Source organism: Cucumis melo, chromosome 3 (genome assembly GCF_025177605.1).
Source record: "Cucumis melo cultivar AY chromosome 3, USDA_Cmelo_AY_1.0, whole genome shotgun sequence".
Lineage (NCBI taxonomy): Eukaryota > Viridiplantae > Streptophyta > Magnoliopsida > Cucurbitales > Cucurbitaceae > Cucumis > Cucumis melo.
This window is the reverse complement of record NC_066859.1, coordinates 18,829,278-18,901,366: the sequence shown is the minus strand read 5'-3', so window position 1 is coordinate 18,901,366 and position 72,089 is coordinate 18,829,278. Positions and strand designations below refer to the sequence as shown.

The 72,089-nt window shown below is 34.7% G+C and overlaps 2 protein-coding genes across 2 annotated transcripts; one reads left to right on the top strand and one right to left on the bottom strand.

Annotated features, from left to right (window-relative positions):
* Positions 1 to 13,707: 13,707 nt before the first annotated feature.
* LOC103501338 (uncharacterized) lies at positions 13,708 to 16,353 on the top strand. Its single transcript, XM_008464889.2, has 5 exons — positions 13,708 to 13,856; positions 14,403 to 14,602; positions 15,378 to 15,700; positions 15,788 to 16,048; positions 16,156 to 16,353. The coding sequence occupies exons 1-5, from the start codon at positions 13,708 to 13,710 to the stop codon at positions 16,351 to 16,353; spliced, it is 1,131 nt and encodes a 376-aa protein (XP_008463111.2).
* Positions 16,354 to 32,864: 16,511 nt separating this feature from the next.
* LOC103501322 (cellulose synthase A catalytic subunit 2 [UDP-forming]-like) lies at positions 32,865 to 39,559 on the bottom strand. Its single transcript, XM_008464866.3, has 14 exons — positions 38,858 to 39,559; positions 38,101 to 38,296; positions 37,748 to 37,971; positions 37,558 to 37,660; positions 37,217 to 37,394; positions 36,549 to 36,815; positions 36,115 to 36,460; positions 35,851 to 35,988; positions 35,605 to 35,730; positions 35,311 to 35,523; positions 34,935 to 35,202; positions 34,613 to 34,809; positions 34,179 to 34,529; positions 32,865 to 34,091 (listed from the first exon to the last, which is right to left on the bottom strand). Exons 1-14 carry the CDS (start codon positions 38,936 to 38,938, stop codon positions 33,507 to 33,509), a joined length of 3,273 nt encoding a protein of 1,090 aa, XP_008463088.1. The 5' UTR covers positions 38,939 to 39,559; the 3' UTR covers positions 32,865 to 33,506.
* Positions 39,560 to 72,089: the final 32,530 nt, after the last annotated feature.

The window sequence follows — 72,089 nt, the reverse complement described above, 5'->3', positions numbered from 1 at the left end:
TGAAATATTTCCTTGGGATGAAGGTAGCTAGATCTAAAGAAAGTATCTCCGTATCTTAAAGGAAGTATACCCTTTGATTTGTTGATTGAGATAGATATGTTAGGATGTCGTCCTACTGATACTCCCATTGAATTCAACTGTAAACTATGAAATTCAGGTGATAAAGTTTTAGTTGATAAAGAACAATATCATCACCTTGTGGGTAAGTTGATTTACTTGTCACATACTAGACCAAATATTTCTTATATTGCGAGTGTATTTAGCCATTTCATGCAGAATCCTTATAAGGAACACATGAAGGTAGTTAACAGAATCCTAAGGTGCTTAAAACCAACTCATGGTAAAAGATTGATGTTTAGCTACAGATAGGAAAGCTGTTGAGGCTTATATTGACTCTGACTGGGCAGACTCTTCTGTTGACAGGAAATTCATTTCCAATTACTGTACCTTTGTATGAGGTAATTTTGTAACTTGGAAGAGTAAGAAGCATGGGGTTGTAGCCAGAAGCAATGTTAACGCTGAGAGCGCTATGAGTTTGGGGATATGTAAGAAAATTTGGCTCTAGGAAGTTTTATTTGATCTTCATCAAGAATGTGAGGTGCTAATGAAATTATTTTGTGATAAAAAGGCAGTTATTAGCATCACAAATAATCTAGTTCAACATGATAAACTAAACATGTGGAGATTGATTGACACTGAAGGAATGAGAGCCCTTGAACGAAAGAATTAATCAAAATTAATTGAATCATAAACTCAATTGTAATTGGGATTTAAAAATATGAATACATTGGCAAAAAGTATATATAGAAACTAATTTCTAAATTCTAAGGTTAAGCATACTTTCGAAATAAAATACAGAAAGGAGGAAGAACACTTATGCACATTGATGACTCTGAATCTACAAATCACCAAATTTGGTGCACCACCACTTGGGGACCTTTCTATTCTCTGAGTTAGAGATTGGTTTATGTGAACCAATTGGAAGGAAATTTTTAGAGAGAAAAATACTTTTTGAGAGAGTTGCAATATCAAATTTTCTTACAGAACTATTTTGAGATGGTACCCGATATCTCCCTCTTCTTTAAACGAAAGAAAAGGGAAGTTGAGAGAAAAAACGAGAACGTGAAAATGATGGAATACGAAACATGCGCAGTGGAAACAAAGATCGAATTTTACTCTATATGCAACTAAACACTAGTGATTAACATGCTAAAAAAGACCTAATTCAAACTAATTAGGGTTAAGAGAAAATACATACCTTTGTAGCTTCCTAATCCTCGAAATCTCCTCACGATCATGAACCGGGACCACCACTAGTGTTGATCCGTTATTCTTCGGACTTAGAACCGAATTGTGGGACCCATTAAGTGAAGGAATAATTAGAGAGGGATGGAATTTGGAGGTAGAAATTAGGTTGAGATTGAGAGAGGAAAAATAGATTTATTTTGTAATTCAAAATTAAAAAATTGGCAAAATTCTTTGACAATTTGAAAAACAACCTTTAAATAGAAAAATTACATGCAAAATTGCATGTAATTACTTTGTTAAATCTCAACACCTAATAATCCACTAACAATTAGTGGAACTTAGTGGGCTAGGTGTTTACATCTCATGTAGCCACCTATCCCATTAAATGTTAGTGAGATTATCCAACAAAATGTTAGATTTTTCCACTAACTTAGTCTAAGGGTATTTTCGTCATTTTGACGAATTAAGTCAAAGTAAAACTTTGACTTTTCAAGTAGAAAGTCAACTTTTTGACTTTTTACCATTTTGTCAATCTTGACTAATTCCAATCTCCCGAGCATGAATCCGCATTCATTTTTTTGAAATTCAAATCACATTTGAATATAAGACCGGTCAAAATTTGACTTCTCAAAATCAAAAGTCAACATTTTGACTTTTCACAACTTTAACCATTTCCATCAATTCCGAGCTTTCGAATATGAATTCGTATTCATATTTTTAATATTTAAATCACATTTAAACATAAAGATTTATATCAAACTGATAACCGACACCTATATCCTATATATTCGTCGGTTTCTCTCTCTTTACCTAATTCGAACAATTCGAATTATTCCAACATATTGTTCTAAGTTAATTCCATATGAGCTACCAAGGGAACCTAATGGACCTATAGATCATGGGCTCTAACAATCCAAGATTAACTAGCTAAACCCTTTTAGATCGAGCTAATCAACATTCGTTACCTAACATGTCATTCCACTAAAGTTTCGTAGTTGCATTTCCCTCACTATAGATATATTTGTGTCCATTTGATATAACCATGATCAGTAAGTTAGTACTTCACAGGTTGTTCGTCACCTCGGCTGGGTCAAAATACCATTTTACCTCCGAGACTACATCTTATTCATTAAGTCCCACTAATCCACTATTAAACATTTGATTTAAGGTCCAACCTATAAACCGAACTCCTCTCGGGCCAATGAGAAGGTCGGATCCCTTGTTCAAGACTTGGATTCAGTCTTTAAAGGAACAATCTATTTACTAACTCTAGAACGGGTAGGAGTGAATCCATCTTGTGCCCTATGTTCCTAACCATCTATTCGTTCTTACCCCTGAAATAGGAGACATATTGGGCCAACACAGTTGAGCTGCCCTCACCTATGAAAATCTAAGGATAATATTGTTTGAAAAGAAGTTCATAGTTAGCTCAGGATAATTAAGATTAAGTTACCTAGGTCATCACAATTGAAATAGTCAGTTTATATAATTAACAGTATTACAACTTAAAATTAACTATTTCATGGTTCCAGTCTTATGCAAACTCATTACATAGGATCCCCCACTCCCATGTCTCTACATGAACGATTTAGGATCACATCATTTATGCTAACTAGAGAACGGGTTGCATCTATAGCATTCCCGAAATAAGGCGTCCAACCTTATTCATATACTATAGACCGTTTGAGCTATAAACTCGAACTTAATCCACATTTATGTCTCTAAATAAAGTTTAATTCAACACTAGATATCCCCAGGACCTTAATTGATTAGATTCAGGATTATAATATTCTATTTTCACTAATAAGTCCTCAATAATCACTTTATTGGATAGAATATAGTTTTAACTACAAATTATGAGTTTTATGGCATAAATTCCAACAAGAAAAACCACTCACGTTCTTTATAACTTCTTATTAAATTAATATTAATATTAAACAATTAATTAATTAATTAAATCATATTTAATTAATATTTCATTTAAATGAATATCTCTCACATAACCTATAGTTTTAATTTAATTAATTTAACTAACTTAATTAATTTAATTAAATCATATTAAACTAAACTATTAATTAATTTTATAATTAATTAATTGCTAAATTAAATAACTTATATTTAATTTAATCTAAATTTGAATCATATTCAAATATAAATTTTTCTCATAACCTATAGTTTTAATGTGTATCACATGCACATTAAATTTTAACCTATAGTTTTAATATGAATCTAATTCACATTAAATTAATATTTGATCTCATTTAAATATTTTATTCTCTCATAAGTTAATTTTGAATCACATCAAAAATTAAATTTATATAATAAAGTTTAATTAAAATATAAACTTTATATTATAATGTATCACTATACATTATATTAATTCCCAAAGTAAATTTGAATATTTCAAATTACAACTAATACAATTAAATCTCATTACCTTTTAAGAGCTAGGAAGGGGACTTAATGGACCTACAGATTAAAAGCTACAACGATATGATATTAATTAGCTAAACTCATTAACCACATTAATAAATTATTCGTTAACTATGTGTACACTCCATTAAAGACTCACAACTGAACTTTTCTCACTATAGAAATATTTCTATGTCCACAAATATAGACCAATACCAGTAAGTTTGTCCTTCACAAGTGTTCGTAACACCAGTTGGATTAAATTACCTTTTTACCCTTGGATTACTTCTAGTCCTTAAATACCCGTGCACCTCTAATGAACAACCTGTTTATGGTTCAACTACTAAATACTAGGCAAAGAGGGTAGAGACCTTTGTTCAAGTCTCAAAGACATCATTTAAGGGAACACTCGTCTACTTACCCTAAAGTCGGGAATGAGTAAATTCCATCTTGTGTGATTATGTTTCCAGCTTCTCACTCGATCTTGTACCCAAAATAATAAACATATTAAATCGACAATCTGGCCACTCTCACCCGTAAAAATCAAAGGACAACCCATTGTGAACAAGAGTTCATTATACACTCAAGATTAAGACTAAGTTACCTAGGTCATCCTAATGAAATAGAAATTCAACTAGTTAACAGAGTTACATATAATGGTTACTATTTCGTGGCTCAGTCACATGCAAACTCATTGCATAGGATACCCTCACCCACATGTCATCTACACGAACGCATTGGATCATTTCATTTGTATCAAATACAAAGTAAGTCGTATCCATAGTATTACCAGGATAAGATACCCAGTCTTATCCCTGTAGCTAGACCCTTTAAGTTGTATCTCAAACATTGATCTCTGTATGTCTCTACATATTGTTCAAGACTCATCAAACAACTGAGGATGTTAGTTTATTGGATTTAGGTTATTAAACCCTAAACCCTAATTTAGGTTATTAAGACAAAACTAATAATATAATCAATAACACTTATTGAAATTACAATAACAACACTTTATTAATAACGATAAAAGGATTTTATTTACTATCTATGAGTTTTAGGACATAAAACCCAACAATCATTAAAGAAATACTAGACAATAGTAACATATGCATTCCATACATTTCCACGAGCCAATAGATCACTGATGTTCTCACCAAGGGGCTTCTTAGATAGAAATTTGACTTTTTTTGCTAGCAAGTTAGGTCTCATTGATATCTATGTCCCCATTTGAGATAGAGTGTTAGAATTTGTATTAAAGAAGGATTTACCCTAATATCCTTTCCTATTTTATCATAAGATGTAACCTACTTATCTTCGCTCTTGTATCTTTTATTAATATGAGAAATAAGAAAGTCAATTGTGGTTTTTTCTCGGTACTCATGTTTGTAACTCGGTGTCTATTTTACTTTACCGCTTTTAACAAGAATACCAAAGTTTTTTTTAGGGTCATGTGTGTGTTCCCATTAACAAATAGTTATCCAGTTTATAGAAGACCCAAACCCATCTTAATAAGGAAAACATAAATCAAATTAAATTTAAAAGGAATAATTGGTAAAATTGAGAAAGATTAATGTGACAAGTTGGAGAAAATCTTATTAGGTTAGAAAAACTATAGTTTTTAAAAGAACCACTCATGATTATATTAAAGAAGCTTGTTTGCTAGTTGAGGACCTTGATCCTCTTTGCCTAGTATGTTTGTGCATCTTTTGTAGGAATTCAAGGATATTTTTCTCGAGTTACCTAAGGAGTTATTGCCTTTAAATGGTACCGACCATAAGATTGACTTTATTATAGGTACTTAGATTCTAAATCGACTAGCATATTAGAGTAATCCACAAGAGGCCAAAGAGATTCAAAGGCAAGATCACGAGTTGCTTTCTCACAGGTATGTATGCGAAAGTTTAAAGTCCTTTTAGTGTTTCTATCTTACTTGTACCAAAGAAAGATGAATCTTGAAGAGTGTGTGTAGATTGTTAGGGCTATTAATAAAATTACAATTAAGTATAGACATTCTATTCCTTAGTTGGATGATATGCTAGACGAATTGTATAGTTATAGCTTGTTTACAAAAATTGACTTAAAATTTGGATACCATCAAATCAAGATGAATGTTGGAGATGAATGGAAACCTGCTTTAAAAACTAAGCATGGTGTTCACACAAGACTTTTGAAGAAATTTGATTCGTGGAGTTGAACTTGTGTTGATGTGTATTTACGTTGATTTGATGCGGTGTGATTCGATCTCTAGAATTTGATCCTCTGATTTTCTCTCTCGACTAGATGCTTATGCTTGATTTAGGAAGCGGAGCACGTGATGTTCTTGAAGTTGGAGTCTTGGAACAAAGCTTGTATCTTTAAAGAAGCTTCAATCTTCGAAGGTGGTCGACTTCAGGAGTTGAGGAGTCTTCTAGCTCTAGGGAGAATTCTTTCTAAGCCTTTTGGAGTAAAAAAATTTCAACCTTTACAAATGAAGAGAACTCCTCTATTTATAGAGTTCTCTGGTAGACTTTTATGGACTTGGGCCTAGTTGATCCATGGACTAGACCCATGGTCACATGGGTTTGGGTCATATTTAACCTTTAGGCTAAATTAAGTTTTTTTTTTTTGCTTAATTGAATTTTAGCCCAAGTAGATAATATTTAATTGGACTAAAATAATTAATTTGAATTGACCAATTTGTCTTTAATTTTAATTTGCGACACATGCTAATTTTTTAGTTAATCCGAAATTCAATTATTTTAGTAAATGACGTGGCAATTTGTGATTGGTTCCAAAATTTCTTATTCAACGCATGATTTGTATGAATTGTTGGTTGAATGGAAACCCACTTTCAAAACTAAGCATGGTTTATATGAATGGTTGACTATACATTTTGGTTTAACTAATGCACCTAGCACTTTTATGGAACTTATGAATCATGTACTGCATAAATGTTTCATACTCTACGATAGTCATATCGCCTTATACTAAGCTCATGAATTCATTTCTCTTCTTATCATAGAAAGAACGAGGATAAAACTTATTTTTAAACACTTTTCTCAACTCTCATGAGACAGAGTCCATTCCTCTTACTCTTGCCGTATGAAAAGTCCACCAATCTTCAACGCTTCCTTGCAACAAAATTGTTGCTAACTTAACTCCTCTTTCTACTGAGCACTTCATCACCCCAAAATATTTTTCTATCAAACTCAGCCACTTTTCCACGTTGGCTGGGTTGGTTGTTCCTTCGAAGGTTGTTGCTTTTAATGCCTTCAATCTTTCAATGCCAAACCTTTTGTTTACTGCATAAGGTGTAAAGTGAGCAACCAACCTTTGAGAAAAGTGATAAAACATACTTTCCTCTGCATTTTGTCCAATAGGGTCATGAGGATTGCTAGACATTTCATCAAACTCTTACGCTTTATTAGCGCTCCTAGTAGGGGGAACACTAGTTGTTACTTACGTGCCTTGCCTCGACCTTCCAGGCGATGCCATAATTACTTCCTATAACACATCAATACATTTGACATTTATAACTCTATCATGTGACTCCTATATGCATGATTCTAACTTTCTAAGAGCTTATGCTCTGATACCAACTTTTCACGCCTCCGCGCCACAATCACTCCATGTGACCATATGGAGTTGTGATTGCCTAGACACTCAAAGCATTTCTCTCCCCGAGACAAAATACAGAACACCTAGTAAGTAGAACAAACATAACCATTATTCTAAATGTGGAATGAAAACCTATTTTGGGATAACAAACACTTCATTGAAATTTAACAAGATTACAATATTTTGGATGAGCACAAGAAGGGTTTCCTTAAAATAAAATATACAAGTTTCAAAAACAACATTTCCCTCTTCTCGCCTAACTTAATACACTTTGTAATAAAACTGTTAATTACTAACAAGATGATGCGACAAAATTATGGCACAGCAGGCGATTAAGATGGCAAGTCAAACGCTAGATGTCTTTTGCTACATGAGGGGATAAAACATTTGAAAACTAGACAAAAGAGTCTAATGAGTGGGGTTTTTTACCAATACATTTAATACCACAAATTCTTGTCATAATGTTAGGGTTGATGCCCTAAATCTCATGGTTTTGTTATAAACCCCAAACCCTACATAAACTTTGGTCTTCTAAAGAGTTTGGAAGTTTAGATTTTGAGTATGTTATGGTTGTTGGAAAGAAGAAAAATTAAGTTAAGGTTGCTAAGGTAAGTTTGATGTTTAGTTTGGAAAAGAGGAATTTTTTGCCAAGTGTCAAGGAATTGAAAGCTAAGCGATTGTTGAAGGTTGATCTTAGGGCTGAAGTGTTCAAACTTGGCCTTGTTCGATCGAGTGAAAATCCTAGTGCTGTCGAAACTGTAGCAGACCGATATGAAAAACAGAAGGGTTTATAAGTGAAATCTTAAGGCCATCTCGGTTATGTTCGACAAATATGAAGAATAGAAGCTTAAGAGGTTGGAAAACTCGTACAATCTCGGGCCATGTCTGGTTGAGATTGAAAGCTCAAAGTGAAAGGGAAGAGAACTTGGGCCATTTTGAGGCTAGGACTAGAAGCAAAAAAGGGAATTTTTAAGATTTTTGGACAATCTCAGTGCTTGTTCGACCAGAAAAGAGTAAATATTGGTGGATCTCAATCTGATCTCGACTGAGATCACTTAATGGACGGATGACAGATATTTTTACGGAAATTTCTAACGTGCAAGGTTAGCATTTTTCAGGCACAAGAGGTATTTGTAAAAGCAACAGACCCTCCATTTCTCTCATTTCTCATCATTTTCACTTCAAAGGCAATGTAGAGAGAAGAGAAGAGAGAAGAGAAGAGAGAAGAGAAGAGAGAAGTTGAGTGCCATGGAAGAGTGGAAGTCAAAGCAAGAGGGTGCCAAGCTTTAATTGGGTGTTTTGAGCTGTTTTGATGATTTTTTTGGAAAGTTGTAAGTAAAGTTTTGGTTTTTCTTGATCAAAGGGGATTGAATGGATTTACTTCCCTTTTTCTTACCAAGAGGAGATTGGGCGAGTTTACAAGCTGAGGATCTAAGCTACCTTTTGTGAGTGACAAAATGATTTTTAAATGAAGTTTCTAAATATGTTTTATAAGCTATTATTTAAGTATGCTTTGAAATAATTATTGAACTGTACTAATCATTATATTTCGATTTACAACCATGTTTATGAAACGTATTCGAGTATACTTATTTAGAAAGCGTTTCCAAAGAATGAGTTTAGAAATTTTTTGACAAAGCATGTATTTATCTATAAAGTTACTGATGATATGTGCAAGCAATGATTTATGAGTATGCTTAAAGTTTCTGAACTAGAATTGTTTACTGTTTTGGAAAGATGCTTACAAAAGTATGAGTTTGATGAGATAGGTTTTAAGTAAGAAAACCATGTTTGTTCTATATGCCAAGTTCTCGAAGGTCAATGTGCACAGAGTTACATAGGGTATAGGGCTAAGTTGACCACATAGCCGCTACCACCGAGTTCATGAATGATAGTATGAAAAGATCTTTGCTATCTTGATCGAGATCAGGTATGATATAGTAATGATCGAGTTGTCAGGCACGATAGGTTGAGCTAGTTACTTTCGTGACCAAGTTTCCAGGGTATAAATCTAACAAAAATAAGTAAGCAAAGATTTATTCTAGAAAGCAAAAGAGCTATTAAAAGATAGAAAGAGTTATTTGAAGGTGTTGAAGTGTAGTTTGTCTAAAAGAATATCTTTTAAATTAAAAGAGAAGATATATTTGAGAGAAGATAATTAATGAATATTTGATTCTCCTATATTTATGGAATCTCTCTAATTATCTCCAAGAATATAATAAGTTCCTATTCTTTAGGGATCTCATTAAAGATACAAGGCATATACATAGCTGGAGATATATGTATATATTAGGATCTTGAAGATCGGCTGAAAAAACGTAGAAAATAGAGAGAAAAGTTTTTGTTGCTGATAGAAGAAGTAACTTCCGATTTATCATTGAAGCGCCCTCTACAAAAGGTAGCTTGACCTTATGACTTCAGAAGCAACATGATTATCTAAGTTGAGGTTTGCGGATGAGTTACAGAATGAGACTATGGTTAGTCTGATTAATGATTGAGTCACGCATACATTCAGGGGGAGCCTGACCATCAGACGCTGTAGACGGGAGTCTTCTTTATTCTAGGGGGAGTCTGGAGTCTGATGTTAATTCAAAAGTCATATAGTTTTAGTATTGAGATGTATACATAAGCTATATTGATGTTTTGATGGTTATGGTGACTATTAATAAAATTACTCATCTGAGCTGTGCGCAGCTTCCTAGATGTAGGCAATATTGGTCGAACTGGGTTACCAAAGTCTCATGTGTTATTCTCTTCTGCTGTCTCACTAGTTATTACCTATATTATTAGCTGCAGTCGTAACTGAAGGGTCCTTAATTATCTTTTACATTTTTTCATTTGGTATCAGAGCGGGTAGGAAGATCATGGAGATAATCAGAGAAAGACCATCTTCATCTCGTCCTCCTGTTTTAGATGGTAAAAGCTATTCATATTGGAAACCTCGGATGATCTTCTTCATTAAGACGTTAGATGGAAAATCTTGGAGAGCTCTTGTGGCTGGTTATGATCCTCCTATGATTACCGTGAATGGTGTCTCAGTTCCAAAACCTAAAGTTGATTAGACCGATGCAGAAGAGCAAGCTTCTGTTGGGAATGCCTGAGCTCTTAACGCGATATTTAATGGTGTTGACCTGAACGTTTTCAAGTTAATAAATTCCTGCAGCACAGTCAAAGAAGCTTGGAGAACCTTGGAGGTAGCGTATGAAGGTACCTCTAAAGTAAAGATCTCAAGACTACCGTTGATAACATCTAAGTTTGAGGCATTGAGAATGACCGAGGATGAATCAGTGTTTGATTATAATAAGAGAGTTCTTGAAATCGCAAATGAATCCTTGTTGCTCGGTGAAAAGATACCTGATTCTAAGATATTTTGAAAAGTACTTCGATCCTTGCCTAGAAAATTTGATATGAAAGTTACTGCGATTGAGGAAGCTCGTGATATTACAACGCTGAAACTTGATGAATTGTTTGGCTCGTTGCTTACGTTTGAGATGGCCACTGCTGATAGAGAAAGTAAGAAAGGCAAGGGAATTGCTTTTAAATCCACACATGTAAGTGAGGAGGTTGATTGTGATATTGAAGCAAACATGGATGAGTCAATAGCTGTATTAACCAAACAATTCACAAACGCCCTTCGAAATTTAAAATATCCGAATGTCACAGGTATGAATGTTCAAACTTCTAATCAGTATCGAAGAAGAAATGATAATGGTCCTACCAGGAGAAATAATGAAAATTCTGATAGAAGAAGTGATGGTTATCTTAAGAAAAAGGAAAGTGACAGAAAGATTTTCAGGTGTAGAGAATGTGGAGGAGTTGGTCATTATTAGGCAGAATGTCCCGCATTCCTGAGAAAACAGAAGAAAAACTTTCGTGTCACACTGTCAAATGAAGAATATGTTGATAATAGAGACGATGATGGCAACATAAATGCTTTCGCAGTACGAATTACTGATGATAACACTGATGATGATAGTGAATGTTTGGTAGAAAGTAAAAATGATGAATTGTCAATTGAGAAGCTTGAAACTCTATGAAAAGAAGATTATGTAGCTAGGGAAATATAAAACGAAAGGATCCAAGATCTTTTAGAAGAAAATGAACGGTTGATGTCTGTAATATCTTTTCTGAAGTTAAAATTGAGAGAGGTTCAAAATGAGAATGATCAGATTTTAAAATCCGTTAAAATGCTAAATTTAGGAACAGAGAATCTAGATTCAATACTAAAAGTTAGACATAATGGCTCTCATAGATATGGATTGGGATTTGTGGCCTCTACAAGTAGTTCTAAAGCTACATCAGAAATCAAGTTTGTCCCTACCTCAGTGAGAGTTGAATATGACACGATTCATACAGAGACTGACATCAGGACTCCAGTTAAATCTCTTGGGAGAACTTGTTACTATTGTGGTCGAAAAGGTCATATCAGGTCAATTTGTTATAAATTAAGGTGAGATCAGTTATGTCAACAGAAACACTAGAATAAAAGTCGTGGTCAACCTCGCTTGGTTTAGAGAATTAAATTTGTTGAAAGATGTAAGATTGCCTTTACATCCGTTCAGACCGCAGATGATGCGTGGTATTTTGATAGTGGGTGCTTCATACATATGACTGGAAACAGATCCTACTTTACGAACTTAAATGACTTTGTCACCGGACATGTTACCTTTGGTGATGGTGCAAAAGGAAAAATTATAGCTAAAGGTAACATAGACAAGGATGATCTACCACGACTGAACGATGTTAGGTATGTGGATGGACTAAAAGCAAACTTGATCGGTATAAGTTAACTGTGTGATCAAGGTTACAAAGTTAGTTTTGATGATATTGGTTGTGTTGTCATGAATAAAGAAAATCAAATCTGCATGAGTGGTAAACGACAAGCTGATAATTGCTACCATTGGAATTCAAATATGTCTGACACCTGTCAGTTGACAAGATCCAATCAAACATGGTTGTGGCATAGAAAGGCGCTGGGGCATGTCAGCATGAGAGGATTGGAAAAAGTTATTAAAAATAAAGCTGTTGTGGGAATTCCTGATTTAGAAATAAATGGAAACTTCTTCTGTGGAGACTGTCAAATTGACAACTAGGCAAGGTCTACTCATAAAAGTTTGAAAGAATGTTATACCAATAGAGTCTTGAAACTGTTACATATGGATCTCATGGGTCCAATGCAAACAGAAAGTCTTGGAGGTAAGAGGTAGTGCTGGTTGTTGTTGATGATTACTCAAGATACACTTGGGTTTATTTTCTCAAAGAAAAAATAGATACGGTTGAAATATGCAAAATTTGTGTTTGAAGCTACAACGTGAAAAAGGGAAGAAGATAACAAGAATCCGAAGTGATCATGGTAAAGAATTCGATAATGAAGGCTTTAACAGTTTTTGTGTGTTAGACGGAATACACCATGAGTTTTCTGCACCGATAACTCCTCAACAAAATGGTGTAGTAGAAAGAAAGAATATGACATTACAAGAAATGGCTCGTGTTATGATACATCCCAAAATTTACCTTTATGTTTTTGGGCAGAAGCTGTAAATACTGCATGTCACATTCATAACAGAGTAACTATTAGAACTGGAACGACTGTTACTCTTTATGAACTTTGGAAAGAAAGAAAACCAAATGTCAAATACTTTCATGTGTTTGGAAGTACATGTTATATCTTAGCCGACCGATAAAACCGTGAGAAATGGGATGCAAGGTCGGAACAAGGAATCTTTCTCGGGTACTCTCAAAACAGTCGGGCCTTTAGAGTCTACAATAACAGATCCAGCAATGTTATAGAAACAATCAATGTAGTTATAAATGATCTCGATTATGATATCAAATAGATGAATGATAAAGAAGATGAGACTCCAAACATGTCTGAAGGCAGAACTACGAGTACTGTGGAAGAGTCTAAAGCTGATAATTCATCCGACGGTCCAGGCAAAAGTTTGAAAAAATCATCAGAAGAAATTATCAATAAAAAATCTAAACTAATTCCGTCAGCTCACGTAAAGAAAAATCATCCAACAAGCTCTATCATAGGTGATCCATCAGCTGGGATGCAGACCAGAAGGAAAGATAAGATTGACTATTTGAAGATGGTTGCTGACTTGTGCTATATTTCCACCATTGAACCTTCGACTGTTGACTCTGCTCTCAAGGATGTGTATTGGTTAAATTCTATGTAAGAGGAGTTACTACAATTTAGACGAAACAATGTCTGGACGTTAGTCTCAAAGCCAAAAGGTGTAAACGTTATTGGCACCAAATGGATATTTAAAAATAAGATTGATGAAACTGGATGTGTGACGAAAAATAAAGCCAGATTAGTAGCTCAAGGGTATACTCAAGTTGAAGGTGTTGACTTTGATGAAACGTTTGCTCCTATTGCTCGACTTGAAGCCATTCGACTTTTACTGGGCATATCGTGCATAACAGAAATTTAAATTGTATCAGATGGATGTAAAGAGTGCCTTCTTAAATGGGTACTTGAATGAAGAGGTTTATGTTGCTCAACCAAAAGGTTTTGTAGATTCTGAGCACCTGAAGCATGTGTATAAGCTCAACAAAGCCTTATATGGACTAAAGCAAGCTCCGAGAGCTTGGTATGACTGGCTAACTGTGTACTTGAGAGGTAGAGAATATTCCTGAGGAGAAATTGACGAGACCTTGTTCATACACAGGAAATCTGACCAACTGTTGGTGGCTCAAATTTATGTTGATGACATCATTTTTTGAGGATTTCCTCAGGATCTAGTAAATAATTTCATTAATATTATGCAGTCAGAATTCGAAATGAGCATGGTTGAAGAGTTTTCATGTTTTCTGGGACTTCAAATTAAGCAAAAGAATGATGGCATTTTCATATCACAAGAAAAGTATGTCAGGAATATGGTCAAAAAGTTTGGTTTGGAATAAGCTCGAAATAAGCGGACTCCAGTTGCGACACATGTTAAACTTACAAAAAACACTAAAGGTGCTGAAGTTGATCACATACTTTACAGGAGTATAGTAGGCAGCCTATTATACTTAACAGCAAGTCGACCTGACATAGCTTATGCTGTGGGAATATGTGCTCGTTGTCAGGCAAATCCCCGCATCACTCACTTAGAAGCTGTTAAATGAATTCTTAAATACGTTCATGGGACCAGTGACTTTGGAATGATGTATTCCTATGATACCACTCCCACTCTAGTTGGATATTGTGATGCTGACTGGGTAGGTTCAGCTGATGATCGTAAAAGTACGTCTAGAGGTTGCTTCTTTTTGGGAAACAATTTAATCTCTTGGTTAAGTCAGAAGCAAAACTGTGTTTCTTTATCTACAGCTGAAGCTGAATATATAGCTGCAGGTAGTGGTTGTATACAATTGATTTGGATGAAAAACATGCTGCTTGAATATGGGTTTGATCAGGATACTATAACGTTGTATTGTGACAATATGAGTGCAATTTATATATTCTAAGAATCCTGTTCAACATAGTCGAACTAAGCATATTGATATAAGACACCACTTTATTCGAGAACTACTTGAAGACAAAGTAATCAAGCTTGATCATATTCGTTCAAATTTACAATTAGTCGATATCTTCACTAAACCCCTGGATGCTAGCTCATTCGAATACTTACGTGCTGGTTTAGGTGTGTGTTGCACTTAATTTCGTGATTAGCTATAAAGACAACGCATGTCTCCATGTTTCAAATATTTCGAGTTGTCAGCATCGTTTTCGAAGTAAATAGATGTCTTTTCGGCTGATGGGGTTCTTCTTTTCATTCATGGATGTTTAATTTCTGACTATTTGAATTCTATTTTGGCTATTTAAACTGAGATCATCTTAAGTCATTACACATTCTGAAGTTGATACATCAGTTGAAATTTCTCATCGGTTACTCAAAATTTTTTCGTCATGGTGAATACTCGCAAGGGGTCTTATGTGCCTAAGTAGTCTGAAGATGCACCTAATGTCATCACCTCTTCGCCTCCTCCAGTACAACATGCAAGGGTTAAAGGTCACCGGTTCAAGAGCACTCCTCCCCGGAGACCCTATCGGCTTCCGCCTGAGAAAGTGCAGGGTGAGGCCTCTAGTAGGTTGTAGGAGTTTTTACGTTCTGAGGCACTACCTGAAGTCGGGGAGTCTGCTGCTCCTGTCTCTCCTGCTGTGCATGCACATCGAGCTTCTGAGGCCACTGTATCGGATATGGATTCAGATGATTATGATAATGTTCCATTAATCCGTTTGTTAAAGAAACCCTCAGGGCCAGTTACAGCCGAGAGGCTCCCTTCTGATCCCCCAGGTTTCATTCACTCTCAAGAGAGCTCATCAACCGAAGGGATATTCATTCCAACTTCAGGAGACCCTCGACGCTCACCAACTATACCTTCAGGTCATTCTCCCTTTGTTCACCCTCCTCGATCAAAACTACCTACTTCGGAACCGGATGTGGTGCCTGTACACATTCCTAAAATCGCTACTGTTGCACATGAGGAACAGACTAATGGTTCTCAAAATGATGATCAGTGTGCTTCTTTTAACTAGACTGAGATACCTCCTGAAGACATTCCTCCTCCTACTGATGATCCCATTGCACCATCTTCTGAAGGAAGGCCAGAGTCTCCTAAAGGTCCTAAACCCCCAAAAAGAAAAACTCAACAGGCTAAAAGAAATGTTACCACAAAAACTAGCAGCAAGAAAATTCCTGCAAATGTTCCATCTGTTCCCATTGATGGAATTTCTTTTCATCACAAGGAAAGCGTTCAACTCTGGAAGTTTATGATGCAGAGGAGAATTACCGATGAGGTAAATATATCTGACAAACACCAATCCTGCATGAGTATCATGAACCTTATCCATAAGGCTGGTTTGGAAAAAACTATCTCGAATGTTGGCTCTTTTTTTATCCCTAGTTAATTAGAGAATTTATTGTCAATCTGCCTGATGACTTTAATGATCCGAGTAGTGCTGACTATCAAACCGTGTACATTAGAGGGTTCAAATTTGTGATTTCACCTGCTGTGATAAATGGGTTTCTTGGAAATACTATTGATATTGACTGCTCTCCATCATGTCCTACTACTGAGGTTTTAGCTAATGTCTTATCTTGAGGGACCTTGTCCACATGGCCTATGAATGGAATCCCTGCAGCTTCTCTCAGCGTCAAGTATGCCATTTTGCACAAGATTGGCATTGCCAATTGGTTCCCTTCCTCACATGCCTCAAGCATATCTGTTGCCTTAGGTACATTCTTGTATCAAATTTGCAATAGTGATAAAGTAGATATAGGCGCCTTCATTTACAATCAACTGTTGAGGCATGTTGGGTTGTTTGGGGTCAAGGTTCCCATTGCTTTTCCGAGGTTGTTCTCCAGTCTGCTACTTCATCTAAATGGAGCGGTGCTTACTGCATCTGATGCTTCTGGACCTGAACTTAAGACAATTGCACTTAGCTACAGACTGTTTCAAGGCAGTCATGTGCCGGATATTGACCATGATGTGCATCCAACTCGGGGCCCACGTATTTTTGACACTACTGACTGGGATGACTCTGCTGAAGGCTTCTATGTGGATCGTGAGTTAGCTACCCGCATTATTAATTCCTTGACTGTTGAATCTCGTGCACTAACTAACTCCATCACTCTATTGTCTGAACGTCGATTAGAGGTTGATGCTCCCATTCGACATTTGAAGTCTTCGACACCATCTACTAGTCGTCAGCAGCCACCATCTGGTTAATGTCATTACTTTTCAGGTTCAAAGGGGGAGTGAATGTACTGAGGGAAATATTGTGGGATGTTTTTTTTTTTTGTTTTGTTGGTTTTGGGCATAAATGGATAATGTTTTGGCCCTATTCTTTTGGTGACTGTAGTTTTCTTTTGTGACAAATGTAGTTGGATAAAATAATCTTTTGTCTCCTGAATTGAAATATCTTCTGAATGGATGACATCTGTCTTACTAAGAACTGACGGGCTGCAAATGAATGAAATGACTCTGTGGTGCTGCTGTTGTTGAACCAGAAAAGAAACTCCTTTTAGACAAAAGGGGGAGTTTGTTGAAGTGTAGTTTGTCTAAAAGAATATCTTTTAAATTAAAAGAGAAGATATATTTGAGAGAAGATAATTAATGAATATTTGATTCTCCTATATTTATGGAATCTCTCTAATTATCTCCAAGAATATAATAAGTTCCTATTCTTTAGGGATCTCATTAAAGATACAAGGCATATACATAGCTGGAGATATATGTATATATTGGGGTCTTGAAGATCGACTGAAAAAACGTAGAACATAGAGAGAAAAGTTTTTGTTGCTGATACGAAGAAGTAACTTCCAATTTATCATTGAAGCGCCCTCTACAAAAGGTAGCTTGACCTTATGACTTCGAAAGCAACATGATTATCTAACGTTGAGGTTTGCGGATGAGTAACATACATAATTAGACTATTGTTAGTCTGATTAATGATTGAGTCACGCATACGTTCAAGGGGGCTTGACCATCAGACGCTGTCGACGGAAGTCTTCTTTATTCCAGGGGGAGCCTGGAGTTTGATGTTAATTCACAAGTCATATAATTTTAGTATTGAGATGTATACATATGTTATATTGATGTTTTGATGTTTATGGTGACTATTAATAAAATTACTTATATGAGCTGTGCGCAGCTCTCCAGATGTAGGCAATATTGGTCGAACTGGGTTACCAAAGTCTCATGTGTTATTCTCTTCTGTTGTCTCACTAGTTATTACGTATATTATTAGCTGCAGTCGTAACTGAAGGGTCCTTGATTATCTTTTACTGTTTTTCAGAAGGTAAAAAGAGTTTATTTTGAAAGAGGTTTTAAAGATTCTATGCTTTATGTTATGTTTCATGAATCATTTATAAAAAAAAGGTTAAGCTTAAAGTTAATTTATTTTAAATGTATGTTTTATAAAAATTGTCACTCACTGGGTTATTTAGCTCACCCTTTCCAAATGTTTTTTCACTTTTCAGGAAGAGACCGTGATTCGAAAGCCTGAATGTTGTCACTAGTCTACTGTGTCAATTTGTAATAGGTTTTGTTTCTTTTGGATAGTACTTTAAGTTAAGTCATGTCTTTTGTCTAAAGTTAAGTTAGTCAGGTTGTTTGGTTTTTGTTTGGTTTAAACTGTTGTATGTAATTAATGGCTTATAATCTTAACCTTTTCTCAGAAATTATGTATGAAGTTTGTTTAATTTATGAATTATTGTTGGTCCACTATTTAAGTTTTAATTTGTTTAAGTTGTTTAGCATTTCAAAAGGTTCAGTTGGCAGGTTAACTGGTGTCGTTAAGAATGAGAGCGATATCGGTTGGCTTCACATCGCCACTTTGGTCGAGAGCAGGTGATCCGAAGGGGGGTTTGATTCTTGTAGTTTGTATTATACAAGCATTTTATTTACCTAATGAAATAAAATGTTTTATTTTACTTGACATTTAGTTGCATTAACCCACAAAGCCAATAAACTAACATTCAAGATTATCTTCTGTAACCTAAATATGTATGTAGAGACATACAAGTGGATCATGTTTAAGTGATAGCCTAAATGGTTGGTAGTAGATGGATAAGGTTGGATACCTTATCCTAGTGACACTATAAATACAACCTGCTTTTTAGTTGTTACAATTGTTCTGAAGTGCGACAAATGATTTGATCCTAATCATTCATATTGAGACATTAGAGCAGGGGTATTCTATATAAAGAGTTTATATAAGACCAGACCATGAAATGAATAGTCTCTCTTATTAACACCGTTACTAGTTAAAACCACATTTCACTAGGATGGCCATAGGCGACTTAACTTGAATCTTGAGTGAGTTTTGAATTTCTACATATAAAGATGATTTTTTGATTTGTATGGGTGAGAGTGGCCTATGTCAACGACTCAATATGCCTACCATTTTTTGGATTCGTCCTGATTAGGGAGCTGGGAATACAACTGCATAAGAAGGAATTCGCTCCTCTATATATAGAGTAAGTAGAGAAATTGTTCTCTCAAGGGCTTATTCCAAGACTTGAACAATATGGCACCACACCCTCTCTTGGCCCAAGAGAAGTTCAGTTATAATGAGACTATAACCTATTGTTCATTAGACAAATCAATGGTACTTGAGGTGTTAGATGTAACTATAAGTGCTAAACGATAATTTTTGACCAGCTGTACTTACGAGCAATTTGTGAAGGGTCATTGTACTGCTGATTGGTTCTATCAAATGGACACAAAAATAAATCTACAGTAAGAAGAGTGCAACTGTTAGTCTTTAGTGGAATGACTGATAGTTAATGAATGGAGATTAATTAATTATTAATTTAATAATTAATCTCATATCATTGGAGCTTCAATCTATAAGTTCATAAGGTCTTATTGTTGGCTCAATAAGGATAAATGAGAATCAAATTTATTTTGGTTTAATTTGAATTGTTCAAATTGATTAAAGAGAATAAATTGAATATTATTCAAAATAATAATAATATGAATGAAATTCATAAATAAATTACAGGTTAAAATTAATATGGATTCAAATTATATTAGAACCATAAGTCATACGAGAGAACTAAACCATAGGTTGTATTATATATGATATAATATAACGTTTATATTATATGAGATATAATATGGTTTAAATTTATATTTATTTTATTTTATTTTAATTAATAGAATAACTCCCATATGTATTCTACGATACAGATAACTTCTTCTCTCTGTGTTTTATGTGGAGGGAGAGGGAGAGGGAGAGAATTATTTGATAACTTCCCCCTCAATCTCTCCTTAAATAAATGATTAAGATAAAGATAACTTCTTCCCTATGTGTTTTACAATCTTTCTTCTAAAAATTCTTTCAAAAGTCTTCCCTTCACCAAATCATTATCACAAAAACCACAACTCTCTGTGTGATTTTTACCTTGAGAATAACAAGGAAGACTTCATGGTGTTATTTTGAGTTCTACAATGGTCAGATTCTTTTTCTTTCTTGCTTAGAAAATCTTGTTTAGTTGTAACTTTGTTTTCTCTAAATTTTGTGGTTTTTTTAAATTAATTTCTATTTGCACAGCGTTCATATGCTTCCACTATGGGAATTCCATTCCTTCATAACGTGTTACAAAGATTCTCTTCACAATACCATGCGATAAGTACGTGTTTCAAATAAAATACGAGTTCAAATTAGTAGATCAAATCGTGGCGTCAGGCGATTTACACATTCAAATCTCATTGGCAAATATTTAAAAATCACATAGAAACCATTTCCTTGCAAGATCATTTCATCATATCGCATAAGAAAGCATTTCCAGATAACGCATTTTATATATCATAACGCAAAATCATTTTGCACGAAAAATTCCATCTTTTGTACCCTCCTCAGCTTAAGTATCAACACACTTTTATCGCTGAGTTGCAGCTATATGCGGAGTAATCTCAACGCAAACAACAATTTCCTTCAATTCCATTATGCATAACACATCTTCTAATGTCAGAACACAAAGCAAGTAAAGGGCATCTCTTATACTAGATCGCAAAACAAGTATAAGGCATCTCATACCAGAACACAAAACAAGTATGAGGCATCTCATCGCATAGGGTACCAAAAATCATTTCGCCACAACCATTCAAATTCATTTCCAATCCAATTCATTTGTAAGCCAAATCCATTTTAAGAATTTCAAAAACATAATAGAATCATTGAACTCAAGAATTTTAAGAAAGAAATATAATATATAAAGATTCATAATGGAAATTCATTTTATTTCACAAAACTTAAAAGAAAACCACTCACAATTAGGTAACCTTCTTGTCCGAGCTAATTCCTTGCAAGTTCTTGCTAAATCTGAACTTGTGGTAGATCCAAAAAATCTTTGCAAATTCCTTTAACTTTTCTAAGGTAAACACAAGGTAAAATAATCTCAGAAACTTACTAGACTTCCCCTATTTATAGACTTTTTCGGTGAAGCTTTCCATGCCGGAATGATGACCTCTGTCCGGAGATGAGGCCCATCTAATATCAAAACGTTATGTGGCTCTTGCCACTCTTATCTTGAACCCAAAGGGTGGCAAAGTCAAATCAGAATGTCGACCTTATTACGTAAGGTTGACGTCAACTACTTCACAGTGAAGGAAGCTTACATCGCCTCCTATCTCAACGCGTAACTCTTTCTTATTGCATAGTTAGAACGTCTTACACAGGTACTTTGCAACACTTCTAGTCGCCAACTCCCATATCATGCAATCTCAATGTAGCCAATTCCTATCGCGTGCGGTCTTAATGCATAGTTTCAAAACACAATTAGGGTCTCACAGTAGTCGTTGCTAATGCTAATAACTGCATAAAAGACACGAGTAACAATAAAAAGAGAAGGAAAATAACGCAGTCATGTTGGTAACCCAGTTTTGTGCAACATCACCTACATCTGAAAGGCTTTCGGCTCAAGTAAGAAAATCATATATTAAATTGAAGATACTTTATAACTACAAAGTTTATTAGAAAATAAACATTACACTTTCCATATAACTTTTTAAGCTTTTAGTTTTCTAAAATAAATTAAAATAATAGTCTTTTTCAACTCTTTTACGGAGAAATTTCTTTCAAACTTTTTGTAAAGTAACTTTTAATTTATAAAAGAGATTCTTGTAAAAAGATAGCGCAAATGATTAAAAAAAACTTGGCTCCTTGCAATTTTAAATATATTATAATTCATATATTAATTTTATTAGTTCTTTAATGATATATATCGTTTGACGTGTTTTATCTTTTATTTTTATATATTTTTAAAATAACGTATAACTATTCCCCCACTTTATTTGAAACCCGAAATTAAATAGAAGTCCTAATTTAGTTTTGGTTTACCTTCACTACATAAACCCAAAAAATTTGATTGTTTCCATCACTTCTAGGGAATTTTTTTTTTTATAGAAATTGTATCTCCGAAGAGAGGTGAGTGTGCTTTCAAAGTAGGTTCTTCTAAACCAAATTTTAGCTTTTCTTTTTAAGATGGTCTAATATAATTGATTTCATAGTTAGAGTTTGTGTGCCATAGTATATAATATACAAACTCAACTTTTTAATATATGATAATAAAAAAAAATAGCATTTCAACCAACACAATTAGTAAAAAGAACAATCATATGTAAAATACCAACGTTATTGGTAAATAAATTTACTATTAGAAAAATGGCCTACGACGACAGTTAAAATCTATCATATTTAAAATTCTTGACAATTATTTTCAGTCATTGTTCTGCCTGTCGAAAAAAGACTATCTATGCCAGTTTGCAAAAACTATCATAATAAGTGTTTTCATGATAGAAAATAAATGACAAATATTTTCTATTATTGACAGATAATAAATATCATTATTTATATTTTATGACAATAACTAACTGTCATCATTTCACACATATTAGAGTAATTATCTATCATTATTTGCATATTGACAATAGTTATAAAATGTCATGAATTCATATATAATGACATTTTTTTCCTATCAAGAATATGCTAATCATGACAATTATTAAATGTCAATAAAACACCTAGCATGATTATAATTGACTCTCAAGAATACCTTTTCTTTGACAGTTTTTTTTTAAATCACATGACATATACTCCTCTGTTACTACATTTTTTTTTCTTGCCCTATTTTCATGACAGTCCTTTTTTCTTTTTGTCGCCCTACCATTACACAAACTAGTTCAATCACAAAGTACTATATAACACACCTATATGGAAACAAACAGTCAACACTTTAATATATATAAGTTATCATACACTTTGTAATATTTGTACAATTGTTGGTAAATGGTTTACAATGATAGAATAAACATAGACATCTTCTACTACCAATAGACTTAAATAAGTACACTGCAACCAAAATTTTGCTACCAACCCTACAAAAAGGCCTATAAATCAATCGGTTGCTCCAATATGGCTTCACTGCTCCAATGGAGTTGTTTCAAAATTGAAAGATGAGCATTCTGATTTTGTGGCAAACAAAAATTACCCAAGAAAACGGTAAGGTGCAATTTCCAACAAGATGTAACTAAGCCAAAAACATACAAATACATGATTACATGAACAATCTAGTGCATTTAACCAAACTAAGGGATAAAACATATATTAACCTAGATAAAGTTACACTAAAATCATTAAACGGCCTACCAAAGGGTAGAAGATAATTCATGATCCTCTAATGTTATTGTTACATGGTTGTAACGAGAGTATCCATCTTAGAAACAATAATGGTTTTCCAACTAGTTTGTCCTTGGTGGCTTTATTTAATATTTCCTATAGTTAATGCATACCCACTCCAAATTGGTATAAATTCATTATTTGAATAGCAGAGTAGTGTAGATAAAACAACAATTTTTCAATAAGGAGAAGGAAAAAATGACAAGCCAGGGACGTTGTAGAGGAAAAAGACAGATAACACCAGAGAAGAAAAAAGCTACTACTTCAAAGGCCAAAACAATTATCTACAAGCCATAAATGACCTCCAAGGTAGTAGATCCTCAACTTAAGGTACCATTTTAATTCACAAAAATTCTTTGAAGGTGTTTTAGACAAAGCTTAAAGGAACAAAGGTCATATGCTAGCTAATTTAACTAATACCTAAAACAACAATCACAAATCGGTCAAAACAAATAAATCCAAGAAAATGAAATTAAAAGATATCTTCAACATAATAAAATGCATACAAACTATAAAAAAGTGGGCGTAGGTTATACACTTACACTTAAATAGCATGAGATGGTACACAGTAAGCACAAGGCTAAGCATGCAATTTCAGAAGTTTTAACCTGAAATCTTGAATGCAATTTCAAAAGCTTTAACTTGAAATCTTTTATGAATGTACGCTTAAGAGACATGCATCACACAATTATCTAAATGTGTCACCAGTACAAGAAAATTGTTATTCAGTGGCAAATTTTTAGTGACGTAACAAATTTTTGTCAGTAAAAGGTCGTTTATAGCGACGCAGAAAAAATGTGTCACAAAAAATAATTATTAGCGACACATTTTAAATTTGCGTCACTAAAAGAATTAGCAACACAATAATAATGTCACTAAAAATGTAATAGCTTTAGCAACAAAAATAGACGTCACTAAAAGTCCTAAAAAATTTCCCCCTTTTATTTCCCTCCTCTTTTTCATTAAATAATTTTAATTAAAAAACCCTTTCCCTCTTCCCATTACCCAACCCGAAAGCTCTCAATCTCCACCTCCTCTCCTCCCATCTCCACCCAAAAGTTCTCCATCACCGAACCACCCATCTGCACGAACTGAGGAGGCCGACGACGAAGTACGACGACGCTTCTACGATCGAACGAACTGCACGATGCTTCTACGGCCACGCTGGACAAACCACGCCGAACGAACCACGCGAAGCACGCCATGGCCAACTGCACGAACCACCCGACGACCACCAACCTCGAACGGTTCCAAAAGCTGCTTCTCGCGAACGGCCTATGATTCTGCTCTAACTTCCTTAAACACTTCTGCTCCACACCCAAGACATTCTGGTGAGATGCTTAAGTTTTAAAAATTTTTGGGTGATGTATTTGGATTTTGATTTGTTGAATATTTATTCTCTTAATTAGTTTTAAGATTGGGCTTCATCCTTATAATGTTTGCATAGTCTTGATTACTATTTAGATTTTTAATTTATTTTTTGTTTGTTCGAATTAGAAAATCAAGGCAAAGGGAGATTTCATGGTTATGTCTATTAGTATTGAACAAGATGGTCTTCATTTCATGTTTTTCTAATGCCATTTTTGTGAACTTTTCATTGTTCTATCATATTGTAGTGATCTAGAGGATAGACCAAGACCAAAGCTATTTTAACAAGGTTTGTCTAAGTTTACATGTGTTTGGTAGCTTACAATGTGTTCGCTAAAATGCCTCAGTGAAGCATTTGGATGATTTTTAATTGATTTTTGTTTGTTTGAATTAGGAAATCAAGGCCAAATGGGATTTCATGTTTATGTCTATTAGTATTGAACAAAATGGTTTTCATTTCATGTTTTTCCAATGCCATTTTTATGAACTTTTCATTGTTCTATCATATTGTAGTGATCCAAAGGATAGACTGAGACCAAGGCCTATTTTAGCAAAGTTTGTCTAAGTTTATTCACTGATCTTTGGTAGCTTTGCTGATAATATTCTGGAAACAGTATTGACAAATAGTCTCTCCTTCACTTCAACGTTGCAGATTTAATTTGCTACTACAATTATTCTTGCCTTTGTAATAGGACACCAAAAGAAGTCTTTGCAGACACAGGAGTAAAGGCAACATTGACTCCTAACTTGAATACCCTAGCTCTAGTTGAGGTGCTTTTCTTTTTTCATTATTAAGATGGAGAGAAACCCAGTTTATGCTTCTCTTTATCATAGGCGACTTTCTCTTGAGCGAGTTCATGTCATTTTTCTTAAACTGAAATGATGTTAAATTCCAAGCTGGTAAATCAAATAAATAATCAAACAAGATGCTTAAACTGCCAGATGGGTTTTATATCAACTTGTTAAAGATCACATGAAAAGGGTTACCTGCATTAGCACCCATAATTGAACTAGAAGTTGAATGCTACTATCGTATATTTAATAAGTTGTATCAATTTTTTTTTTTGAAACATGAGTCAAATGTCTTCTTTACTGTGGTGTGGGCTACCAAGTGCAAGGTAATTCTTTTGTTTTAGTTGGTGGATTTGTTAAAAATACCTATCTATTGCTAAAAGAAGCATAGTATATATTGCTAAGAAAGTCTAATATTCTGAGCTCACCGTAAAGTTCATCATCAATTATCTGCCTACTTCTGATGCGGCTAGACACATTAAAGTAACTATAACTTTACATCCTTTTTTTATTTTTATCTTTCTCTTATTGAAATTGTTTATTCGGTTTATGCGAAAGGATTGATATATGAAACTGAGGGGCCCAATTGATGATCTCTCCTCTATTTGCTACTTTTAGGCCTTTTATTTTAATGACATTTGGAATTTTTATTTTGCTTTGGTGATGGTCCTGATGGACAAGTTGTTATTGAGTTCTTCATTGGGGTTCACAGAATCACTTCCAAGAATTTTCTGGTGAGTTTTAGATTTCACAAGCCGAACAAAACCAGTGATTGCTTATCTGTTCTAAGTTTTGCTCTAATTGATTGCTTATTTTTAACTTTACGTTGTTGTATTTTCGTTTAGGTTGTGGAATCCAAGTTTGTATTTGAAGCCAAGTTCATACAAGGTCATTGAGTTTCAAGCTTCTTTATTTAAGTTTGTGTTTATTGAACAACTAGTATTGTAATGACCAACTATATGTATGTTCAATGCTATATATTCAATTTGTTAGTTCTTTGATTGAAAGATTGGGTTGATTCAAGAAACTTAAATAGTTAATTGACAAAAAGCTTAAATTCTTGCTTATGTGTTGTTTGAGTTGATCATGTTGTATATCATTGTTAGACTGCAAAACAGATGCAATATAATTATATTTGACATTGTATAACAGGTTTATATAATAAATTAGATATTATTTTTTATATAATAAAACACTTTTAAAAAATATTGGTTATTAAAAAAACTGTAGGAATTTTTAGTGACGCACTTCAATACGTCACAAAATATATTTGTAATGGTCCCAAATTAACCTTTAGAAACAACATTATTTGTCACTAAAACTTCACCTTTAGTGGCAAGTATAATACGTCACTATAAAAAATAAATAGTAATATAATATATGTTACTAAAAGTAGGTTTTTAGTAACGCGGAAATGTCACTAAAAGTATATCATTTGCGACGCGTAATTGTTGCGTCGCTAAAACTTTTAACGACGCGGAATCAGCAACAGTCCTAGCGACGAATGGCTTTGCGTCGCTAATACTTTTAGCGACGTGTTTTTTAGTTTTAGTGACGTTTTTGGTGAGCCACTAAAAACACAATTTCTTGTAGTGCACCATGATGCATTGTATAAAATTCCAATAAGTAGGCATACATCATACAAAGATCTAAATGTGGTACCAAAAAATTGCTTCATCCATAATACTCACATAGGCTCCTCTAGCTATCCCTAGGCTTATGGTGGCTCTGGTTAATAATCTCCCCTACATACGAAGATATCTACACATGATAGTTAGACTACATTTTAGAAGTAAATAATCTTTTATTAAAATTGGTCATGCCATATAGTTCCATTACTAATAACCAATCATGTTCCTTTTAAAAGCTTCAACTACTATCCACGTATACAATGGTTCATCTTCTTGTCAATAACACAATTAACATACACAAACAACACATCTAGGAAAACCATTGTTAAAACATAGTTGTCAAAACTTATTTTGCCAGTTTCTTTACTAAAAAAAATAGAACTAAATTCACAAGCAAGCCCTAATAATTCCATTCCAAGTATGTGGGTGCACATTTACCCTCATAAAGCTCAGGAAGTTTGTGAGGGAGATGATCAAGACAAAACCAGCAAACATGAATGAGAATCCGTTCCTTCAATCTAACAGCTGCAAAGGGTTGTAAAGAATGCAAAAGGTAAGCAATAACACATACAGAAAGAAAACACATCAAAAGAGCCAAACAACTAACAACAGACAAAACAGACTCAAATTCCACATAATATGACCTCGTGGGTAATTATAAAGATCCTTGAAAACTATGCTATTTTAGAAAACTTGAAATGTCGATTTCGATTGTTACCTCAATAATTCATAAATTTTGTCCTTTATCTCTTTCAGCACCATAGGCCAATTAGAGTATGGAACGTGGAACCATACAGTCGTTCCTATAAAACTCTTCAACTTCGTTGCATTTTGACCTATTAGATGACCCAACTCGTTATACTCAACCACCAATCTTCGATCCTTACAGCTGACACGAGTTATTTCCTTCATTTTTGTAGAACCACGTTTTCTATTATGTTTACAGCTTTTCCCTCTTTCATCAGGTGTAGCAACACGATCACATACCTTATCGACATCCTGTAAATCAACCATATCTACAATTCCAGTTTCATACATAAAACAAGAGACGATTAGTAACAATATTGGTCTAATAGTAAGAAAAAAAGGCTAGTTTCATAACCGCAACCAAAAGTTGATAGTAAAAAATGTCTCAAATGTTGGCTCTGAAATAAATCACGAAAATCTTCTTGCACACTTACTTAGGAAAAATTCACACTAACTATAATAGAACACATAGTACTTTTAATATAGCATATCTAAGACATAATAGTGTCCAAAGTTGTAACAAAAATTCTTGAACATGAAATAAAAAACTTGATAACAGTAGTTTATGAAGTAGTCGCATCTAAAAATGACATTGTCTTGCAATGAAACAAAAATGACGAATATGAACATTAAACAAAACCAAAGAAATGAAAGTAAGACTCTTACTTTACATACTTATGAAAGTCAAATGGTAACCCATGTGCCTTCACAGTTAGGTCTAGTGTATGTTTCCCCACTTTCATCAATGTCACCTGTTGTTGTCCATTTTGAGATTGAGGAATAGTGCGACAACATATCTCTAAGGTCATCATTAGCACATTTGTAAGGAAAGTCTTTCTATGGTGGCATTACAACAGCGAATCATCTTGCATCAACAGGATCTGAGACATAAAAAACTTGTTTCCCGTGTATGACAATAATGAAGAAATTCGAAGAATGTCTATTCAGCTAAGGTTAACCAACGTGAAATTAAGATCGTCTGTTTGAACATCAGTCTTATTTTCAACCCAATTTCATTTGAAAAGAACAATATTAAATTTATTGTAACTAACTTCCCAAATCTTTTAAATTGTCCCATAGAAAGACATGTCACCAATGACTTGATTTTTGTCCTTCGCACTAGACACTTGCATTGTTGTTGCCACTAACATAATCCCACTATTTTGAACAATTTTGTGGTCATCACGAGACTTTGTGTGGTAACAAGATATGTTAATCATATACCCCTCATACGTCATTACACCAGGAAGTGGACCATGTGCAAGCCATTGTATTATGTTCGAGACGACTTTTCCTTTGTGTAATTCACTAATCACCTATTAAAAACAACAGTCAGCCGTTGGGATTGGTAGCCAATAAGAAGAAAGCAACAAGCAATTTGATTTAGTCATTAACCTAATCTCGTATCCATGCACCGAACGATTGATTATGTTCAACTTGTAGCCATTGTTCATTTTTTGCTGTTCTTGGATTTTCTATTTTCAGATGGTTCATATGTCGTCTACAAAAGATGTCATAAATAAAAATTATGTGTTGTGAAGGGTAACTTAATGGTGGTGGTGTATAACCATAGGCATGCTTACTCTATATATGGATGTACTTCTTCGATGTTCTGTAAAATGTGAAGATGTGCTTGCTTCAATTATTGTATATGGGGCTGGACATATGTTCCGGCTGACAACGGTCTATCGCTTTGTCTGTCTTTCCTTGAATTGAGTGACCCAAGTCCAATTAGATCTAATCCAGAAAGGAACTCTAAACTTCAACAGCCTCTTCACATATTTGTGCTTCTGCAATGCATCCTTCATATCGATTTCTATTATAAACATAACTTTTCAACACTTTCATGTATTGTTCAAATAGGTACATCCACCGTAAATATATGGTTCACAAAGTTTTACTTCTCTTACAAGGTGAACGACGAGATGAACCATAATTGTGAAAACAAAGGTGAAAAATACTTCTCAAGATTACATAAAGTCAGAACTATATCTTCTTGCAATGCATCAAGCTCTGATACTGATAAGCTTTTAGTGTAAATCGCATTGAAGAAAAAACACAGTCTACTGATAGTGTATCTCACATTCTTCGATAGGACTGAGCGTATTGCAATTGAAAGCAATTGTTGCATTAAAATGTAACAGTCATGCGATTTAAGGCCAATAAGTTTTAAGTCATCCAAAGAGACAAGACTTCTAATATTTGATGAATACCCTTCTGGAACTTTAATTTCAGACAAAGTCTTACAAAACCGATACTTCTCTTCTCTTGACAATAAGACAACCCGCAAAGTGATATATTCTTCTTTCCATGCATCAAAACACCAAACCCCATCTTCCCACAAAATTTTTAGGTCATCAGTTAAGGGTGCTAAGTAGGTGTTGATATCGCATCCTGGTTGCTTCAGACCGAATATTAACATTGTCAACATCAAATGCTTCCTTTTTATACACAACCATGATGGAAGGTTGTATATTGTAGTAATAACTTACTAACAACTATAGTTCGTCGATAAATCCTCAAATGGGTTAATTCCATCAGTAGACAAACCTAAACGGAGATTTCTTGGTTATGACCCAAAGGTTGGCCACATGTGATCTATCAACCTCTATAATAAAGTGTCAATCGGGTGTCTCATAATATCATTGATTTTTCTATCGATCACATGCCAACACAAGTTTTTAGCATTCTCAAAGTTCTTAAACATTTTTATAAATCTTGCAACCATTTGAAAATACCACATCTACTTGGCAGCCACTCCAATTTTTTCACTTGTTGAGTTTTTAGTGATCTTCCACCTTGAAAAACCACACTTAGGTCATTTGGTCATGTTTGCATACTTTTTTCTATACAAACAACAATCATTAGGACATGCATCAATTTTCTGGTAACTCATGTCACACCCCCTCCTGGACTACCTGCTAGCTTAGACCGAAAGATGGTGTGAAGTCGACGGACAACGCTTTTTTTTACCTGTTTTTGTTATATAGTTCTTATTTTAAATTTCTTTCTCTCTCTCCACTAAATATCTTCTCCAAAATAAACATTCTTTCCTAATTATATTACCCACACAATATAATTATTTTAACTTCGATTAACAATTAATTATACAATCGATATAATTAATCTTCACTAGTTTAACCCACCAAACCAAAAGTAAATTCCAACTTAAAAACAATTAGATATTTTTCAAATATCCAATAGAATCAAATCTCCATAAGGTAAAATACTTCAACATTTAAATAACACCCAAAATCTCAAAATTATACTTAAAATAGTAAAATTAAATTCCTCAAATTTTGGGACGTTACAGTCCAATATTTTCATAATTTTTAGATTTGCTATTGAATATTGCGGACAATTCGTACTTCTCTTTCTTCTTCTTTTTTGTGATTTATTCAGCTTCTTTTCCAGATTTCTTCATCTTCTCTTCCAAATTTTCTTTCTTATGCTTTTAAATGATTTATTCTTCTATTTAACTCTCATATCTTCACCACTTTTTATGAGATTCTTTGAAGCTACCTCATCCTCATATTCAAGAATATCAAGATCGTTTAAATATCATTTTAACTTGATCCAAACGATGATTTACCATGGTCAACACAATCGTTTAAATTTAAAGTCATTTTCTCATCGTTTAAAAAGAACTACATAATTGTGTTGATATGAACTAAACGATTGTATATCAATATCTAAATGATCTTATACCCAAGATCGTGTACCAAGATCATTAGATTTGGTACAAGATCGTTTAGATTTGGTACAAAATCGTTTAGCTATTAATACGTGATCCTATATCATGATCGTTTAGAAAAAACTACTAACGCGTGTGTAATCAATTAATCGCGTGTTAACTGAGACATTTTTTGTATTTCTCATTGTGGGTCTATGGGCTTTTCTGTTTTTAGAATCGTTCTATACAATCGTTCTATACGGTGTAAAATTGTTCTATACGATTGTTTAGAATTGTTCCATTTTTTGTATTTCTCATTGTGGGTCGATAAAGCCTATTCCACTTCGACGTTCTCTCCCTCTTCAATGGGCAATGATAACTCTTTTCAAACACCTGCAAACATATCTAATGTCAGTGATCGGTGTTCTCTCCCTCTTTAGTGGGCAATGATAACTCTTTTCACACCTGCAAATATATCTAAGGCCCACACTGACACCTACATCCATCTCTCGTCTTTTCAGGCTATTGTATTTTAACTCTAATGGCAGTAGCGAACATGGAGGCCATATAAACATCAAACATCTACTAAAAAGGATGAACATCCAAATGAGACTCAATGGATCTATTGATCAAATGAATCAACAACTCCCAAAATACGAAGGGTAGTAATAAAAGTTTACTAAAGTTTACTGCTCATTGAGTCACAAACAACCCCTCCACAACAGCTCTTGCTTCCGCACAAATAGGCAACAAATGAATCTCTTAAAAGTCAAAAGAGATGGTCCTCAAAGAATACTTCCATAACTAATAATCTCCCGCCGCCAGAGGACCCTTCCTTCAATCCCCAATAGACATAACGTCCAACAACTTTTAATCCATCATGAAGTAGCATAAACAGAATCGAAAAGGGCACAAACAATCAACAATCCAATCACATCATAACAAAATCCTGATGGATAGATTTATCACGACCTTCCCTAATACTCGACAAGGACACAAAGAGGTAAAACTCATCCCCTGGCCAACTAAAAAAGTTCTTCCACCCAAACCCGACTACCAGATCTTTGGAAATCAAACTGGTTCTAAGCTAGAAAGAAAGTTTCCCAAATCATATCTAAAAGTATGGTTTAGACTTTAAAGTTAAAAAGGAAAACAAGCAATTATCTTCAACATCTCTGATTACATAAAAAAGATATATATACTAATAAAATAGAGATGGTCTAGAAGGGATGCAAGGAAGCCCTCCATTATTGCATTAAGATGACAACTATAATTATTGTGATTACAACAAGGCAGAATTTCATAGTTTAAAATTGAAACCATAAATTAAAAAGAAGAAGAAGAAGAAAACTGAACCCTGATTGGGTGAAGAGAGATTTACAAACAACAAATAAGGATACAACAACAATAATCTTAATCTTGACAAAACCACCTAAGGGAATGGGAAATCCCTTTGTTGAGAAGGGATAAATTTATGAAGAATCAAACTAACACCCACCTCCTTTCTTTATGTTTATGTGCTCTTGGATTTCAGACACAAAATATAAATTACAGTCCCTTCCACAAAATAAAAAACCATGTATAGAAGAAGAAAAAAAGAATCAATAACAAAGTTTGCAGAGAGAACAAATATTTTGATGATGTGTGATATGCAAATTCCTCCATATCTACAATCCAGGACAAGTAGCCTTTTGCAACTCATCTTTCTTTTGACTCATGCTTTGCATTCTCGGGTGGAGTACCGTTACCGTATTCTATTCAATGCATGTTCAAGACTAGTGAGTCCCCACGCTCAATCGTACAAATTAGAAACACAACTCCTACCCGTAATCCTTCATGTCGTGTATATTTCGGCATCTTAGTCGTCACAATTTAACCCGCAAACTTCCAACACAATGCCACCCTTATCGAGGAAGGGGTTGATTCGGACCCATAAAAGCGACAAAATAGATGATAGAAGGATTGACCACACAATGATAATAGTTGGTACCTTGTCTTGCTTCCCCATCAAACCCTTGAGGAATGGATACAGATGGACAATCACCCAGAATGCAAAGAACAGCTTACCAATGAGCGGACCCCATGAGTCGTAGCCATTGTTGATGGCATCTGAAATTCCGACAACCACTCCGATAATGTTTATGATCAATAAGGTCAAGGGAGGGACCAACAATGATGTCCATTTGAAGAGGTAAAGCTCGGCAAACTCCCCATCGTCTCCTCCTTTGGATGTGACAGTGAAATTTGTGTTAACACCAGCCAACACCTTTAGCAGACCCTGGAAAAGTGCAAAAAGATGAGACGAAGCACCACCAATAACCCAGAACTGCTCGTTTCTCCACCAATCATGGATCCCGACACCTCCCCACTGCATTTCTAGGATACCCGTTGCTGCTATAGAGATGAAAAGTGCCATGAAAATAATACTGGCATAGTTGCTTAGCTGCATATCAAACAAAGAACGTCACTCAGATGGACAAACCCAACAAAAGGAAAACCTAACCCTATCCAAAGTCAGTATTGTAGTTACCTCGGGTACAATAAACTGCCCTGTAAGCAGGCAGACGGCTGGGAGTGTACAATAAGCGATGAGTGGAACTGACGTCAATGGATACACAACGGAGTTTATGTATGAGAAACGCTCAAGCCACTTCAAACCACATCCATAGCCGTACCATATTGGACAATGCCTACTCAACAGAATTTCAACCGACCCAAGAGCCCAACGAAGAACTTGGTGTAGACGATCAGACAAGTTAATAGGAGCTGAACCCTTGAATGCTGCCCTTTTAGGAATGCAATAAACTGATCTCCATCCATGGCAATGCATCTTGAAACCTGTTAAAATATCCTCTGTAACAGACCCATAAATCCACCCAACCTGCAACGATACAGGAAATAAAAATATTAGAGACATGTTCAAAAAACTGACACTTCCAAACTTTGGGAGAGTGTACTTCATACCTCTTTACCCCACTCGGATTTATCTTCATAACCGCAACTGATTACATGTATGGCTTCTTTCAACAATGAAGCAGAAGTCCCTCCTCCTGGCACACCACCATCTTCCATGAGTGTGGAAGCAATGAATGCTGGTGATTGCCCAAACTTCTTCTCAAACTTAACTTGGGGCATCAGAGATGATTTTTCATTATCTATTCCTACATTTGAACCATAATGTAGTTAAGTGAGCATAGATTTTAACTAATCAACCAATATTCTGAAATGTGTTCCTCTTCAAGTTTTGCACATTTTGTTAATTGGTATTTTTTAAAACTGTTCATACCTTCGATTCCTTCTTCAATATTTTCAAGTGCGTGAATCTGTTTCGAAGTATCTTTGGTCTTTAATTTCTTTTTATCACTGGTCTTTGTTTTAGTCTTCTTTCTAGTTCCACAGCAACAGCAGCACCATTTTGGAAGACAGTTGCATGTCCTTCTTGGTGCTTTCTTCTTAGCAGGGGCATCATACCCATAAAGAGCTTGCCTCCTAAAGACACATCCTGTTCCAACGTATATTGGCCCTTGAATACCATCCAATCCTTTCATGTTGATCTGAAATAGTGTTCATAAAGAGAACTTAGCATTTCCTTGGTTGTTGTGATGAGGTAAATGTGTCTTCATATGAATATTTGAGTCCAGGTATATGGAATGTTTACTTACATCAAAGAATACAACATTTCGATTTGAGTATCGATCATGCCTATCAATCCCATCAAATCTTTGTGGAAACTGCACATAGCATATTCTTTTTCCCGAAATTGGGTCCATCATGAAGCACATTGCTTCTCTAAGAGCCTTGCTGTTGTTGATGTAGTGATCACAATCGACATTCAAAATGTATGGAGCATTTGAGATAATTGCCGAGACACGCACCTTGAGAAATCAAATGATATATATTAGTCAATGGTGAACTGAATTGTATGTCTGTGTATAAATAGACAGAGAGAGAGATACCAAAGAATTCATGGCACCGGCTTTCTTGTGGTGATCAAATCCTGGCCTCTTCTCACGAGATACATACACTAGACGAGGTAATTCATTTCCCTCCAAGTCACGAACACCATTTTGACCGAGGAATACCTGCAGAAGATTATTAATAAAGAAAAAACTTGTAAAATAATGAACCAAATAGCACATAATGGCCAGTGGAAAAGGTATTGGATATTCTGAAAGAGACTGCATCAAGAAACATCCACTCACCTGAATCATTCCAGGATGATCCCGAACATTGTTCCCGGGCCATGGAGTTCCATCCTGCATTGTCCACCCATCTTCAGGAACTTTCTGAGCCATAGCAACAAGCCCATTGATACGAACTTTAAATTCTTCATAGTCTCTCTGCAAAAGGCCACACCAACTCAGATACAGAAATTACTTCCATATACAGTAAAAGTTCATCATTCACTCATTTGAACAATCATAATACTACTTTAAAGAAAAGCAAAACAGGTTCAATTTTCAAACCTTCATTGCACGTCGTTCTCTAACAAATGTTGGATCAACTTTGTCTTTCAAATAGTCGACCTTCTGGGCAAAATACCATTCTGGGGCCCGAGGTTCAATATTGAACTTCTTGCAGAAAGGAACCCACTTTCTTGCAAACTCAGAAGTTTCCGAAAGGGCTTCAAAAGTAAGCATGGCAGCACCATCATCAGAAACATAGCACGAAACCTTGTCTACAGGATAATCGACAGCAAGAATAGACAGGACAGTGTTTGCTGTGATGAGAGGAGGCTCCTTCATTGGATCCACTGTACTGACATAAACGTCTATCGAAGCCAATTCCGATGGCTTGCCATCTTTTTCGTACCTGAAACAAAATATAACAAATGAAAACCTGAGTATGAGAGAGAAGGACCGGGAAATCCGTATGGAACAAAATGAGGAGGAGGTTGTACCTTAACGATAACCGATCAAGGTAAGTTTCTCGAACAATGGGGCACCATTTTGGGAACTGATCCAATATCCATGATGCAGCAAACCATATCTCACAGATTACTGATGTTAACCACAGCCCATAAGCCTCATGGACAGGATGAAGAATACGATAGTGGAAAAAGAGGCAAAGGATGACAATACGAAGTACAATTATCATTCTGTATGGGTTTATCTTGCTTGAGGGGATAGGCAGTTTTCTGGAGAGTGGTTGTCTCCCTTCATCCATCCTACAGAACAATATTAACAAAAACATAAGCTAAAGAAGAAACTAGCAGTTTCTAAATCGAACTATATCCATGACACTAAGCCTTATGTAGTAGCTATAGATCCTAATTCTGAACCTGCATAATGGCAGTTTAGCAATGACAAAAAGAAATTATGAGGTTAAAGAAGATAAATTAGACTATTGTCCTCATGGAAAACTCAAGCATCTAGTGAATATATTGACAAAGTACACCAATAAATGGACAATTCCATATTAAAGACCGTAAAGAAATCCAAAATCAAAGATGCTAAAATGGAACAAGCAACGATGGTGATCAGAAAATACCACCACGACCAAAAGAAATATACTTCAGCAGATAAACAAAGCATCTTAAAATATAAAGAGTATAAAGAAGGGACGTACATAGGCAAATCTGTATCATCGAGCTCATCGTCACCTTTCCCACCGCCACCCTCATGCTTAATTACTTGAAGTCTTTCATTTTGTTTCTTCCGCCAGTCTTCCATTCTTTCCTTCCATGCAACAGTTCCATATCCATACACAGCTAAATCCTTTTTCGGATCCATTGGCCTTGGATTAGCTGCTAGCATCAACATTTAAAATATCAGTCACTAGACAGTAAACATAAAAATAACCTAGATGCAACAATAATGCATGCCAGATGAGGATCCAAAGACTTTAAGAACATTCATTCCTAACAGACTTACGAAAATTCAATGTGAACAAGAATTCAGTGTGCTTACCAGACATGGAAGAATCAGTGAATGGCACCGGATGGACCTTTTTCCCACGGCTAATAAAAGGAGGAATAATTAGAGCATGCTTATCGGAGGAAATTCCAGCATCCTTCAGATCAAATAGCAATCGAATATTAAGCAAATTTAGAGATGACGAAAATGGTTGATGGTATAACTGTAAGGAGAAGATATTCACCTCTTGCCCATAGGTGAGGAGAGGTATATCAGTCGGGACAGAAGAAGAGTCCAGGTCGGAAGCCATATTTCCAGAACCATTAGCATGAGAACCACGCCCAACGGCAAGGTGAGGATAGAGCATTGCCTCAGATGCACTGTTAGGATCCTTGTTTGCAATGTCAAATTCATTCTCAAGATCATCAATATCATCTTCTTCTTCATCGCCTTCAACCCGAGGACTACCTGCAATTGAATCAATACATTATTTGTAAGTCAAAGAACGAATTATCATCAATGAACCTAAACTTTCTTCTTATGGAAGTTCTGAAATGTAAAGACAGTACGCTCAAGAATATTCATTCAATTATTCACCTTTGAGACGCTTGTATCTGGTTTTGCACTGAGGACAAGCTTGATTGCCCTCTCTTCTTTCATACTCATAGCAAGGTCTACAAACTGGAAAGGCGCATTCATTACAGGCAACAAATGGCTCTCCATCTACGGTGATTTCTATCTCATCCCCACAGATCTGGCAAATTTGCCCACTCAGCTCTTTCACAGATGTCACCTGCAACTCAAAACAATTAAAATAGTTTTAGAAAAGAAAGAAAGAGAGTAAGAGCTTATTAAGAATCAAAATAGAAAATAAGAACTTCATGAATCCAATGCATTGACTAGCTCTGAAATCTAGAAAGTGAACGGGTAAAAGTAACGCCAAGATCTGGTCTATGCAGCTGGATTTCCCAAGAAACTAGAGACCAAATAAAGAGAAACATCTGTACCAAAAAACTGAAACTCCAGATGATAAAGAACAACAGAGAAAAAATTTCATCACCCACAATATGCAATTGAAGCTTCAAGATCGCTACTGGGATTATGAAGAAGATGTGGGACAACAAATTGCAAACATGGCAAGAAAAATCAGCTAACGATCCAGTTTTGTGAGGCAACCATGCAATATGAAGTCAAATAGAAGAAATGGGCATGAATCAAAAGCTAGAATTGGGGTAAGAAAGAGGATTTCAAAGGCAAAGAAGCAAGAAACATCAGAACATGGGTAAAAGAAGTCAGCATTCTAAGTAATAAGGCAAAGATAACAATAACAAAAAACTCAAAGAGCACGACTTACTCTTGCAACCTCATCGGCATTGATGAGAACAAACTCATTTCTGTTGTGAGAACCAGCAATGAGTCGACCTTTGGTATCCATTAGAGTGAGAATCAAAAGAGAAACAACCAAAGAACTCAGAATCTAAAAGAAACCAAGCTCAGAAAAGCAGCCCTTCAAGCTCTCTCATCACTCTCAAAAACAAAAGCCCCTTCCTTCCTTCTCTGAAACTCTCACTTTGGTCTTAGGTGCCTGGCTTTAAGTCTAGCCCACTTTCTCAGGCACCCATTTCCATTTCCATCCAAAAAACAGCACAAAAACTAGACTATACTTCTTCAACGAATAAAAAACTGGTCTATATGAGAGAAGGAGAGAGAGACGGAGTGGTGGGTTTAGATATAAAAGAAATCAAGAGAATAAGAAATTTCAAATTTTTTTAAGAGAAAAATAGAAAATCCCCAAAATTAATTAATAAAAAAAAGAAAAAAAAAAGTAAAGAAATTGTATATGTGTGTGCAATGAATGATTCTTTTCTTGTGAGACCCAGTTTCGTCCCAGCTGGAGTCTGTGCATTACATGGTGGATTCTCGATCTGTGACCAACACAAGAATTTTACAGAGAGAGAGAAAAAAAACCCAAAAGAGCAATTGAGAGATTTACAGAGAGAATCTAATTGGGGTTCTTAAAAAGCACAAACTGAACGCGTAAATCACAAGAAGACGACGATAGACAACAAAACACAAACCCATCAATCAAAATTTTAACTTAAAAAAAAGTTTTTAACTAATAATCAGTGACAAGTGGTGAGCAGGGTGGGACCCAGAATGACCGTCACGATCGCCGGTGCCGTCGTGGGTTTTAGCTGTTCCGACGGAAAACAGTAGGGATATGGGGGTAAAAAGTAAAAGAAAAAATAAAGAGATTGGGGGAAAAAATAGTTTGTGACGAGATATAGATGATTGAGAGAGTGGAGAGACAGGGAGGGTAGGGCAGGTGACACGTGGGGCACGTGCGACGAGTCTACCGACGGTCGTGCGATATATCGCGATATTTTGAAACTTATAAACCGGCTGGATTTAATGTAATAGATGGGATTGTCCCTACTGTTTGCCACTTTCTTCCCCATTTACCTAAATGCCCCTCCCGTTCTTTTTAACGTTTATATTTTTATTTTTTTTTTTAATTTTCTTTTGTCGGTCGGCTCCTCTTTTCTCACTTTTGGTTTTGGTTGGCATTGTTTTTTCTTTTTAAAATAATAAAATCATACTTGGAAATTATTGTTCATATTTATGTATATGAATTAGGATCTCTTTGATTAGCTCATTATTAACCATTTTATATTACACAACACCTTTAATTCTTCTTTTCTTTTCTTTTCTTTTTTACTCACACTCTTTTAATATTCTATTAGTTGACAAGAATTTTAATTCATTTTAAGATTTTGATATGTTTATTTATTTGTTTAGTACAAGAGATTAGAGCAGGTACATTTTGTTCACTAACAGCATATTTATATTGTAAATGTATGCTATGCTAGTTAAATTCAGTTTTAGGGCTTTACTAATGAAGGAACTGGAAATGAATGGAAGGGAGAAAAGAGAAAAGTAATATTTAGATTTTATTTTTGTGTTCGGCATTGAGTGCAGGGAGGGGGAAAGAAATACAACGTAACATTTATGTATGGTTGGTATTTGTCTTCCGATGAAAGAAAAAAATAAATACTTCCCCACGTTAAAAGACTTGGTGTGTGTGTGTGTGTGTGTGTGTCCACCTCCCTTTAACCTATACTAATTCTATCCATCTCTACTATTCATTCTAATTCCATAAATTTCAGATTACAAGTTTGAATCTTTGTATTGTACCCAATTATTCAAATATTAACCACCTATACATTTAAATCATATTTGTCATTCTAATTTTTCTTTTAACAAGTTCAATAATTCAGCTTTAAAATGGAATAGAAGGTCTCCCTGTTCCCTACAAATATTGTGGTGATTTTTATTCAACATTTTAATACCAATAATTGAGGTCATGTTTATCGATTCATAATGAAAATTGGTGTAATCCTAATTAAATTTTATTAAAAGATCCATCATAATGGATTGCGATCGCAAATGTAATTGAGTTGTGTTTGATTGCATTCACCTAAAACTGTGATTTTTTGTCAACTTTACGGTTACTGTTATGATTTTGAATATATTTTGGGTGTTAGTCCAAACCATAAGAATAACAGTCTAAAAGTGTAATAACCATAATCCAAACCCAAACGATAAAAGATAATAAAGGTAAAACATAAAATTTTTTGACGCAATCAGATTGATCACCACGCCCTCCACACATCAATTGGATTGAGGCTTTTGTTTATGGATTTAGACTTGGGCCTCATATGTTAGTGCAGACGTAGAACATAGCCAGGGAAACATGATTGATTTACGTTACATTTGGGTAAATACAGCCAAAATTTGTAATAAAGAAGTAAAATATAATATGAAGATGTATATTGTTTTATATGTAAGAGGTTGAAATTTGCATGGTTATGGATTAGAAAAATTGATAAGAATTATATTTTATTAATAATAAAGATGTGGTATGAAATTGAAAAGAGTATATTGATATAGATGAAAGTAGAGAGTAACATTTTTGTATAAAGGATTACACATAAGGATAAGGATAAGGATAAGTAGTGTAATTAAAAATGAGCTCCAAAGGAAAGAAAAAGGGGAATTTTGAAAAGTCAAAATGTGTGTGTTGGTTGGTTCCTCAATTCTAATGTATTTTCTTCTTGGATTTTTTCAAGTATAAAGCTTTTTATTTTACACTTCCTGATCACAATTATTATTTAAATTAATCCCCCAAAACCCAGCTTTAATTAAGTCTTTATATTCTTTTAAGCATATGTAATTAATTCTAATTTGCTTTTGTTGGGAATGGTTCGTTTCGTCCGAAATTTATCATTTTTCATGGTTGACCTTCTCAAACTAACACCACTTTTATCATTCATTTTTCTTTACTTTACCCAATTAAATTTTTGTTTTTGATAAAATCAATGTTATTACCACATATATAGCATTCTTACATATGTGGATAATTTATTAAAACTTTATATATATCATATCATGTTTGAGTTAGAGATTCATCAACTTTCAATTTAAAAATTATCAAATAATTGAATTTCATATATTATAGTTTTCAACACATTCGATTTTGTGTTTACAATTCTAGGTCAATGTCCTATTAGATGAAGTTTAAACTTTGTACGTAAAGTTGAAAGTTCAATTATTTAATTAGATACAACGTAAAGAACTTAGTGTGTTTTGTAAAGGGACCCACTAACTCTTTAACCCACCAACTCTTTAGGTCAAATAAGGGTCGAATTTCACATTTCCTACTTCCCATATTTCTAACTCTCTAAGTGTACATCCCAGACACACCATTAAAACTTAGGAGTATTTTGATACATATTTAAAATTTTAGTAACCCTAAAACTTATATGAAGTTAACCTATATCATCACATCATTTTCTAAGAAAAAAGTTTTTCTATCACAAATGGGAAGAAAGAATTGAACCTCTAATTACGTGATCGATAGTAAATTATATATGTTGGTTGAGTTATGTCTGTATTAGTCTAACATCTTTTAAAAAAGAAATAGAAATTCTATCATTCAAGCCTACAACTTGTAAGGATAGAAAGAAAGAGATATAAGTTTTAAAAGATATAAGTTAAGTAGGAAGATATATATATATATAGTTCCAAAATTTTGGTACATAAGTTTAGGGTGAGTATTTTGAAACCTTATTTTGAAATAATGATTGTTGAGTGGAAAAATGTACCACAGAATATAAAACAACATCCCATATACATGCTTAAGCTTTATTTAAATTTATATTTTCTTCTTAATTAGGTTGTTTTCATACTCTAAGCTTAATATTTCTGTATTTGGAAACACTAAAAAGTTCTGCAAAGTCTTAATTCTTTTTTTTTTAAATTTTTACTCTCTCTTAAAATAAAATTGTAACAAATCCAACTCAGTTTTAATAATTATTGCATAAAGTGAGACTTTTATTAGACAATAAACATGACTTTTCACAATGATAAACATATAATTAATTGTGGGCAACTTTTTAAATAATTTTGTATTTTCATTACCACCATCATCGATGGGAATTAATATGGCATAAACATAATTTATAATCATTGATTCAATAAGGGATTGTTAAAAAAGAAAAGAAAAGAACATTATTCATTTTCCATGAAAGAAAAAGTAACTGGAAATTCTACTCATCAATGACGATTTTAACTGCTTCAATTTTTTCACTCTACAAAAATATGCTTTTGTTATTGACTTTGTAACTCTCTCTTCTTCTTCTTTTCTAATTACTATCATTATTGTTGTTGTTATTATTATTATTATTTTTTTTTTGGTATTATATTATTGGATGTTTTATTAGGTAAATTATAGGGTATAGGTGTGGCTAAAAATAACTGTAACATCTCATCAATATGATACAAAATAAATAAATCAATATTTTAGCTGGATCAAAATTGCTACAACGATTACCTTATAATTAAAAAAAAAAACACATTTTATATATATATATATATATATATATATATATATATATTTTTAAAAATATAACAAACCAACAAAATTTCTACCGACTTTGTGAGCTTTTTGATTTTGTTACACAGACAGTAAATATTTTTGTGTTTTGTTATATATATGAAAATTAAACTTTTCATATTTGTATTTGGTAGCATAACTTACAAATTAAATAATAAAACTATTGAAAATATGCAAAATTGAATTAAAGCACATGGGGGTCATAAAGTAGAAAGAATTTCCTTCGCATCTAAATCTAACCCTACATGTTCACAAAGGTTTCTTGTAATTAATCTTTCCATTTCTTTTTGTTTGTTCCCTTAGAATGTTGACTCTCCCAATAACAATTTCATATGCTTCAAACTGTCACTCTTCCTATAATTTAATTACAATTTAGTTGGATCCTAATATTTAAGAAAATCAAAAGGTATATATTTCTAAAGTTAAATTTCCTTTTTCTTTTTTTTTTTTTCCTGAAAAATTTTCAGTTTATGTCCCCACTTTACACCAAAACTAAAATTAAAGAAAATTTTGGAATACAAAGATTATAATGATATCTTAAAATCAAACTACTTCTACTCCTCAAATAATTAATCAATATTTGAGTTTTAATCTGACTTTTTCTTTCTATATTTTACTCAAATACTTATTTTCATACCCAAAGTTGAAGGTTTAAAATACTTTTATCATTTACTTTAAATATTGGGTAATTGTTCTAAATGATAAAGTTGTTAGATATAAATACAGTAAAAATTTTGTGTCTATCAACGATAAGTGATAATAGTTTATTAGTGTTTATCGTTATCTACTATTTATAAATAATAAAACATTTCAATTTGTAAATATCTTGATTTATTTTATTTTATTATGTTTAGAAATGATGACTCCTGGAATATATATTTATTTTTAACTAATTAGGTTGAAATTGATGATTGAAATGTTTGGTCTGTAAGACAAGACACGTATAAATAGATTTGTCTTTTTTTAAAAAAAAAAAAAGGAAAAATAACAAATCCTCAATAGGAGAGAGAGAGAATCAAATGAAAAACATATATGAGTTGTTACCTAAATTGAATATATTTGATCAATCAAAATAGTCAAAAATTTTGCTGTCCCATTAGTTGATGAATTATGAATCATTTACTATTAAAAAGAAAGAAAGAAAGAAAGAAAAAAGGAAAAAGAAAAAAGAAAAAAGAAGAAAAAAAAGAAAAAGGAAAGCACAGAAAAGAATAAGTAAACTTGGTTCAATCATTCACAAGATTCTAGTTTTCTTTTTTCTACAAAATTAATTGTAACGGGAAAAGAGATTGATCAACTAATTTAATTTTTAAAAACATTAAATTATAAAATAGTTAAAAGTATTAAGAGTATACTCTCATCTACTTCACAACAAAACTTATTATTTTATTCATTTGAAAAACAATAATATTTTAATATGACCCATAAATACACATTTGGATTAAAATCTGAACATGATCCACATAATTTGGAAACTCATTTGTAAATATAATTTCCGAAAATAGCTACATATTAATGCAAAGCAATTTTAGGTTGGGCTCAAATAAAAGAAAAGCAACGTATAAATTAGAAGAAGAAGAAGAAAGAAGAATATGAAAAAGAAAAAGAAAAAAGGAAAAATATTGCATGTGAATTGAAGAGATATTTTAGTTTTAGAAATTATTGAATAAGAAGTAGATGAGTTGCTCACATGGTGAATAGTATATATATATATATATATATATATATATATATATATATATAATTTTGAAAGAGGGAAAGGGGACAAAGACAATTCCCCAAATAAATAATATCAAGGGCAAGTGGGTCAAATAGGATGGCTTTCATTGTTATGCCCTCTAAAATTTAATTTATTTCCTCCCTATTTATAATATTCATTTTTTCTTTTTCTTTCTATTTTAAACAAATCATTGGATTCTTATATTGTAATGGATGGAAATGTAATTTTAATTGTAAAGAAAGATGTAGAGCTCAACTCAAAGGTTTAATTTGTATGATATCTAACTTTGCTTATCTGTACCCACTATTTTGCTAAAGTTGGTGTGTGCATTTGATATCATTTCTGAAAGAAAATGAAGGGAAAAAAAAAAAAAAAAAAAGCCTATGAATTTAGTGATTATACATAACTACTTTTAAATTTCTAAAACAATCTTTCACTTTCTCTTTTTAATAAAATTTAAAATTAAGGTTGAAATATCCTATTTTAGAGTTGCCTCAATTTTAATTCTCATACTTTTTTTTATTTGTTCAATTTTAGTCTTTTTAAATCAATTTTTAAGGTTCGTTTGGAAAATTTATAGAACTAGTGTTTTTCGATAAACTCATTTTTATTTAAACTCTTTTAATCAAATTTGTTTTAAATACACCCTAAAATGTATTTTGATGATAGTTAAATGGTTTTTTTTTTTTAATGACTTATTTTCTTAAATTAAACCATCGAGAATGTATTCCAAAACAAACCATTTGGAAGTAATTAACCAAAAATCTTCAAATATGTTTCCTTTAAAAAATATTTGTAATTTATAATCCCTCTTTTAAACACAAAATATTTACAATTATTTAAAACACTTATATGGAAAAATGTACGATATGCAATTATTTAATTAGAAAAAGACGCTAAATTAATATCATTCTAATCTATAAGTAATCTCAAATCCATGTTTAAATTGAAGACTTTGGACTCGATTCGTAATCCTTAATTACATTTATTTTTAACCATTTTTAATCCATCCCTTTTATCCAATGGTTTTATGCTTCACGATCTCACCTTAATCCTGATTACATTCTAGTCTCCCAAAAATGTCCTAAGACTAAAGACTTTATCCCTAAAACCCATAAAACATCATTAGTTCTTTAGGCACACTTAACTTAGATTATCTCTACTAGCACGTTTTTGTCCTCATTCACATGCATCAAAGGAAAAAATTTTAAAAGGTCATCAAACATAGAATCATTGGAAGCTAAAAATGCTTAATTTAGATTATAGAGTTCTTCAACATACTTTGTCCTCGCTCGTATACTTTATAGGAAGTTTCTCAAGAGGTTGTCTAACATAAAATTACTTAAAACTAAGGAAACTTAACTTTCTGATTCTGTAGTCGGGTCACTATAAAGAAAGGTGCACCTTGTTGGTAGAAGCTGTAGTTATCAATTTTGTTAAGCCTTTCTTAATCATACTTTCATTTCTTCAAAACTCCTTTCATTAGGATGTGATCTCTATTCATCAATTTACCCCTTCTGAACTTGGATGTTACAAGAGAAATTGCCTCTCTCAACAAAATGTGATTAGCAACATCATTTTGCAACTTTGTCTAATGTGGCTGTTAGAATTAGTAGGGTTTTACTCTTAGAGTATTTTTGGAAAGAATAATATAGAAGATTTTATTTCCTAAATATTTCCTAAATTTTTTCCTTTCTTACTCCTATTGTATTCTATTTATTCTTTCCCTTTGTACCTATTGTATTCGTTCATAAGAAAAATAATAAAAACTAAAGTATTGTAGTTTTTCTCCCTGTTCTCGGGTTTTCACGTAAGCCTCATGTTGGTGTTAATTGCTTTCAATATGGTATCAGAGCAAGGCAATAACGAAACCCTAGAAACTAACCTAGGAGAAACCCAAATCGAAACTGAACTCGTCACTGCCGTCGCCGTCGTGGATGCTGTCGTCGTCGCCGCCATGGAGAAATTGCTCCAAAACCTACAGAAACCGTCGATCTACCCAATGAGAGTGGTCTCGCAGTCGTATGCATTGTCGTCTGACAAGAAACTGCCTCACAAGTCACTCCTGTCCGGCGCGTAGGCCCACGTACTAACGTCTTTTCACCTCACCGCCCAACCCATTCCCCTCTACACGTCATTAGATGTCCAATTGTCCATTCTCACACGCCACTTATGAAATCCAGACAGCAATCCTCAATTGTAAATCTGTTAAATCTGTATAGTAAGCATCCGCTGTATGTTGACTCTTTATAGCAACCGTTGTTTCTGGTAACGGGATTGATCAACCCCAGAATAGATTGGACATTGAAGCGGACAAATCTTCGATGCATTCCAAACCAATCGACTTGCCGATGTATTCCAAGAACCCGGTAACTTCGTTCCCTAATTTACCGTCAAATTATATAACTTGCTCTTTGAGTTCGTCTATAGGAAATTTTTCAAGTGAAAAATTAAATGGACAAAATTATTTCTCTTGGTCCCAATTAATAAAGATGTTTCTCGAAGGTCGCAACCAGTTCGGCTTCTTAACTAGAGAGAATGTACGTCCTTCACCAGAGACACCTTGGAACAACTCAGGAAAGGGGAGGACTCACTTATTTGGTCCATGCTGATTAATAGTATGGAACCACATATCAGTAAGCCTCTACTATGCAGCCACAACAAAAGATTTGTGAGATACAACTCATACCCTTTACTCGAAACGACAGAATGCCTCTCGGTTGTATACACTGAAAAAACAAGTTCATAATTGCAAACAAAGGACCTTCAACATGACTACCTATTTTAACAAGCTCTCTCTCCTCTGACAAGAGATGGATTTGTGCACAGAGACAGTTTGGGACACACCAAATGACGGTACACAATATGCTAAACTTGAAGAGGCTGACCGTGTTTATGACTTTCTTGCAAGATCCCAAATTTTATATTGTTTGTGGTCGTATACTCGGACAAATACATCTTCCCTCCTTAATGGAAGTATGTTTTGAAGTTTGCTTGGAAGAGGATCGCACTAATGTCATGGGTGTACTGACCACCCCTATCATTGACTTCACTGCCTTTAGCGCTCGGTCCTCAAATCATGATAGTGACAAGAATAATGGAAAGTCAATCCATGTGTGTGAGCACTACAAGAAACAATGGCACACCAAGGATTAGTGTTGGAAACTCCACGGTCGTCCCCTAAAAGGTAAGAAACGGTCCTCCAACGAGAAACAGAACTCAGGACGTGTCTACATTAGTGAGACAACCCCTGCCAGCACTTCTCAATTAACTGTTTCTATTGCAAGCCAGACCTAGACTCCGACTCTAGGTGCCATTGCTTAGTCAGGTATGTCTCAGTCCTTTGGGCTTATTCGTATTGATGGGAAAAATCCCTGGATCTTAGACTAGGGGGCTACAAATCACTTGACAGGTTCTTCGAAATACTTTATCTCGTATGCCCCGTGTGTCAGTAATGAAAAAATCTGAATAGTCAACAGCTCTCTAGCTCCGATCGCTCGTAAAGGATAAATAGTTCCCTTTGACGGTTTTGCTCTCCAAAATGTTTTGCATGTCCCTAAACTGTCTTACAACTTGTTATCTATAAGCAAGATCACTCGTGAGTTGCATTGTAAAGCTATCTTCTTACGTGAATCAGCTTATTTTCAAGACATGAGCTCGGAGAGGACGATTGGCACTGCCCGACATAGCGGAGGACTTTACATCCTTGATGATGATACCTTCTGTAGTAGTTTCTCTATGGTTAGTTTACTGTCGTCCTACTTTAGCACTTCAGAACAAGATTGCATGTTGTGGCATTTTCGACATATATGCAATATTTATTTTCCCACCTTTTTTTAAACTTGATGTCTCTTCTCTATCTTGTAATGTGTGTATCAGGGTTAAACAACACCAGGTCTCTTTTTCCACACAACTATATAAACCTACACAATCGTTTACCCTCATCCATAGTGACGTTTGGGGTCCTTCCAAGGTCACCACCTCATCGAAAAAGCGATGGTTTGTAATTTTCATCGATGACCATACCCGTCTTACCTGGGTCTACCTTGTCATAGATAAATCTGAGGTTTCATCCATTTTCCAAAACTTCTATCATACTATTGAAACACAATTCCATATAAAAATTACAATTCTTCGAAGTGATAATGGTCGGGAATTCCAAAACCATAACCTTAGTGACTTTCTAGCCTCTAAGGGGATTGTTCACCAAATCTCATGTGCCTACACTTCTCAACAAAATGGAGTGGCCGAACGAAAAAACTGTCAACTTGTGGAAGTAGCCCGTTCCCTTATGCTTTCCACTTCTCTTCCATCATACTTGTGGGGAGATGCTATTCTTACAGCCGCTCACTTAATCAATAGAATGCATTCTCGTATCCTCCACCTTCAAACTCCCTTAGATTGTCTTAAGGAGTCTAACATCTCTACTCGTCTTATTTCTGAGGTTACTCTTCGTGTGTTTGGGTGTACCGCTAATGTCCATAATTTTGGCCCTAATCAGACCAAATTTACCCCTCAAGCTCAAGCTTTATGTGTTTGTTGGGTATCCCCTTTACCAACGCGGTTATAAATGTTTTCACTCGCCATCTAGGAAATACTTTGTCACTATGGATGTTACTATCTTGAGAACCGACCCTACTTTCCCGTTAGCCATCTTCAGGGGGAGAGTGTGAGTGAAGAGTCTAACAGCACCTTTGAATTTATTGAACCTACTTTTAGTACCGCATCTGACGTTGATCCTCATCCCATAATTCTACCCACAAACCAAGTTCCCTGGAAAACATATTACAGGAGGAATCTCAGAAAGGAAGTTGGGTCCTCTACTAGTCAATCGCCAACTCCAGTCTAAGACTTCGAACCTCCTCGAGACCAAGGTATGGAAAATCCTACAGAACCTTGTACTAATAATACGATGAGTGAGAATGACAGGTCTGATGTTGCTGTTCTTGAAAATGTGGAAGAAAAGAACCGTGGTGATAATACTGGGGTTAGAATATAAATTAGTAACAATGAAGCTGAACAGGGTCATACAAGGAAACTTGATAAGTATGATCCCTCTCTTAACATTTCCATTGCTTTGAGAAAAGGTACCAGGTCCTGCACTAAACATCCCATTTGCAACTATGTTTCCTATGATAATCTCTCTTCATAGTTTAAAGAATTTACAGCAAGCCTTGACTCTACATAATACCGAAAAATATCTACACTGCTCTAGAGTGTCCTGAATGGAAAAATGATGTTATGGAAGAGATGAAGGCTTTTGAAAAGAATAGAACTTGGGAGATCTGTGCTCTACTCAAGGGATATAAAATTGTAGGATGCAAATGGGTGTTCTCTCCCAAATACAAAGCAGATGGTACACTTGATAGACACAAGGCAAGGTTAGTTGCAAAGGGATTTACTCAGACCTATGGTATTAACTATTCAGAAACTTTTTCTTCAGTTGCTAAGTTGAATACTGTTAGAGTCCTGGTATCTGTTGCTATGAACAAAGATTGGCCTCTATACCAACTAGATATTAAGAATGCTTTTTTAATAGAGACCTTGTGGAGGAAGTCTACATGAGCCTCCCGCTATGATTTGAAGCTCAATTTGGTCAGCAACTGTGTAAACTCCAAAATCTCTATATGGTCTGAAATAGTCTCCGAGAGCATGATTTGACAGATTCACTACCTTGTCAAGTCCCAAGGGTACAGTCAAGGGCACTCTGACCATACTTTATTTACAAAGGTTTCCAAGATAAGGAAGATTGTTGTCCTAATAGTTTATGTGGATGACATTGTTTTGACTGAAGATGATCAAACAGAAATCAATCAACTAAAGTAGAGAATGAGTGATGAATTTGAAATCAAGGATTTGGGAAATCTGAAATATTTCCTTGGAATGGAGGTGGCCAAATCTAAAAAAGGTATCTCCGTGTCTTAGAGAAAATACACCCTTGATTTGCTAACTGAGACAGGTATATTGGGATGTCATCCTGCTGATACTCCTATTGAATTCAATTGTAAACTAGGAAACTCATGATCAAGTTCCAGTTGATAAAGAACAATATCAGTGCCTTGTAGGTAAATTAATTTACTTATCTCATACTCGTTCTAATATTTCCTTGTTGGGAGTGTTGTCAGCTAGTTTATGCAGACTCCCTATGAGAAACATATGGAAGCTGTTAACAGAATTCTGAGATACTTGAAAAATACACCTGGTAAAGAGTTGATGTTTAGAAAAACAAATAGAAAGACCATTGAGGCATGTACTGACTCAGATTAGGCAGGATCTATTGTTGATAGAAAATCTACCTCCGATTATTGTACCTTTGTTTGGGGCAATCTTGTAACTTGGAGGAGTAAGAAGTAAAGTGTTGTGGCTAGAAGCAGTGCTGAAGCTGAATACAGAGCTATGAGTTTGAGAATATGTGAGGAAATTTGGCTTCAAAAAGTCTTATCAGATCTTCATCAGGAATGTGAGACACCATTAAAGCTTTTTTGTGATAATAAAGCCGCTATTAGTATTGCTAACAACCTAGTTCAACATGATAGAACTAAACATGTTGAGGTTGATTGGCATTTCATCAAAGAGAGACTTGACAGTGGAAGCATATGCATTCCGTACACTCCTTCGAGCCAACAAGTTGCTGATGTTCTCACCAAGGGACTCCTCAGACCACACTTCGACTTTTTTGTTAGCAAGTTGGTACTCGTTGATATTTACATCCCAACTTGAGGGGGAGTGTTAAAATTAGTAGGATTTTTCCCTTAGAGTATTTTTGGAAAGAATAATATAGAAGATTTTATTTCCTAAATCTTTTCCTAATTTTTTTTCTTTCTTACTCCTATTGTATTCTATTTATTCTCTCCATTTGTACCTATTGTATTCATTCATAAGAAAAATAATAAAAGCTAAAGTATCGAGGTTTTTCTCCCGGTTCTCGAGTTTCCACGTAAGCCTCGTGTTGGTGTTAATTGTTTTCAATAATGGCAAAAGCTTTAAACTCCACAGAACAGAGCTAAGAAGAGTGTCGTCCACTCCATTTTTTTAATGGGCGTCAAGTTCAGTTCCTCTCTATATTTAGATGACAAACTACCTCAACACAATCAGGTTTGATAACAAAGGACAACGAAATACGAGACAAAAGTGATGATAACACTTTTAGTTTCATTAAGAGCACCATGAAGAAATGACAAACAATCGTTTTATGAAACGATAAGTTTGATTGAGAACTACATAGATGTGTGACTAGTAAGAACCTTCAAATATATATAGCTTAACTATCTCATTGCCAACCAAACCCACAATGCTATTTCAAATAAGAATTCATCGACCCCATCAAGATCCTAGGCCTTATCTTTGAGGGGCCAACTCCATCATCAATAGTTAGTCTATAAATTTTACGAACTATTATAATTAAACACCTGTTGAAATAAAATGAGCTTTTAATATATAAAACTTTTAGAGTTGATTGCATACATCTTTCCATACACTAAGAATGCAGACAACTAACACATATTTCCTTGCACAATAGGGAAATGTGTGAATGTAAGGGATGAATATGAACGAGTTGAGTCTCCTAAAGCTAGTTAGCCCTTTGATCGACTATATCTCGATGATACCATAAATAAAACATAAAGTCCAATCATCTCTTATCCCAATAAGCCAATCCAATACAATAGAACCAATTAGTCCACCTAATTTTTGCTTTCTTATTTTCAAACCACACATTAATGTGAATATAAGTTAACCAAACTAAACACAAATATTAAGTTGATTAAGCATAACTTAAACTAGTTAGCACATGTGCTAAGGTTATGTTTATCAAATCACAGTGAAAATTGGTGTAATCGTAATAAATTTTTGTTGATGGATCAATTATAATGAGCTTGAATAGCAAACATATTTAGAGTGTTTTTTATCATGTACATGTTTACTTAAAACTATGGGTTTTGTCAAATTTACTTTTACTGTTACTGTTACCTCTATCTTTACCTTTAAGGATCAAACAGTAACGGTATTTTTATTCCCAAATTAGATTACATTATTTCATTAGATTCAATGTGTTAACCAAATGAGGCCCACTATTTTTATTCTCAATGATCTATTACACTTTCATGGGATAAACAAGAGGTTAGAGATTTGAATCACTTAGGCCATGTATTCATGAACTAAAAGAAATGAAAAAAATATTTATTTACACAACAAGAATTCTAAACCAGGAACTAACTATAATTGTATTAATTTAAACTCTAAACTATTTATATCCTTCATATTTTGTATAAAAATATTGTGGGAGACTTATAATTAATGTAGGGGCGGCTTTTAAAGAATGTGATGACATTACAACAACGTAACAATATTTTAAAGTTTAAAATTAATATAATTACTTTTAGCAAAAAAAATAATATACCAAAATTTTCTTAAATATAACAAATACATCAGATATTTTCGCGGTCAAGTTTGTCCTTCCTTTTTATAATCTTTTCTCTCCTCTTATTTTTCACGTCTTTCTTCTCTTTCTTTTTTATTTTTTTCAAACTGTTATTTGGTTATTCAAGATTGTGTAGTAAATATAAAAGACCTTCAAAAAAACGTCGGGTAGTCAAATATAAACCATCATGTACTAAAGAATCTTGAAAAAAATCTTTTAGCCATCAAATCTAGACGATCATATACCAAATCTAAACGATCGTGTAACCAAATTAAACGCTTGTATAGTCAAATAACACGAGAGAATCTAGAAAAAAAATTATATTTGGATAGCTTTTAAATGATCGTATATCAAATATATTATGCGCGTTGTTGACGGCGTGGTTGACCTGTGAGTTTTTTTCGTTTTTAGAATATTTTGTTTTTTTATATATATATTTTAAAAGTCCCCAAGTATATATGGATCTTTTTCAATAAACTTGACAATATGGGTAAAACTTTAGATAAAACATACAATTTAGATCAAGCGTAGAAAAATTGATGGGATAGTAATGAAATTTCATTAGTAATTATGAATACATGTTGCAATTATTGTTACCTTTGGGGTTATCCAAACCAATGGTTATGATAACCGTAAATGTAACAACCTCATGCTAATCCTAACTATAGCAATAATGATCCAAAATAATTTTTAAAAGCAATTGAATTAGTCATCCATACGGATCTTAATCAATTTGAACTTTTTATTACAAATTTGTAAGTGGACGTATATGTATGTATGTACAGAATGCAAAAATACACAACATAAAATGTAATAAAATGAGATCTATATTTTATATTACTACTAATTTATGATTTATTATTATGATGGCTAAATTTATTTGAATAAAAATAGAAAAAATTGCAACAAAAAATTAAGGATGATAAATATAAAAAATGAATAATTTCTTGAAAAAACTTTACTGTTAAGTTGCGTAATGAGAAGGTCAGTTGTAGACAAACTGCTGTGGATATGATAACACTTCACTATAATATCCCTATTTACTACCATACAAATAAATGGAGTCCACAATGGATGGTTATGTATATATCTATATACTCCTTTTAATTTAAATTCGAAAAAATCTAAATATGAAAACAACCTCTCTCTTTTTTTTTTTCTTTTCTTTTGTGAGATTCTTCTAAACTGGTAAAATATTTATATGGTATAAAATTAACGATTCTAAAACAGAAAAAGTCCACATGTACACAATAAAAAGTATAAAAAATGTCCCAGTAAACATTCGGTTAATTGACCACACACACGGACGAGAAAGAAAATGATCATGTACTATAGTAACTTTTTTAATATTAATATTAATAACCAAAGAAAAAGAAAAAGAAAAAGAAAGAATGAAAGAAGGTGGGTTGACTGGAACCAATGATTGTAAATAAAGGTTTTATTTTTGGCATTTTGTATTATAAAGTTTTTACAATGGAAATGTTAAACAATAACACCATGGAAACAACATATATTTATATTAAAAGCAAATGATTTTGGTAGTAGTGGGATTTTAAAAATGTTAGGATTTTGGAATGATTTTGGGTGTGATTGTTTTGATGAAGCAAAGTAGGGCTAAACTGTAATGTCTAAATACAAATTAAGTAAAAGTAAAAGTAAAAGTAGTGTAGTTAGGAAGAGTATTATTTAGAAAAATATGTAAGCAGCTCTGTTAAATTAAGGGAGTAAAAAAGTAATTAAGAAATAAAAGATGAATGAGGAATAGAGAACCGGCCCCCACACCCCCACCCTTTTCTCTATCCCTTTTAATACTTCAAATCTTTTTTAATACCCAATTTATTTCTCCTTGTGAATTCAAATCCCATACTAATTATTTTACCCACTCACACTTTCACTAAACTCCCATTTTCAAATATACAACAATAAATTAAAATCTTTGATTGAAGTTGCATTGTGTACTTTTTAACGGATTTTATTGCATCCACCGCGACTTTCTTGCAAAAGAGAAAGAAAAATTCATGTGTGTTGTGTGGTGTTGAACACCTTGTTAGGTGGTTCACTTCATTGAGAAGATTTGTGCAAGTTAGAGGGAGCCTAACGTTGAAGATTATTCTGAAGAGTCTCTTAGGGAGTGCCTAACCATTGAGACCCAAGGGTGGAACGTGAAACATATGATCTAGGGGGAGCTTATACTGTATCCTTTTATCACACATCAACTGATTTAGGGGGAGTATAAACATTTATCTTGTGAAAATTGTGCAATACAATATAGTTAATTCTTTATAAGTTATGTATTTGTGAACCTCTTGAATCTTAGTAAGTGATGTTTCCAATCAGCAGGCTTAAGGTCAAATTTAGGTGTGATTGTAATTACACCAAATTGGGTTACCAACTTGGTTGTATTCTATCTGTTCTTACTATTGCTTACGCTATTTACTCTGTCAATAGCTTGGATGCAAACATAATTCTCCAGGTTAATACTGTGTTTTTCAAGTATTTATAAGTGTCTACAAGGAATATTGATAAACACTAACAGAAGTCTACCAGTATCTAAATTTGCTATATTTTGTAAATATTTTCAATAGTTTTGTCATTTACAATAATTTTCTTTTGATTAAATAACTTAATTTATATCTTTCCTAAAATATTTTTTCAAACAATTATTTTTTAGATGAGGATACATGCTTAAGGGTGTTTGGACGATAAAAAGGAAAGTACACCTTATTGATATAGATATTGAATTAACCTTTAATTTTTTGAAGCATTTTTAATCATATGCTTTCATATCCTCTAAACTTCTCTCATTCAGATGTAATCTCTCTCATTTACGTGTGCTTTCGAACTTGGGTAGTACACCATTGGCAAAACAAATAATAGAACAATGGGGTGAAATAATTTTTTTTAGCATAATTGAGCTCATACTCGATTCGCTTTCAACATAGTGGTCTTAGCTAATAATTAACCTCGGTCCTCTTGACCTAAATTTTTCAAACACCCATACATCAGTTTATCTCTTCTTAGTATACATTACAAGAAGAAGGGATACTACTGACGTAGAGATTTTTCGATAGATGTTAGATCCACGTTGGGAAAGGCTACGTCGACGCAAAAATTGCCGTCGGCAAGAGCGTCGTGAGTGACGCGTCGTCAAAGGGACTCCTGACGTGAAAACGAGACGACGTCGACAAAGGGTTACTACTGACACACTGTTCACCGACATGGTCAACACGTCGGTAGTGGGAAACTATCGATGTTTGTTAACAGCGTCGTAAATACCTTACTGCCAACGTCGTCAAGTATGTTAGTGTCGTCTAATATGCGGCGTCGATAGTGTTATCTGATTTAAAGTCATTCTAAAAACACAATTAACGTAAATTAATAAAAAAAAAATATTAAAACTCAAAATTTAATTACAATTAACGTAAGATGAAAAATAAATTATTAAAATATCAAATCGTATTTATATTAATATTAATTCAAATATTAAAAAAGTACACATTTGTAGTTTAAAATTTACATGAATAATAAAAAGTAAAAATAGAAACTTAAAACATAGTTTTAAGTGCCGACGCCAATTTCTCAACTTCTACACATTGTCTCAGCATGACTGTAACTAATATGATCATAGGGACATGGGCAGAATGTGCAAAAAGGGAAGTTGAACATTATTACGAGGTGCGTCGAGAGAAATATGAGTTTGCTTCAAACAGAAACAACCTTTACTTTGGTAGTTCCAGAAAATTGATTAGGAAGAGAGGAGTAGTAAATGACAAGATCAATAATAGAATAGTAAGCCATAAAAAGTTTCCCACTTGCATATTAAGTAAATGTGATTGATAACTTTTTTTAACAATCAATCATATTTACGTAATATGCAAGTGAGGAACTTTCTATGGCTTACCTGTTTGAATCTCAATCTTGTCGTTTTCTGCTCCTCTCTTCTTCCGAATCAATTTTCTGAACCACCAGAGTAAGGGTTGTTTTTGTTTGAAGCAAGCTTATATCTTTCTCAATGCAGCTCGTAATAATGTTCAACTTTTCTCTTTGCATATTCTGCCCATGTCTCTATGAACATACTAGCTATAGTCCATGTTGAACTGATCTTGACTGCTACTATTTGACTTTCTTTGAGCTCCTCCATTACATATAAGCTCCTCCATAAACTTCTCATACTATTCCTTTTCTTTCTTCTCTGCTTCAATACAACATATTGTAATTCTAAAATACACAACAAATTTGATATCAAACATACATACAATGTACATTCATCCATCACTAAAAGTACATCCCACTGCAAAGGTAATTTTTTCTTCTTTACAATCAGTAACTTTACCGTTATTCACCTAAGCATGCAATCATATCAGTATTATGTATGTGACTATCAATTTTTCACTATTAGATGTAAGACTAAATCAAAATCTAAATACATGGCTAGTAGAACGTGGTATTGGCAACTTCAATCTTACATCCTAACGACACTAAATTCGAACGCAATACTAAAACCTTCAACTAAATCGTAATCTAAAACCTAAAACTAACTTAAAATCTAAAACCTAAAACTAATTTAAAATCTAAATACTAAAACTAATTAACTAAAAAAAAAATTAAAACAAAGTAAACCACTTACCAGAATGAAGAGTGGTGGCGGCAAATGACGACGAACGAAATAAAGCAGGCAACGGCGATTGCTCTGCTTCTTAGCCTCTCTCAACTCCCTCTCGGCCTTCTCCTTCTCAGTTCTGTGAATTACAGAATGTGAAGTTGGTTTTTTATAGAGGAAACCAACGTTTTACTTATGACGTCGACATAGTATCCCCAACTCGAAACGCAGTCACTTATAATGTTGTGAGAATCCTGTCAAAAGCAGTCAAAACGTCACACATCTCACGACGTTACCTATCTTATGTCGACAGACATTCGACCTCTCACGACACCATGCAATCTGGCGTCGTGATATGATTATCATAATTTTTTAAATATTCAACCTTTGCCGACGTGGTTAAAGCAACATTGGCAAAAGGTCGACCTCTTACGACGCCTTGCATGCAACATCGGTAGTAATTGGGACAACGGCGACGCGTACATGCATGGCATCGTGAAAGTCTATATTATTATTTAAATTAAACATTTTTCGCGACATCGTGGAAGCCTCACCTCTATCGACGTTATTTGTGCGATGTCGCCATAGCTCCATATTGCCGAGTTCTTCTTACGACGTCCCTTTTTTGACATTGGCAGACTTCCAATATTTTGTAGTGATAGTTTTTGTATCATTCTTAGGTCCCATTTGGTAACCATTTAGTTTCTTTTATTAAAAAATTAAGCAAATTTTCTCTCGATATGTGTACCATAATTTGTATCCTTTTTAAATTCAATGGTTGAATACTTAAGCCAAATTTCAAAAACGAAAACATCTTTTTAAAAGCTACTTTTTTTTTGTTTTCAAAATTTAGCTTGGTTTTTTAAACTATCAGTAGAATAACTACAAAAAAACAAAAGTATATCTCAAGATAGCTAAATTTCTCGAACAAAGTCCAAAAACACATAGAAAAATGAATGTCCAACAAACAACACATATGTTATTGGCAAAGTGGTTGGGAGTTCGGAATATCACGGTTATGGCTACATATGTTTTTAGACGACTTTAGCCATCAAGATATAGGGATAACCCCTGACAATGTAAGCGTTTCGTCAAAAGTGCCTTTGCTACATAAGTTTAAAAACATATTTCTCGACTGCATTGTTCAACGTTCTTCATGAACTCTCGATGACATCATCAGAAGACGTTCCTTCAAATAATTTTTTGTTTTTTTTTTATTTCTTTCATTTTCTAATAGCTAGTAACTTGAATAAAATAAAATTCAAAACAATATTAATCAAACCAAATGATATAATAAATAACAAATTTGTAATATGAAATCGATGTTCAAAATTATAGTATATTTTGTAATGAAAATTATAGAAAAAGTTTACATAATAGTCTATCAAGTGCTTTTGAATAAATTAATAATTACATAAAAGAAGATACCATCTCTGAAAACCGAATCCAGACATCATATTCGAACAATAGTTTACCTACAATCACATCAAACAAAACACATTATTACAAAATTCAATACATCTAGCATTCAAACTAAAAGAACAAAAACCTCGTTCAATTTTCCAAAACAAAGATATAACAGGTTAAGCAAACTCTCCCCTCTCAACACAACAAATTAAGCAAAACTTTGAAAGAAAAACACCACAATCTTCAACCCGACAAATTAAGCAAAACTAAAAAAACAATATGAAAAAGTGATAATTCTCATATATAGATAGAATATAGATTAGGGAGCAACATTAAACTTGTTAAAAGCTACATTTATTTTAGTTTTTCACTATATATTATAAAATATGAAAAAGTCATCATTCTAATGTATTTGTCTAAGTTTTTCCTCTTCTTTCTAGAAGTAATAAACAAATCTGAAAGATAACACATCTTCACATGTGCATTCTAATTTAACTAAAGTAAGCTTCTAGAATATTTAACAAAGGTATATATTAAATCACTTTAGCAAAGTTAGGATCTCAATATGCAAAGTTTAGGGTTTCAAGAAAAAGAAAATCAAAAAGTTTAGTGTTATAATTGATAAAACTATATAATTTAATATTTTAATTAAATCAACCTGCAAAATTAGGTATATATTTATTTCTCTCAACTAATTAATTTTCCCCTTATTTATCCACCTAATCAATGAGTTGGTTTTTATTTAATTAAGAGACTCAGTCAAGAATGTTTTTAATGCTTATTAATCTACCGATTACCATCCACACATTTTTAATGGATATATTTTTAAAATTAAAGACATTTTGGTTGCATTTTATCAAAAGTATTTTTACACATAAACTTTGCTTGGTTTGATATATATACAAGGTGTTTGTATTAATCTCAAACTATTACAAAAATATATATATATATAAAAAATGACTATTAAAAATTGCATATTAAAAACTCTTTTGGGATGAGTTAACTTAACCCCTTATTCTTGATCACTAATACCCTCAAACCAATATGATTTCAAACCAACCCTAAGGATTGGGTTAGATGTAGATTGTCTTAAGGTCAATATCTTGAAACAAGAACCAGTTTTTTACCCCAAAATTTGAACACTCTACAAATAGGATGATCAATAACCTCACTTAAATGTTCTTGAAAAATTCAAGAAGCTTTAATGCTAATCTTGAAAACAAGCTCAAAAGCTAAAATTTAACTCATTGTCAAAACTAAACCTAAAGGCAAGACTTTAAATAACCTCCCAATAAAACCCTAATATATATATATATATTGTAAAAAGATTAAATTAATCTTATTAAAAGAATAAAACTGGAAAATATTAAAATTATATTATAATTATTAAATAGAATCTAATTCATAATTTGATGCTCGGTCGTTTCATATCATATAGACTTAGCTATATAGGCTACTAAAGAAACTAGAAAGATGATCGAATGAGATGAGATTTTTTGTCCTTGATAAGCCATTGTATGTCTAGGTATGATGCAGACAGATTACCTTAAAAACATATCGTTCTCAAAGTTGAAATTAAGTTGTTTTCCTAACTATCCCATTTTGTGATAACCTTATCACCATTTATTCACATCAAGTTACTTACATTGCCCCCAAAGAATTAGAATTTAGGTTTAGCATTATGAGATTCAAAATACTTAGAATACTCCCAATTTTGTGTGTTTGTTTGCACTTATACCATATCTGTTCCTATAATACTAACTCATGCACAGCCAATTGATCACATGCATTTAAAAAGAACCTTTAGTTCAAACTTTTAGACAATTCAAAGATATAAAGACGTTAATTATCCTCCTAAAAATTAATAATTTTTTTTACCCAACAGTTGTTAGAATTGAAAACAAAAGGGTACATATGTAAGAATTAAAATAGAAAAGTACACATGATAAGAATTGTGTTAAATGCCAAAGAAAACTTAATGCAATAGTAATTGGCACAATCTTTTTCCTTTCTAGAATTCGGACGTCGAACTCCTATATCCAACCAAGGAGTTGTTTGAAATGCAATTTAAAAACACATAAGAAAGAAGCTTATAATTATATCAATAAAACCCCTAGATTTTTATCATAGAATCAACTAAGGCTCTCTATTAAGATTTTTTTTTTTTTTTTGAAAATTGTCTAAGCATTATTAATTGTAACAAGGAATATATTATATTGCACTATAATGACTTTGATGACTTGATAACCCTTCTAATCTTACCCCTTCACTCCTTGTCTAAATCTCACAAGAAAAAAGAAAGAGAAGAAAAAGGAAATGAATATGAATTGGTCCCAAACAAACATTAATAATAAAAGAGAATAGAATAGAATAGAAGAAATGGGGGACCAAACAAAGTGGGTGAAGAAGGGAAAATAAGGACACATTCCTCAAAACCATTGGAATGTAAAGTGGTGGGTTTATAAGACACATTACCTACCATATATTTCCTTTATTCTTCCATCCAAAATGAACCAAAAATCTTTTTTATAAATATTTTTGTATATTTGAAAATTCTCCAAACATTTAAATGGTTTAATTTATATAGTTAACAAAATTTTAGAAAATCACTTTTAATTACTATCTAATGGAATGTAGTATTAAATTTTCAAATTAAAGAAATTTAAACTTTTAAATTGGTGAAGTCATTTTCAATCATCCCAAACTGATCAACTTTGATATGTCATTTTCTAAACTCTATTTTTCTAACTTACAATAGTTCAAAAGTACTATATATAGAAACCAAAAGAAAAGAGATCACATATATGTGTGTGTTTTATAAAATTGTTTCATCTACTTTTTATATTTTTAATCTTTTTGGGCATTAAAATATAATTATGATACCAAATATGGTTGTTGTGTAATCTTGAGGAGGAAAGTGATTTTAGATTAAGATGTTTGTGTGGATCCATCTCTTAATGAGGAAGAAATTGAAAAAGGTGATGCAATACAAAAAGAAAGAAGAAAGAAAAAAACAAAGCATGGTGAATCAATCAATAATAATATTTGAGATCCAAACATATTCATATAATATACACATAAAAGATGTGTACTTTTTAGATTTCTCGTCTATAACTCCGGGCTGAGTATCCAAATATGAAAATATTTTTAAACTTCACATACGTTGATGTCGATTGAACTAAACTAAACTATTGTCAATATAAGTGAGGTTAGACAATTGAATTTATTATGATTTACTTTAATTTTGTAAGAATTTCGTATCAATATTTTAAAATTTTTGTAATGATTTTGACGTATGTTATGTTGTTAATGTGATTTAATTTCTTGTAGAATGATAAATCTAACTTTAAAAAGACAAAATCAATTTTTTTGTTCATTATTTATTGGAAAACAAAAGAGGAGGCTCTTTTGGTAGTGCCGATGAGGGGCCAATTAGTTATTCACATTTGTAAGAATAAATAAATAAATACGCATTTAAATAAATAAAGAGTACTCTCAATTATATTTTCTTTTTCAAAAATAAAAGAAAATTACTCTTTTATGATTTAAACAAAGTGGTAGAAAAATATATGATACTAAAATAGCTCAATAATATGAATTTGAATCAATAATAATTTGTGGATAATTTTTACTTAATTATAGTGCTTTAGGATTGGTAATTATAATATAATTAAACTTATATTTGTATTTGTATTTATATAGTGATATATATAAAATACCATCAAATACGTTCATACAATGAATACTTTTAAATATAGTATAATAAACTAAAATATTTACGATATATTTTAAAATATGAAATCCAATCAATAATAGACATCGATAGGTTTTTATTATTATGTATAAATATTGTTATATGTTATAAATATTTTGTAAAATTGGTTATTAAAGAAAGTAGTCCTTTTAGATGTAACCATAAATTATTTGTATTTAAAATGATTATGAATGAAGAGGGTCTATTTTATATAAAATGAAAAGGATGTAACAACCATCTACTTGTGAGAGGTTGTGTTATTAGCAATAGAAATTAAAGAATTTTAAAATTAAGTGAGTATATGATCTAATAATTCTATATATTGTAAAACTCTTACCGACACAATTCTGAAGGAAGGCAGTTTTTTCCTTCTTTTTTTTTTTTAATGAGGGAGTAATCAAGATGTTTATCCATATGAATTGATTAGTTGAGAAAAGTAAGTGAAAAATTAATAGGGGAAACCTACTTGAAATTTTGTACATGATTAGTTGATTATTAACTTTGAGTGGTTCAAGATATGGAATGTTCTTCTTAAAGTCCAACTTAGGAAAAACCTTTAAAATATTTATTTATTTAATCATATAAATCCTCTCTCTAATCAAACCTTACATACACACTTGATTTTTTGTTTCAAATAAAATTCCAAAAATATCCTTCCCCTCTCTCACCCACTAGAGATTGACCTTTTTGCTTTTGATGCTTTTATCAATTTCATTGATTTCAGCTTTTGTTATGATGGAAAAAAATAGAAACTTTCCTCTATAATTCAAACAAATCTATTATTAGCTTTGATCCATTGTATTTTAATCCAAATATTACCCCAAAAAAGAAAAAAATTAAACTATTCTTTAATATTGCTTAATTACTTAGTTCATTTAATTCATCATGGTACTAATAACGTATTTAATTAGATGGCAAGTTTAAATCTCTATCTATTATTGTTCCAATTGTAATATTCCTTTTTTTTCTTTTTAAGAATTCTAAAATATATGGTATAATAATCAATTAATTTTTTTTTTAATTTTCATTTTTTATCTATTTTATGACATTAAAGTTAAATAAACAAATGATGTGGACCATTAGCTTATTTTGGTTCTTAGATATTGATTTTAGAAACCAATTGATGAGTACGTTTTTTTTTAAAAAATTTTAAGTATATATTCTATTTTAATCCTTAAATTTCAATTTTTGTTGGTAAAAACCATTTTATTATTTATTTTATTTTAATGTAGAAAATGGAAAATGTCTATTTTAATATTTTTATTTGGTTAGAATACCATTTTTGCCACTTGAAAGAATTATTTCTAACAGTATAATATGAGAATTTTTCATTTTTAGTTTAGGTAGTTTGAAATTTCATTTTAATTCTTATACTTTCAATAAATCTTAAATTTAGATTATTAAAATTGATTTTAAATGATTCAATAATAATAAAATAAAGAATTTTTAAAAATTATTTCTATAGTTTTTGACTTCTATTCAATAAGTTATTGAATTATGTAAACTTAGATATTGAATAATGAAAAGGAAGGCGTATGATATCAAATATCTCTTATTTGGTCAATAAAGCATATAAATTAGTAATTCACTGAACGCTTTTTTTTTTTTTTTTTTTTTTTTTTTTTTTGAGAAATTTGGAATAAACCCCTTTAATTGTGTAAATAATAATGGAGACTTTTATAAAAAAAAAAAAAAAAATTTTAAAAAAGGACTTTTTGTTTTTCTATTATTTGAAATATATTATTTTGTACCGACACTTAGTTCTGTTTAGTCTACTTCCTATGGCTATAGGTCATGATTCAAGGGTGATTTTGTACCTTAGTTATTTTTAAAAAAATTTAATCTTATTTTGTAACACCCCAATGATCTCATGTCGTTCATTTTTTTAAATTCAATTATTTATTTTTATTTTATTCATCTATTTGTGTATAATTAAATAATGAAACTTATGTCATCAAGATGTGAACTTTTCCCCTTTTAAAATATTAAGCAAATTTCAACTTTAATTATACTTGGTAATTAAAGATTTAATTGGTATTTGGAAGTTGAGGGAAAGGAGGAATTTGGGGGAAATATTGGTAAATTAGAGAGAGAAGAGTGAAATTTGGAATTTATTAAAGAAGAGAAAAAGAGGGGAATTTATTTTATAAAAGGAAAAGGAAAGGAAAAGAAAAGGAAAAGAAAAGGAAAAGAAAAAGGAAAAAGAAAAAGAGAAAGAAGAAGAAGAAGCCGAGAAACCCTAGCCACGCCGCCGCCGCCGAGTCGACGCACATCGTCCCAGCCGCGTCGGAGATCAGGTCAAGTCGAGCCGTCGCACGCCAGCCGTCGCCCGAAGCCGCGTTACACCCGTGCCTGCGCCGCGCCGCATCGATCCGAGGGAGAGCAGCTGAAGCCGCGTCGCCGAGCCGCCCAGTCCCATCGTGCGCAACCGCCAACCACTGCGTGAAGCCGCGCACTGCCAAGTCACCGACCCGCAGCAGTCGACGGCGTCAGCCGCGCGCCTCCAGCCGTGAAGCAGAACCCGCGTTTCGGCTGATCTGCGCCCGCCCGTCGGCCCGAGTCCAAAACCGACCCGCGCCGCCCGCCGAACCCGAACTCCGCGCGCGCGCCTACTCCAAGCCGAGCCGCGCCTCCCTGCTGACGTGAGCCGAGCCGCTCGCGCAAGCCCCTTTCGCCAGGACTGAGCCGAGCCGATTCTGTCCTTCTTCCAGCCGAGCCGCCAAGACAATTTTGGCTCCTTCCACCTAGCTTTTGGTAAATTTCCAAATTCCCTAGCCTGCCCAGTAATTAAATGAGTTAATTTGGAAATTTAATTAATTTAATTACTTTCCTCAAGAAGCAACTTGGACCAAATAGCTGCTGCAGCTTAGGACTTCCTCAGTAGGAACTCATCTAGCAACATCTCGAGGTAAGAGATTTCTACTACTAGACCCATGAACAAATTGTAAGATTTCGCATACTGTGAGATATGCATACTGATGATTGACCGTATGGTGTATTGAACTGTTGACTGTATGACGATGTTATGATATTAATGCTCAGTAGTATGTGGCCGTATGTTGTGTTGAACTGCTGACTGTAGGAGGACGTTGTGATACGAATGCTCGGTAGCATATGACCGAAATGTTTGGAATTGTTCTGACGATGTAGAGACTGTTGAGGAAGGGGAGGGAGCTAGTGTTCACTATTTCGTCATAGTTGTATGATGATGAGATGTATATGTATGTTAAGACTAGGGTCCCTGTTAGCAACCCAGTAGAGTCGTACCTGCATGGGTGTCCTTCGGGATCACCACCTATTTAGGACTGTGTGGTCCGACGGGACGCCAGTCTAGCATGGATATAGATATGACCGAGTGACTCGACGGGGTCCTCGCATCCCGGTTGTCTTAGTGTTACCCCCGGGTTCACTACAGACCAGCATGTCCTAGGTGCTCCCTCGGAACACCGAAGACCAGATTTTCGTTCCTACGGGAGCGCATGTTGCACGTGTTCGGGAACGTGCCAGAGATTGGGTACCAGTTTTCAGGACTCGATAGGGAAGCCAACAGGCACCTAGTGGGACTAGTAGTGGGTCCCTTACTGAGTATTTTTATACTCATTCTCTTCATTTTATGTTTTCAGGTAGTGGACGAGGTAAGGGCAAAGGCAAGCTGGCGAGCGACGTGAAGTGACCGTGGCGAGCCATAGGGGTTTTTCCTGCTTCCGCACATGTTTTACTTTACAGTTAAATTCATGTTTCGGCTTTCTGCATGTTTACTTTGGTTATTTTGTAGATAGGGCCCGCTTAGGGATTTTAAACTTAACTCGTATTTCTACATGTTACCTTAACTATCTTTCATAAATACATTTGCTAGATTTCTTTGCATTTATTTACACCAGATTTTATGACTTAAACACTGATCCTAGATTCAGTAACCACTTCGATTCAGCATAAAGAGTCGGGTCGTTACAGTTGGTATCAGAGCCCAGTGTTTTAGGTCCTGTAGACTGACTTATGATGTAAGTCATTTTGTTTTGATTTTTACCTCACCCTATGGCTATACGGTCCTTCGTCACTCGCCAGGTATGCCTAAAGCTTTACAAATATTAAGATTATAATGTTGCCTGATTAGATTAGACTTAGAGTGAGAATATTGAGCTCTAGTGGTGAAAAATTTGTTGGTGAATTTTAGGAAGAATGCCGCCACGTAGAGGTGCACGCCGAGGAGGTGGCAGGGGAGGCAGAGGAGCCGGTCGTGGCCAACCGGCGGAGCAACCTGCCGCGCCGCCAGTCAACCCCGACGTACCAGTCAACCCTAATGCACCGGTCACTCAGGCGGATCTCGCCGCAATGGAGCAGCGTTACCAGGCCATGCTGCAAGCTGCTCTAGCGCCGTTCCTCGCTGCTCAGCAGAACCAGGCCGCCCCTGTTCAGGACCAGCCTGTAGTCCCTCCAGCCCCTGTTCAGGACCAGCCCGTCATCCCTCCAGCCCCGGTGGAAGCTCAGCCGGTGCCAGTACAACTGTCAGCTGAGGCCAAGCACTTGAGGGATTTTAGGAAGTACAACCCGAAGACTTTCGACGGATCCTTGGACAACCCCTTTAGAGCCCAGCTGTGGTTGACATCCATAGAGACGATCTTCAGGTACATGAAGTGCCCAGAAGACCAGAAGGTGCAGTGTGCAGCTTTCTGTTTGGAGGATAGGGGGACTGCCTGGTGGGAGACTGCTGAGAGGGCGCTGGGAGGAGATGCCAGCAAGATCACATGGGAGCAATTCAGGGAGAGCTTTTATGCTAAGTTCTTCTCTGCCAACGTGAAGCACGCCAAGCTCCAAGAATTCCTAAACTTGGAGCAAGGCAAACTGAGCGTGGAACAGTATGATGCCGAGTTCGACCTGTTGTCCCGTTTTGCCCCTGATGTGGTAAGGGATGAGGCCGCCAGGACTGAGAGATTTGTTAATGGCCTCAGGTTAGACCTCCAGGGTTTTGTACGAGCTCTTCGGCCAACCACTCATGCGGATGCTCTACGCATAGCACTGGATCTGAGCCTGCATGAGAGAGCTGGTCAATCTAAGGTTGTCGGCACAGGGTCAGCCTCGGGACAGAAGAGGAAGGCGGAGGCGCAGCCCGACGTAATACCACAGCGGACTCCGAGGTCAGGAGGTGTCTTCCAGAGACACCGTCGGGAGCTGGCAGCAGCTGGGAGAACTTTGAGAGAGCTACCCACTTGTACTACCTGTGGGAAGGTCCATGGAGGACAATGTTTAGCTGGGAGTGGAGTCTGCTTCAGGTGCAGGCAGCCGGGGCACACTGCTGATGCGTGTCCTCGGAAACCCTTAGAGACGACGCCACGTCAGCCTTCTGCTCCCCAGCAGGGGAGAGTCTTTGCCACGAACCGGCAGGAGGCCGAGCGAGCTAGTACGGTGGTGACAGGTACGCTCCCAATCTTGGGGCATTATGCTTTGGTACTATTTGACTCGGGGTCATCGCATTCATTTATATCCTCTATTTTTGTCAAGCATGCGGGTTTAGAAGTAGAACCGTTGGGTAGTGCCTTGTCTGTCTCTACTCCTTCTGGAGAGGCCCTTTTGTCTAAGGAAAAAATAAGGGCATGTTGGGTAGAAATAGCAAACCATACCTTGGATGTAACCTTACTGGTGCTAGATATGCAAGATTTCGATGTAATTTTAGGCATGGATTGGTTGTCCACTAACCATGCAACCATAGACTGTTTCAATAAGGAAGTAGTCTTTAACCCTCCTTCAGGGGATAAGTTTAAATTTAGAGGAGCAGGCATGGTAGGTATACCCAAGGTCATCTCAGCAATGAAGGCGAGTAAGCTACTTAGCCAGGGTACTTGGGGTATCTTGGCAAGCGTAGTAGATGTGGCAGAACCAGAAGTTTCCCTATCTTCCGAACCAGTAGTAAGGGAGTACCCTGACGTTTTCCCCGACGAACTCCCAGGACTTCCGCCTCCTAGGGAGGTAGACTTCGCCATCGAGTTAGAGCCCGGCACCGCCCCTATCTCTAGAGCTCCTTACAGAATGGCCCCAGCCGAATTAAAGGAGTTGAAAGTCCAGTTACAGGAGCTGTTGGACAAGGGCTTTATCCGGCCCAGTGTATCACCGTGGGGGGCCCCAGTGTTGTTCGTGAAGAAGAAGGATGGGTCGATGCGCCTTTGCATTGACTACCGAGAGTTGAACAAGGTGACAGTTAAAAACCGCTACCCCTTACCCAGGATTGAGGACTTGTTTGACCAGTTACAGGGGGCCACCGTCTTTTCCAAGATCGACCTGCGATCAGGCTATCACCAGTTGAGGATTAGGGACGGTGATATTCCCAAGACGGCCTTTCGTTCGAGGTACGGACACTACGAATTCATAGTGATGTCCTTTGGTTTAACTAATGCCCCTGCAGTGTTCATGGACTTGATGAACAGGGTGTTTAAGGACTTTCTAGACCAATTCGTCATAGTCTTCATTGACGATATCTTGATCTATTCCAAGACTGAGGCCGAACACGAAGAGCACTTGCACCAAGTCTTGGAGACCCTTCGAGCTCATAAGCTATACGCCAAGTTCTCCAAGTGTGAGTTCTGGTTAAAGAAGGTGACATTTTTAGGGCACGTGGTTTCCAGTGAGGGAGTCTCGGTGGACCCAGCTAAGGTCGAAGCGGTGACCAACTGGCCTCGACCGTCTACAGTCAGTGAGATTCGCAGTTTTCTGGGTCTGGCAGGATACTACAGGAGGTTTGTAGAAGACTTCTCACGCATAGCCAGCCCATTGACCCAGTTGACCAGGAAGGGAACCCCTTTTGTCTGGAGCCCAGCATGTGAGAGTAGTTTCCAAGAGCTTAAGCAGAAGCTAGTGACGGCACCAGTCCTGACAGTGCCTGATGGGTCGGGAAGTTTTGTGATCTATAGTGATGCCTCTAAGAAAGGACTGGGATGTGTCCTGATGCAGCAAGGTAAGGTAGTTGCGTATGCCTCACGCCAGTTGAAGAATCATGAGCAGAACTACCCTACCCACGACTTGGAGTTGGCAGCTGTAGTCTTTGCACTGAAGATATGGAGGCACTATCTGTACGGTGAGAAGATTCAGATTTACACCGACCACAAGAGCCTGAAGTATTTCTTCACTCAGAAGGAGTTGAACATGAGGCAGAGGAGGTGGCTCGAGTTGGTGAAAGACTACGACTGCGAGATCCTGTACCATCCAGGTAAAGCAAATGTAGTGGCTGACGCGCTGAGTAGGAAGGTTGCACATTCAGCAGCGCTAATCACGAAGCAGACCCCCTTACTCAGGGATTTGGAGAGAGCCGAGATTGCAGTCTCAGTAGGTGAGGTTGCCGCACAGTTGGCTCAGTTGACAGTTCAGCCAACCTTGAGGCAAAAGATCATTGCTGCTCAGCTGAGTGATCCTTACTTGGCAGAGAAACGTCGTATGGTAGAGACGGGGCAAGGTGAAGAGTTCTCTATATCCTCTGATGATGGCCTTATGTTTGAGGGGCGCCTGTGTGTGCCGGAAGACAGCGCAGTTAAGACAGAGCTTTTGACTGAGGCTCACAGTTCCCCGTTTACCATGCACCCTGGGAGTACGAAGATGTACCAGGACTTAAGGAGTGTCTATTGGTGGAGGGGCATGAAGAGGGGTGTAGCAGAGTTCGTCAGTAGGTGCTTGGTGTGCCAGCAGGTGAAGGCACCTAGGCAGCATCCAGCAGGGTTGTTGCAACCCTTGAGTGTGCCAGGGTGGAAGTGGGAGAGTGTGTCGATGGACTTTATCACGGGACTGCCCAAGACCTTGAAGGGCTACACGGTGATCTGGGTTGTGGTCGACAGACTCACGAAGACAGCCCACTTCGTGCCAGGGAAATCCACGTACACTGCCAGCAAGTGGGGGCAGTTATACATGACGGAAATAGTAAGACTGCACGGAGTACCAGTATCCATCGTTTCAGACAGGGATGCCCGTTTCACTTCGAAATTTTGGCAAGGGCTCCAACTTGCATTAGGTACGAGGCTGGACTTCAGCACGGCATTCCACCCTCAGACTGATGGTCAGACAGAGAGACTGAACCAGATTTTGGAGGATATGCTGCGGGCCTGTGTGCTAGAGTTTTCAGGAAGTTGGGACTCCCACCTGCATCTAATGGAGTTCGCCTATAATAACAGTTACCAGGCTACCATTGGTATGGCTCCGTTTGAGGGTCTGTATGGCAAGTGCTGTAGATCCCCTGTCTGCTGGGGCGAGGTTGGAGAGCAGAGGATGCTAGGCCCCGAGTTAGTGCAGACTACCAATGCAGCCATACAGAAGATCCGAGCTCGTATGCTGACCGCACAGAGCAGACAGAAGAGTTACGCTGATGTACGACGTAAGGACCTCGAGTTTGAAGTGGGAGATATGGTCTTTTTGAAGGTAGCACCGATGAAGGGCGTTCTGAGGTTCGAGAAGAAGGGGAAGTTGAGTCCACGTTTCGTGGGGCCATTTGAGATACTGGAACGGATTGGCCCTGTGGCTTATCGTTTGGCCTTGCCCCCATCCCTCTCAGCAGTGCATGACGTATTCCATGTCTCCATGTTGAGGAGGTATGTCGCAGACCCGACGCACATCGTGGACTTCGAGCCCCTACAGGTCAGTGAGAACTTGAGCTATGAGGAGCAGCCTGTCGAGATCTTGGCAAGAGAGATCAAGAAGCTTCGTAGTCGAGATATTCCACTAGTCAAAGTCCTTTGGCAGAACCATGGAGTTGAA

Bases quoted from the DNA above. Each gene is read 5' to 3' on its own strand.
- LOC103501338 (XM_008464889.2), top strand. From the start codon at position 13,708: ATGGATGTAAAGAGTGCCTTCTTAAATGGGTACTTGAATGAAGAGGTT. The intron at 14,603-15,377 runs GTAGTGGTTGTA...CACTACCTGAAG, and splicing joins AGCTGAATATATAGCTGCAG to TCGGGGAGTCTGCTGCTCCT. The intron at 16,049-16,155 runs GTAAATATATCT...TTTTATCCCTAG, and splicing joins AGAGGAGAATTACCGATGAG to TTAATTAGAGAATTTATTGT.
- LOC103501322 (XM_008464866.3), bottom strand. From the start codon at position 38,938: ATGGATACCAAAGGTCGACTCATTGCTGGTTCTCACAACAGAAATGAG. The intron at 36,816-37,216 runs GTACGTCCCTTC...ATTGTTCTGTAG, and splicing joins GATGATACAGATTTGCCTAT to GATGGATGAAGGGAGACAAC. The intron at 34,810-34,934 runs GTATGAACAGTT...GTTCAAATGTAG, and splicing joins TATTGAAGAAGGAATCGAAG to GAATAGATAATGAAAAATCA.